The sequence below is a fragment of the Grammomys surdaster genome, unplaced genomic scaffold, assembly GCF_004785775.1.
Source record: "Grammomys surdaster isolate TR1022 unplaced genomic scaffold, NIH_TR_1.0 141, whole genome shotgun sequence".
NCBI classification, from domain to species: domain Eukaryota; kingdom Metazoa; phylum Chordata; class Mammalia; order Rodentia; family Muridae; genus Grammomys; species Grammomys surdaster.
In genome coordinates, this window is record NW_021604599.1 from 8,646,128 (window position 1) to 8,707,719 (window position 61,592).

At 38.9% G+C, this 61,592-nt stretch overlaps 1 protein-coding gene across 1 annotated transcript; it reads right to left on the minus strand.

Moving 5' to 3' along the window:
- Positions 1 to 26,028: 26,028 nt before the first annotated feature.
- Ptar1 (protein prenyltransferase alpha subunit repeat containing 1) lies at positions 26,029 to 60,170 on the minus strand. The gene is made up of 7 exons (XM_028764103.1): positions 60,074 to 60,170; positions 50,802 to 50,971; positions 41,596 to 41,662; positions 40,127 to 40,231; positions 37,864 to 38,077; positions 30,857 to 31,143; positions 26,029 to 28,780 (listed from the first exon to the last, which is right to left on the minus strand). Exons 1-7 carry the CDS (start codon positions 60,157 to 60,159, stop codon positions 28,435 to 28,437), a joined length of 1,275 nt encoding a protein of 424 aa, XP_028619936.1. The 5' UTR covers positions 60,160 to 60,170; the 3' UTR covers positions 26,029 to 28,434.
- Positions 60,171 to 61,592: the final 1,422 nt, after the last annotated feature.

Sequence of the window (61,592 nt, forward strand, 5' to 3'; positions counted from 1 at the left end):
AGGCATGGAAATGTTGAATATTTTCAGTAGGTTGTTCTCCAAAAAAGGCAGCAAACCTATAGACCTTCAGTCCACAAACTTCATTCAGCTCCAACCACATGCCAGCTACTGTGGTCGGAGTCTGAAGGCCCAACAGCCTGAGTTCTGTCCTCAAGAATTTCTCTGTCTTAAGAAAGTCAGGCAAACCTGACATAGGCAATTTTACCAATAAACACTGGCTAGGATAAAAAGCTGTTCACAGTATATGGCCAGTTATGGTGTTTTGGTTGTAGATGTAATTTGTTTGTTTTTCTAAGTGCAGGTATTTAGGGCATTAAATTAACTCTATTTTATAGAAATCAAATGTCTGGTAATGTGGCCAGCTGTAGAGTTAATTTTATTCTTTGAAGAGAATTTTATTAAAAATATTTTGAAAATAAAGCACAGTTATTTACTTATATTTGACTATTTCCACTTAACCAGAAGGCATAAATAAGAGTTCTCTCAGGCAACGTGTGCATTTGGAACCACTGTGAGTAGTTACATGTGTACACTTCAGATGTGTACACTTCAGGAGAGATAAATATCACCTTCTAAATGGATGGAACCTCTTGAAAAGAAAGAATATGGCAACACTCATATTTCTTGAAAAACAGAAAACTAACTTTGAAAAAAGCATATTAGTCACCATAAAAGAAAGAATATGGCAACACTCATATTTCTTGAAAAACAGAAAACTGACTTTGAAAAAAGCATATTAGTCACCATAAACTGTTAGCACGCATACACACACCACACACAGACACACATATATATACAATACATACATACTTACACATACATAAAACCCACTCATAAGCACACATATACACAATATCACAATACACATACACCACACATACACACAACATACACACATACGTAATACATACATATACACCCGTATGACAATACATGCAACACACTCATACACACATTCACACATACACTCATACTTACAACACACCTATAGATAAACATACAACACATACATATATACAGTTTCTATTGTTATTCCTCTGAATTTACCTACCTGCTACCTCAAACTCATATCTTCTTAAATCTGCCCATGGAGATGCTCCTAGGTTAGGTCCACTTTGCCATGGATTGAGTTTGCAAAGCACATTTTCATTTCAGCCCCAATGCAGCTAAACACTGCAAATCAAATAGGCAGGGGGTACAGGAGCCGAGACAGAACCGAGAAACCTTCGGGTGCTGGCAGATTTCCAGGCACTCATAACAAAGTGATGGCTTAAGGAACCACATGTCATGGGACCAGGGAAGCAGCTTCCACCCGTCCTTGCCATTTGGAAATAATTCTCATCCTCACAGTACTCAACAGATTGAGGAAACAGAATTGACATGACTCTCACTGAGCTGTGTAGCACAAACCTCAAACCTGTGCAGCAGCGAGGCTTTCTTAGGTCTGTGTGTATTGTGATATTGTGTATTTGTGTGTGTATGAGTGTGTTGTACGTATGTGTGGTATATATGCATTGTGTGGTCAGCATGTTTCTCAAGGAGCAGCAAGTATGCTTTCTATTTTATTTTTTATTTTGCAAAAAACAAGGAGTAATTCCTTGTGGTTCTTATGTTGTTTTTAAACTGTAGTTGAGACATTTTCTTCTATGGATGCTTTGGGGTAAATCAGTTTTTTCCCCAGGCACTTCCATGAGTCATTGGTTCCAGGGAAGAACAGTAGTTACGTACAAGAAAAGTTTTTCAAATACTATGGAGCTTCTAGGGGTCAACTGAATTGTGTAGGTCTGGGTCTAGAGTTTGTAGGGCTTTTATGATTCTTTCTTTGTGAAAAGGGAAGTAGACAGGGAGCGTCTCCCAAACTTCGCAGTGTCTCTCTGCAAGAATGATTCTGAGGGCTCGGCAAGGCTATATCATGTGTTTTGTACTGTAATGAGTAATGTGTTTTGTAATGAGGACTATAGTATATGATATAATAAAACATTTCATTTGGCCTACATTTTTGTTTTCTTTTTGCTTCTAATTGAAAGAGGAATAAAAACAGTTTTGGGGCTCATCCTGATCCACACTGTATGTTGGCCGGATGATCCAAGTTAGACCCCAGGAGGTCACACTGCAAGGAGAGAGTGGAGCCTGGCAGTCCTCTGACCGCTGCATATGTGACATGGCATGTGTATTCCCCCCTCCCCCCAACACACACCACTAATAAGACATACGAAAAAGCTTAAAAGTGTTGTGGATCCTGTTCATTAATTGCCAGGTGAGACATGTGTATACCATATGTACAAATATGGAATTTCAACTTAGCAAGAAGTAGGCAGATATTACTGAGTATGCAGGAACAGGCCAACTACTCAGCCACATGTGAAAAGGCTAGATAGACCTCTAAAGGCAGAGCGAGTTACGTAGAAATGCACAGAACGGGGTCTTTACAGGTACAGTATAGACCCGTCAGCAGTCCTTAGATCCTGAGAAACAGACTCATTTCTTTGCTTCATGCTAATCTAAGAGAAAGCACAGGATAGTCTTTCACACATGCTATCGGCAGGCAGTCGACTGCGGGAAACATGCACATTATTGACTCTGTGGAGACGCTGTCCATCAGGTTCCCTCAGCTGAAGTTCTGTTTTCTGTGCTGAATGTTTTCCTTGCAAATCTATGCTCTGTGTGGAAAATGAGAACCCTGCTCACTCCCTTCTACGTCTATTTGTACCTAGAGTGCCTTTGAAAAGTTGCATAGATTAGAATGATTTAACCAACCTCAATTATACGCCTCCCTCTCAGGTCACGGTTCTGGTCAGCTCTCATGGTGGATTCACTGATGGAGGACACTGAGATAGAAACATTACTGATTAAAAGAAATAAATCAGGGTAAAGAATGGTAAACAACGTTTACACAGGCTCGAGAAGAGAACATTGAACTACTAGCTGTATTAAGAAACCTTCAGTGACTGAGGATTCATTTAAAAAAATAAAGAAGTGAAGGAGTGTTCTCATGTAATGCAGAGATGTTCAACTCCAGGACAAAGGTATTTTGTTTCTCTACTAGAAGTGTTCACTTGGGGTGGGGTGGGGTGGGGTGGATGGGGGCAGAACTCAGGGGTTTAGAGAACTTAACTGCTCTTGCAGGGGGACTTGGCTTTTGTTCCCAGCACCCACATGGCAAAATTGCCTTTGTAGCTTCAGTTCCAGGAGATCCAATACTTTCTTCTGGCCTCCTCAAGGCTCCTTTACACACATAATGTATACACACTCGTGAGTGCACATGCACATACACACACACACACGTACACAACACACACACACACACACACACAATTTTTAAATGGCCACTATCTAGTTTCAGAGCAGAGGTAAATGGATTCCAGAAACAACAGGTATATAGCTGAATACAGTACACCATATGTACAAATATGGCATTGCAAGGTAGTGAGAAGTAGGTAGGTGTTACTGAGTGTGTGGTAACAGGCCTGCTAACCAGCCACGTGGGAAAAGGTTAGGTGGATCTCTATCTTAATCCTTACATATGAGGTCAAGGAGTTTCAAGAAGTAAAACAAGCCAAGAATGGTGACATAAGCATGTAATCTTAGCACTATTCACGCAAGGCAAGAGGACAGTGAGTTGGAGGCCAGGTGACAACATCCTGTTTCCAAAATCAAACAACACAAAGGTAAAATAATGAAATAATAGACTTTTGTAAAAAAAAAAAAAGGTGAATATTACTTATGATTTTGAAATGGAAAAAGCTTTTCTTTACATGACACAATCCAGATTTAGGAAATATTTTAACTACATTAAAATTAAAGGATTTTTTTGTATCAAAATAAAACAAAAGGTCAAAAGAAGATCTTAGAAAATTATGCATATTCAGCATATCGGAGGGTTATATTCCTTCCCATAAAAAGAACAGCCAGCAAAAAAAGAGAAGCATATAGAAATGTAGATACCAGAGGACCACGGGCAGGTCCTAACCAGCAGGCTGAAGAAAAGATGCCGTTCAACCTTTTCAGGGACAAAATACCAACAAAACAAAAGAAAACAACAAAACCCTCAAAGCTAAACAACAAAAACCACTGCTGCATTGTTGTGTTTTAAATTGGTCCAAACGAAATGAAACTTGATAATACCCCACACTGTGAGGATGTAAGGGGACAGGAGTGATTGACATAAACAACAGGATGTAAGGGACATGATGTAAGCCCCCTTAAGAACACCAGATTCGTCCCAGGAAAGTGTGTAAAGGCAGGTAGGCAATATACTTGTTATAAAATATTCAAACATTTTACATTTGTTACGCAAGTAACAGGGCACAAGCATACATTCCATGTAGCATTTAACGACAATGAGGAATTAGTGACCCAAATGACAAAGTCTAATATGTAAAACAGGAGTACTATAAATAATTAACACTGATGTATTCTTACAATGGAAACTGATGACGACATACTGTTAATTTAAAAAACTCAAGCTAAAGCCAAATGTCTAAATTAATAAAATATCTTGAAAAGAAAGTTACTTAGATTTGACTATTTCCACTTATCCATAGGCATGAGGGTTTCTCCCAGGAAAGGTGTGCATTGAAAACACTGTGAGTAAACACATGTGTCCAGGTGTTCATGCACATGTGCATTCAGGTGGAGACCAAAGAACAAGTTTTGGTGGCATTCCTCAAACACAATTATATTTATTTTTGGGAAATGTGTTTTCTCACCAGCATGAAACTTGCCAAAGAGGCTAGGGTGGGTGGCCAGTGACCCCCAGGGGTCTGCCTGTCTCAACCTCATCAGCACTGGGGTTAACTGTGTGTTTACACATGTAGCCTTATTTGTACAGGCTTTAAGTAGTCAAACTCAGTGGTCCCCATACTTGGAAGACAAGCCCTTTACCCACTAAGCTATTTCCCTAGCCTCAATCTAACTGCTATTTTTAAATGTTATGCATGTAAAAAAGAATGTTGAATCATATACCCAGCCAACATGGTAGCAGTCACTTTCTTCATTATATAGTTATAACACTTGAAACTTTTATAATAAGTATTAATTATTCTTACATGGAGACAGTCGTTAAAAAAGAAAGCAAAAATAAAGAAATTACCACTAAGAAATTATAGTGAATCATGGTTTTATTTAAGGATTGCTTTCTTCCTCAACTAAATTTTAGATTTTTTTTCTTACAGTTTGGTAATGTTCCATTGTGTAATACTCAATACTTTCAATAGCCACTCATCAGCTGACAGGCATTTAGGCTGTTTCCAGTTCTGTGCCACTGTGAATACAGCAGCAAGGAACAAGATGAGCAAGCATCTCGGAAGTAAGATGCAGAATCATTTCTGCACAGGACCCCAGTAGCACAGGCACCAAGACCAATAATGATGAACAAGAGCGACCTCATGAAACTAGGCACAGCGAAGGATGAATGTCCAACAGCACGGTAGCTGGATCGTGCGGTAGATCTTTTCCCAGCTTTCCTAGGAACTGTCACACAAATTTCAACAGCGGCTGCAGCAGTTTGCAAGTCCACCAACAGTGAATAAGTGTTCTTTCCCCATGTCCTTGCCAGCATTTATTGTCTTTTAAAAATATTCTTAGCCATCCCGACTGGAGTAATACAAAATCTAAATCAGTTTCGACGTGCTGATTGCTGATGTGCCTACGGAGGTTAAACATTTTAAAACTGCGTTTGTTGCTGTTGTTCTTTGTGTATTCTAGACAAGAGCTGGTAGAAAGTTGATCCCATTCTGTAGGCTACTGTTTCCCTCAGTGATAGAGTCCTTTGCTGTACCCGAGCTTTTTAGTTTCATGAGGTCTCTTATGTCCATCATTGGTCTTAGTGTCTGTGCTACTGTAGTCCTGTGCAGAAGGTCTCCCCTGTGCCTATAACTTGAAGCATATCCTATTTTTTGTTATGTTAAATTCAGGCTTTCAGATCTTACGTTGAGATCCTTGATCCACACGGAGTTGTTTTGTATGGATAAGAGATAAAGATTAAGTTTCATTCTCTTACATGTAGCCATTAAGTTTGACCAGCATAATTCATAATTCATTGAAGATTTTATATATATGTATCTTATGTGTATACACACACACATGCACACACACACACATATGTGTGTATATATATGTATATATATACACATATATTATAGCTTAGTAGTAAAACTTGAAATTGGGGGTGATGATACCTTTGGCAATGTTTTTATTCTTCAGGATTGTTTTGGCTGTCCTGGGTCTTTTGCATTGAATTTTGAGATTATGTTTTTCAATTTCTGTTAAGAATTATGTTGGAATTTTGTTGGAGATTGCATGGAGTCTGTAGATCACTTTTGATGGAATAGTTTTTTTCACAATTTTAATCCTACCAATTTATGAGCACCAGAGGTCTTCTTTCCATATTCTGGTATCTTCTTCAATTTCTTTCTTTGGTATATTAAAGTTTCAATGTACAAGTTTTTTATTTCCTTAGTTTAATTTATCCCGAGATAAATATATATATGTTTGATATATATATGTTTGAGGCCATTGTGAATGTGACCCTTTCTCTGATTTCTTTCTCGGTATGTTTGTTGGTGGTGTACAGGAAAGCTACTGAGTGTTGTGTATTTTGTATCCTGCTACTGTGCTGAATGTATTTGTCATTTGCAGCTGTTTATGGGTTGTGTCTTTAGAGTCCTTTATGTGTAAAATCATATTACCTGGATATACTTTGACTTCTTACTTTCCTGCTTGTGTCTCCTTTGACTGCTTCTCTTGTTTTACTACTCTAGCTAAGGCTTCAAGCACAATATTGAACGATGTTGAGAGAATGGGTATCCTTACCTTGTTCCCGATTTAATTTTTCTCTATCTATCATGATTCTAGCTATGGACTACATTTCCCCCCTTTTTTGTCCATTAAAAGGCCCTGTTTTGGATATATATTGGACATAATTATAACAGTCATGTAAACTATGAGGTATGATATATACTAAAAGTGTCTAGTCTATCAATTTTGTCAATCTAGAGAAAATAGTCTATCATTTATCTTAACATAAAGAGTTAATTATTTAGTATCTGAATTAGGTTTGACTTTAACTTGTATTATCATTTGAAAACTATCTTTTTAATTTATATCATCTTTTTTAATGTTAAACAACTTAAGTTTGATTATGAGACTCTAAATTAGTCTTTAACCCTGTAAAAAAAAATCTGAGAATGAATTACTATCTGAAAATATAGGACATAGTATAAAAATATTGTTTTTAAAATTTAACAGTTTGTAGAGACAGTTGACTATCTGGACAGTCCCTTATTTCTCAAAACATTGGAACATCTATCTTTAGTCTTTTGGCCTAGAACTATTTAACAGACTTTGAAATGAATTAGAAACTATGAAGGACTAGTTTTTTCTGTCTTGGCAGAGATAAACTGTTAACTATTTTGCATTGTGTGTCTTTTTTGAACAGTATTTTTTGTCTGTAGATGAATAGGGCAATTTTTGTCTAGTGGCTATCTTGTCACAACTGGGATAACTCTATATGGAAGTTTTGATATCTCATTCTTTTCTTTGAAGGGGAATGGAGAAGCTATCAGGAGTAGATATGTCTCATTATATGATCTTTAATAATGAAATAATATTAAATATCACATCTTTTGGATTCTTGATGTTTTTGAAGACTACATAAAGTGTATCTCAACTGTTAAACCTTAACGATTCTTAGTCATTTCTATTTGAGTAATATTGAAAAAATTATTATAATTAAATTAGAATCTAATATAACTATAAGTTTACTATCTGGCCCTTACCTTGTGTTATTTAGTCATCTTAAAAGTTTGTAATAGCAGCTGTTAGAAGGACTGGGTCAAAGCCTTGTATTCCTCAATGAGTTGACTAGGTACAATGCCTATCTAAGAGTAATAATATTTTAATTCTTGTATATCAATATATAAAGATTGATATCAATGAAAACCTTAAATCTATATCAACATATATAAATTTTGTATCAATGTAAGAAATTATAACTTAATTTCATATTGGTTATAAAGATTTCTACCAATGTAGATTCATTCTGGATATATGTTTTGTTTAAGAATAAATTTAGTAATCCATTCCATATAATGGTCTTGTATATTGACTATATGTTGACATATGTCCCCTGCATCCCTAAATTCTCTAGAACTTTTACCATGAAGGGATGTTGGATTTTGTTAGAGCCTTTCCCCCATCTAGTAAGATGATCGTGTGGTTTATATCCTTGAGTTTATGTGGTGGATTACATTTATTGATTTATATATGCTGCACCACTCTTGTATCTCTGAATGATACAGACTTGATAATGATGGATTATATTTTGGATTTGTTCTTGAATTTTATTGAGAATTTTTACATCTATTTTCATTGAGGAAATTGGTTTGTAGCTGTGTTGTTGAGTTCAGAATTTTATTAATTTTTTATTAGTATTTTCTTAGTAGTTTATTGCTGGCTTTAGTATTGGAGGTATTACTGGTTTTGTTAAAAGTGGTTTGAAAGTATTCCTTCCTTTTCCATTTTATGGAATAAGTTGAAGAGCATCACTGTTAGTTCTTAAAGCTCTCATAGACCCTTGTGCTACACCCGTCAGACCCCAGAGTTTTATTAGGTTTTAGATTTTTTTCATAGTCCTTTTATCTTATTGGTTATTATGTGACCATTTAAATGCTTTACTTCATCTTGATTTAACTTTGATAGGTCACATTTTCTAGAAATTCATTTATTTCATTTAGATTTTATGGGATTAGAATATAGATTTTTAAAAAGTATGTCCTTCCAATTCTCCGAATTTTCTGTGTCTGTTGTAATTTCTCACTTCTCGTCTCTAATTTTATTTCCTTCTTTTCATTAATTTGGTTATACTTTGTCAATCTTGTTAATCTTTTCAAAGAGCCAACTCTGCCTCTCATTGATTGCTTGCATTATTATTTCATTTCTATTTCATTAACTTCTGACCTGATTTTGATGCTATCTTCCTGTCTGCTGTTTGGGGTGTGGTTTAATTTTGTTTTCTAAGGTCATTAATATCAGATTAGCATTATAAATTTTCCTCTTAAGACTGCCTTCATTGTGTCCCATAGATTTGAATATATTTGTCTTTAATTATCATTCAATGATAGGAATTTAAATTTTTTCTTTATTTCACCCTTAACCTAATTATCATTCAGTAGTTTGTTGTTTGTTATCAACAAGTTTGTGTATTTTCTCTAGTATTTATTGCTATCTACTTGTGTTCCACTGTGGTCTGAGAGAATTCAAGATGTTAGTTCCATTTCCTAGATTTGTTGAAACTTGCTTTATGTTTTAACAACAACAGCTAGAACAAAATTTTGTTTTCTAATCTAATTTGCGAGTTTGTGACTTTTATTAAAGAATTGAGTCTATTACTATTTAGAGTTATATTGAAAGACTTGCATACGTCATTTTGTAAATATTTTTGGTGTCTCCTTAGAGACATTGTTAATTCCCTGTGACCGCTTAGGTATCCTGGTCTTTCTTTTCAGACTTCCAATCTCCTCTGTGGAGCTGATGGCTATAAATTCTCTAAATTTGTTTTTATAATAGGAAGTTTCCATTTTTCCTTCAACATCAGTGGATATTTTTGCTGGGTATAATACTACAGCTTGACATTTGTGATATTTCAGAGATGGGTCCTGAGACCTCTTCAGTTCAGTGAGGGCACGACACTGACAAGTCTCAACTGCCATATAGGGGAGGTAAAGCATGAGCACACACATTAGGACCAGAAAGTCAGTAAACTATGCCTGGGCAGGGTGATACCTGGGGAAACTCTGGTGGATGTCTGTAATGGTCCTGATATGCAGCCTTACCTGATCTTGGTATAAGGTTGAAAGATTAATTGAACCATATAGTAGCTAGTTTCCTCTAAAGTTTCCCTCTGAAGAGTTGGCATTCTTGCTTAGGGGCCCAAGGTGGGATAATTGCATTATACATGGAATAGTTACATAATCTTAGGCATAATTATGACTTGGTTATTGTTTTCATTTGGAAATTAAGTATGACATAAAAATATGATTGTGTTGACAAGCAGTAGACTTGGAATTGCTAATCTTACTCATCAACTTGACTACATAAGATTTAACTAAAACCCAAGGATGTGGGTACACTTGTAAGGATTTTTTTTTTCTTGGTTGGAATATTTGAGGTATAAGACCTACCCTAACACTGGATCATTTGAGGTCAGAGCATACATGAAAGATGTGGAATAAATCTTTCAGGCCTTCTAATTTTAAAAGTTTCTGTCAAAAAAAAAAAACCCCAAAAACCAAAACCGAAAACAAAACAGGTGTTATTCTGATGGGCTTAACTTTTTAAGTGACTTTCTCTCTTGGAGCTTTCGATATCCGTTCCTTTAATGTTTTAGGTGTTGTGTAAGCCGCTGGTATTTGGATCCCATCTCTTTTTCTAGGTTTGAGAAATGTTATATGATTTTATTGAAAAATATTCTCTGTGCCCTTGCTAAGGTGTTCTTTATGCTCATAATTCAAAGGTCACATATTTTCATGGTGCCCCAAAGCTCTCACATTTTATACATTATTTTACATTTCTCAGTGACTTTTACTTTGCTGTCCATCCCTGACCCCGCTTCCCCCACTTGGTTTGGTTTGTTCTGTCAGTGAGATTAATGGGAATTCCATTAGTTCTATTTACTCTTTTTGAGGAAATTTCACAATTATTTTTCATAATGGCTATATTTACTTACAACCTCTAATAGTACAAAAGTATTTTTTAATGTGTTTGTCACCATTTTCCCTCTGAAAGCCATTCTAATGTTTGTGAAATGAAAGACCGTGTTTTTAAAAATGTCATTTTATTCTTTAATGGAAAAAGGCATTAAAATGTGAAACACCATGAATTTGCAAGTCATCTTCACATGCAGGCCATGTTAATCTCTGTATCATTTCAATTTTAGTATATGTCCTGATAGCACAAACCATTATGGTTTTAGTTTGTATCGAGTATGATACTTGGCACTTAACACTTTGACATTTATCTACTGGCCCTTTACATATCATTGAGACTTAAGTTATTTGACCAGTTTTAATTGGATTATTTCAATTCCCACTATGAATTGACTTCCTTACACATTATGAATATTAGCCCACTATTAGTTTCAAGGCTCACAAATATTTTTGTTTTAATCCACTCAGATAAAAATACCTTACATTGGTCAATTTATAAGGAACACAAATATATTGTTCATAATTTTGGAGGAATCAAAGATTCTGTGGTAAAGGGTCACTTTCTGCTTCAAAGAGGGCACCTTGTTGCTGTGTTTTCTTATGATGTAAAAGCAACCAGGTTCCCTGAAGCCTGCTCATGCTAGCACTCTCCTGATCATGACAGCATGACTGTAAAGCACTCATGAGAATTCTCTCTCGAAGGCCTTACCTTGTAATACCATCATCTTGGTGGTTAGATTTCCAGGACATTTTTATTCTGTATTCTGTCTCCTTACTCAGCTGGTTCCTTTGCTGATAAGCACTGTAGTTTTTATGTAACCCCACTGGCCTGTTTTTACTTTTGTTCTCTGTGATTTTAGAGTTATATTTGGAGGAAAAACGTTGCCAGGAGCTCTCACCTGATCTTTGCTTTACTAGTGTCCAAGTGATTCATTTAAGTCCCTAAGATGTTTGAGTTCCTCTTTGAATACAGTCCCACTTCTTATAATATGGCTGTTGATCCCTTATGGGTTCATGTAACTGAATATGGGAGTCATATATGGGAGTCATAACAGTGAAAGTTCAGAATACGCAACAACCAAATCTAAATCAAGCAAGTAATGAATCCTGTGCTCCTGGAAAAGCTTGGCTGGGTTTCGTCAAACAAGTCCACTAGACTTGGATCTGAATAGGATCTATATCACAGCTTCGCACTGCGGGGTCATCACAGCACACAGAGCCGACCTGACCAGGGCTGCCTCAAGCATGGAAGCTCAAGATTGAAATCACTGTAATTTTTACAGGAACAGTTTTCTGCTCTTTAGAAGCAACAGTTTATTTGTAGAAAACAACAAGTTTAAAATTTCCTTATCTTCATTCTTCAGCATGCAAATTTGGATTAGTAGATCCAAATTTTGTGTGTGTGTGTGTGTTTGTATATATACATATATATATATATATATATATATATATATATATTCATTTAAAACAATTTGTTCAATGAATGGAGGGTGTGGTGGTGTTGTAACAAACCCTTAATCCTAGCACTTGTGGGGCATAGGCATCTAGGTTCCTGTGAATTTGAATCCAGCCTGGTCTGCAAAGGGAGTTCAGGTCTACCATGTTGGAAAAAAAATTACTAAAAATGAAATTTGCTTTGAGTTGAGATGGAATGTCTAACCATTTCTGAAATAACGCCAAACCTTTGTATGTTACTTTGTACTACGTAGTTTATTTCTCAACACTGATGGTTATAAAATCAAAATATCAATCAACTCTGAAAAACACTGGAGATGCTCTATTAACCTGTGGTATCAAATACTCAGATGAGATCTAATTCTTGATAAAAAAGTAAACGCATCCCATCTCATTAAGATGCAATTTTTTTTCAACTTCGATAAATGGAAACACTGTATATATACCAGAGAACTGTGGGAAATAAACCTATTATGTATCAGTGAGTGGTTGCTTTGTAAACCTACTGCTATATTCCTATAAATATCTCCAGGGAAAGAAAACTCTGGTGCGTGGCATCAGATAAAGCTTTGATGCCCTTTATCTTCTTCAGATGAATGGATATCCACTTTCTCAGCACAATTTATTAAGGAGGGTATCATGACCTCCCCATGGTGTGTTCTTGGTATCTTTGTTGTGATCCATCTGGAAATAAAAGCTTAGCTTGATGTCTTAAATTGATGTCTGTTTTTGATGCAACAACTTACATCTTTTTATATGGTATATCCACTGACAAATCATGATAGCTATCGCTGCTTTTAAATATAGTCTCATCTCTTAACTGAATTACATATATGTGACTTACCAACCACCATTATAGTATTAAGAATACTCTGCCTATTTGGTTTTTACCATGATTTCTATATTTTCATGTATCTGTGTTATTAGTGAACTTCTATTTTCTTCCCCTGATTTTCCGGAGTTGTTGTAGCTACTACTGAAGGTTGGGTATTAAGATTTCCAACTTATTGTTCTTTAAAACTAATTGTTATTATCATATGTGTGTATGTATTGAAGCAGGTACATGTGTGCTGACATCAGAGGACATCTTCGATTATGCTCTTCTCTCCTAACTATTTAAGCTATGGGAATTTAGATCAGTTGTCAGGCTTTTGAGGCAAGCATTTTTGGCTCTTCTCATGGCCCTCTAACTCTTATTACTATATTGTCTTTCCTTTCAATTCTGACATTACTGTGGGGCTGCACATATATATATATATATATATATATATATATATATAACATAATTATTCAATATATACCTATAATTGCTGTCATCTTGATGAACTGCCCTATTATCACCAGCAAAATACACCTCCTAAAACAGTCCTTGTCTTGCTTGAAGTCTCACTTTATTGGATCCGGACGTAGTCCCTAGAGCTCTTCTGGCTCCTATTTGCATAGTTCTGCTTCTATTTTACCTTCCGCGTATTTGTACAAGTCACTGCATATAAATCTGCCTCCTAATGATGGCTCACTGTTGAGCTGCTCCTTTTGAAATTCATGTTTTCCACCTTGACCATTGTCTGGGAGAGTTTGATGTACCTGGTTTCTGATGAAGTGGGTTCTACTCTGTCATTTTACTACTTTCTATGACTCTCTCTTCCTCCTTAACACTTCTGCAGTCTCCTTTTAGTTATCTCTGTTGTTGTTTTGTTTTTTTTCGAGACAGGGTTTCTCTGTGTAGCCCTGGCTGTCCTGGAACTCACTCTGTAGACCAGGCTGGCCTCGAACTCAGAAATCCGCCTGCCTCTGCCTCCCAAGTGCTGGGATTAAAGGCGTGCGCCACCACTGCCCAGCTCCTTTTGGTTATCTAATGTATAATTCTAGTCACTTCTTGTGTGGTTAGATATTTTATCCTCTTACTGGTTACCCTGAAAACTATCATTAGCATCTTAGTTTATGGCAACCTCATTAGGATTAATACCACTTAACTTTTAACAGTTACAGATCTGCTTCTGGGTAGTTCTTTCCTATCCTACTTATGTTGTTCTTGTCCTAACTTACCAAAGTACGGTGTCTCCTACTATAGGCTGAGAATTACTGCAAAATGGAGTAATTAGAATGAAGAGATGAGTCATGCCTAAGACTGTAAGTAGAAATGTTAAATCACTCAGATGCAATCTAAAGAAAAACCAATCATTTATTTTTTTGTTTGGAGGTTATGGAAACCGAGCTAAGCTTTTTTTTTTTTTTTTTTGCACAGATATGCTTAGTCCCACCTTCATGGCTAAGAAACCAGATGTGAATCTAAGAGCTACAAGTGAACAGTCCAGTACAAGCTACCGTTGCTGTGGTAAAAACACTATGACCAAGGCAGCTCATGGAGGAATGAGTTTATTTTGACTTGCAGCTCCAGAGAGTTAGAGTTTATCACCGCAAGTATGCCAGTTGGAGCAGGAAGCTGACCACTCACATCGTGAACTCTTAAGTGGGAGGCAGACAACGTGAACTGGAATAGGTGGAGGCTTCTAACATACCCCCAGTGACATACTTCCTCCAGCTAGCCCATACTTTCTAAACCTCCATGAACAGTGCCACCAACTAGGAACCAAGTATTCAAATGGCCAAGACTTGGGGGCTGGCGGGGGGCAGGGACGGCACAACTTCTCTCTTAACACAGAAAGTTCTTTCTTTCTTGTTGTTTTTAAGGGTTCCTTTGGCTTTGACTGTCTGAGGTGGGTTGTTGTTTTTGTTGTTGTTGCTTTTTGAGTACATCATCATTTGTTAGAGTTCCAGATTTGCAAATTAGTGTTATGCTTTGGATCATGAATATCCCCCTAAAAGCCCATGTGTGACAAATCTTGGGCTCCAGAATAGCACTCTGGGAGGACAGTGGAACTTTTAGAAGTTAACACCTCATTTGCATCCTCAAATTTGCCAGTGTACCCTCAAAAGGGAGTGTGGGACCTGTTTTGCTTTCTGACCCAGAAGTAAGCAGTTTTCTCCATTACGTATTTCATAGCACTGACACTTGGAACCCCATCAAGCCTCAAAGCCATGGTCTAGTCAACTATTGTCTGACATTTCTAAAACTGCGAGCCAAAGTAAATCCTTCATCTCCCTATCATAGACATCTCATCTTTCATCAAATTTGAGGGGTGTTTGCAACCATTGCAACCCCAATATTCCTTTTGCCTTGCTCCCTCTCTTCTTCACCTGTGGCTCTCTAGCCAGCTAGCCTGGTGAGGTGCCAGTGGTCTGCTGACTTGTCTTCTATTTGCTCTCCTGCTCCTCCACTTGGTTATTGGGAATTGAACTTTCTTCAAGTTTGCTAGTCTTCCTACTTTATCTACTATTTGCAGGGATGAGGTGCTAAAGAGACGGCTCAGAGGTAACATCCCTAGAGTGGCATCCCTGGCACATCAGGAGGCTCCCAACCATGTACCTCCAGCTCCAGCGAATCCAATGCCCTCCTCTGGCCTCTGTGGACACCTGCATCCCCTCCCTACAAATACACATAATTAAAAGTGCAATAAAAAGCTTTTATAAAAATTTAGGCCTTGGGTTTTTTTTGAGTGTGTGGATTATTATCATAGTGCAAAATTTCAGTATAAACTGCCAGAACTTTAAATCCTCTCTTTGTTAATAGTTATTCTGTTTTCTTCAATTAAGTCTGGTCACTTCAGCACCTATTTAAAATAGCTACTTTAATGTCTTGCCTAGTAAGTCTATTGTTTGGCTGTCCTAAGATCATGTCTGGGACCTATTTTTCTTTTAAGCCTGGGCATAGACACTGTTTCTATCTGTGCTTTGTAATAGTTTGGCTGAAAGGTGGGTATTTTGAAAAATGAGCCAGTTCTGCTTCTCCACTATATTCCTAAGTTAGCTGTGAAATTGTTGTTAGGTACCTTCCTGGAAATATGAGGTCTCATTTTCATTGTATCCAGTGAAGTCTTTCAATGGTGCAGAGGCCAGCTAGGGCCGTTCTTTGAACTGATAAGTCCCCCGTTTTACATTCTGTGATAAACTTCCTATGCCCCTTCAGGCATGGTTCCCAGCTCTGCCTTCCTCTCAGGTCTTCTTTGAATGCATGCGTAACCATACAGTGCATATATGACCTGGGTTTCACCATTTAATTTTTGAAATGGATACTTATTGGTGCCCTTTGTTTCTTTCCTAACAAAAATGTTTGCCTTCCTCATTATAAGTCTGTTCTCTTATTTCTTTATAGTTTTATGGACTAGGTTGCTTGGTCGACATCATGGTTCATTTAAAGTTGTCTTTCTCTGAGGTGGTCATTATTGTTCCTCTCTCCATGTGGACAGAGCATTGGCTATCATTTTAACTTGCCTAGTGAAATGGTGTGGTACCCTGGGCAGGACAAAAACTAACAGAACATCTACAGGCCTGTTTCTAGACTCCTATTTTGTCCATTGGCCTGTTTATCTAGTAGTTTTATACGGCTATAGTTTAATTACTGTGGCTTTATAGTGAGCTGCCTCTGTAACAAGAATGCTTTGGCTAAATGATGGAGAGATGGGTCAATGGCCAAGAATACTTGCTGTTCTCCCCGAGGATCTTGGTTTAGTTCCTAGCATCCACATGGTGGTTCGCAACCATCTGAAGTTCCAGTTCCCCAAATCTGCTGACTATGGGGCACTGCATGCATGTAGTACACTTACATATATGCAGGCAAAAGGCTCACACATATAAAATAAAAATAAATAAATCTTAAAAGATTGTTACAACTATACTAAATTCGTTTTATTGCTATATACTTCTGTAAACATTGTTTATTTAGTACCCACTTTACACAAACTATTATCAATAGAATATTTTATATTTTACCAGCGTTACAGTACAATTCACATATAATAAATGAAGCTAAACATATATACAACAGTTAATAAGCCTTGACAAATATGTTTGTGAAACCAATACCACAAGATAGTGAATATATCCATATTTCCATATAACCTGTCAATGTCTGTGAAAGAAAATCCATTGGAGTTGACATAATATTGAATCTATAGATCAACAATAAAAAAAATAGTTTCTGCCATTTTCTAATCATGAATTAGGGTACTTTAATTTTTTCAAAGTTTTCTCTCACTTAATAATCAGAGAAGTGCTATCCATGTACCTGTGTGTATGTGAAGACATTTTCAGTGCACAGGTTTTAAAAAAACAAACAAGACAAAACAATAACAACAACAAAACCAAAAAGAACCCAGCCAGCAACCTCTGCATTTTTATCTTATTCTGGTCTCGGTCAGGGTTCCACTATCTTCAGGATTTTCAAATTTTATTTCTAATTACATGTATAGGTGTAAGTCTATAGGATATGTGTACATGAGTGTCTCTGTGCAAAGAGGCTACAAGGGGGTTTTGGATCCCGTGGGGCTGGCTGTGGTCTGCCCTAGGCTGGTCCTGGGAACCATGTTCAGTGAGCTCTCAGCTGCTGAGCCACCTCTCCAGCCCCTTTCTTTTTTACCCTCTTCTTAGATGTAGGAGTCTAACTTTAAGGCTTTACCTGAGTAAAACTGTGTGCATGCACAGAGTTGCACACATTGGTAGGTGTATATGTGTGTATTTACCTACAGTTCTCAACTTAATGTTTTACTTATAATTCTTATCACAAGGATAATTTCAATGTTCATGTTCAAAAGTGTTTTTTTCTTTTTTCCTTTTTTTTTTTTTTTTTGCTTAATTCTTTTTCTTAGCTACTTTGAAGTCCTTCTCCATCAGTGTTCTGGTTTAAGTATGATCTCCTACTTACACTACTTTAAAAAGCAACTGGTTTTTTTTTTTCTCCTCCAATAATTTTACTCTGTTCAGTAAGTTAGTTCTGTAATGACTGGAAAGAACATTTTAAAACCTGTTTTCAAAAAAGCTAGGACCTTACTTTATATATAGTTTTCTAACTTACTCCAAAAGTTAAATGAATTGTGGGCTATTTTCCCACACAATTAGGTACTCCTAAGCAGTTTGTCCAGCCTACTGTTGCTTTTTGTGATTTTCTACTGCAGTATGTGCCATACAGAACGCCTTCATTTTCCCCCCTATGGCATCACTGAATTAACGGAAACATCATATAATGGACACAAATCAGATGTCTTCAGAGAACTGGATATTTCCACCCAAGGAACCAAAGTAGAGAATAAAATAGCAAAATTTATTTGGTAATAAAACAAATGGGTGAATAATGGGTTTACCAACCCCATTTATTACATGATCTTCTAATTTTCTTTCAAAATTGTGTCTGCTTAGATCACTAGCAACTTCAAAAACATCAAAGCATGACAGCCCACTAGCTCCTGAGGTAGGACGCAGACCTTTCACTGGGCGTAATTACTCCCAGAGGAATATGAAGGCTTTTGTGACTCCGAGTACTTTGATACTGAACACGTAGATTTTAAAGCATTAACTTGTGTCTATCCTGGAAGCTAATATTACTCAAGACTCTTTCTGTGGAGGAACATATGTGGATCATTGTTTTCTCTGAGACTTAGAAGAGCGAGCAAGCGGCCCTTCATTTTCTGCTATCCTTGTACATGACACACGTGATAGGGTGACTCTCATGCAAGGACACTGTGGCTTAAAGCCGATGCCCAACCCTGGGGAAGGAATGCCTGGGAGACAGGAGCTATGCTGTTTGTCTTTTAAACATGAACTTGCTTTTCTTTTTAACATAATGCAATGCTAAAGGTAAAACTCTGAAATTACAGCACAAAGTGCTGTGTCTGCTCTGTGCAGACCAACAGCAAATAATCCTCATATTAATTCAGCCAGCCAGTGTGCCAGCCACATTACTAGTAATAAACATGCATTTGGAAAAGCATGTTGTTAAACAGTATGATTTTCCAGGGACACATTTTTCTAATACCAATTTTGTCATATTTATACTGTCCGACTATTAGTCTAAATTAAGAGTGTTTTTAATAAACTACTTTCTCTACCACATTAGTTACAAAAACTAAACACCCTGCTCTTTGGAATGATGCAAAAATAAACTGCACAGCCTGTTTCCTATACAAACATGCGTAGACAATAGCATATCATGGCTAACATAACCGGCATTAACAAGCCTTCTCCACAGACAACCTTCTAAAGTACTAAACTCTGAGCGAAATCAGTATTTACTTCCCTGGCTACTTTTCTGGGTCCGTCTATAGGCTTCTTCATGAAGTGTAAGTAGCTGCCATTTCTTGCTTATAGCACAGAGACAAGACACGGTGTAACACTAGTAATATCTCACTTTATACCTTCATTTGAATTCATAAAAACAGAGGATATCTGGACATAATGACTTCCCTAAATCAATCTGTCACTGTTAATATATTTTTAAATCAACAATGTAATTTCTCTGAGTTTCATTTTTTAATGTTCTATGCTTTGTATATATATGATAATCAGTTGTCTGTCAATTTTGTTCAGACCATAGTTCATCCACCTAAGGTAATCAAAGCAGTCAGCTGGGCATCTTGACAGACGCAGCCAAGTTTAACATGCATGGAGATAAAACACACATAGTGCTTGTTTTAGGAGAGGTAATATTTACTTAGACATCATCAAAGACAACACAGTTTCCATATTCTACAGAAATACAGTAATTTACAGCTGGTTTGGTACATGGCCACATGTTAAAAAAAACACAAGTCTAATGGGAAAAAAATGGTTCGACCTATTTCTCTGCCGCTTATCACAATTTAATAGGTACATCATTATGTTCTGGCAGACAGCTGCACAGATTAGAATCCTAGGGCTGCTGGTTAATATACATCATTATATAACAAAAATAATGGGAAACAAACAGGTACAGATATACAGTAAGCATGCAAGTCAAGCTAGTATGTTGAAGAAACAAGACAGACTTCAGTGAAGACTGAAGACTGTTACTGTTCCACCATCAGTACCTTACAACAGTCCCAGTGGTATTTTACATGGCACGGGATTTCTTCTTCAAATTATGCTTGGCAAACTTGATCAAGTTGATCCAATTTCTAGAGCAAAGCTAACTTAAAATGAAGGAAAACTTCATTAGATTTCTTTCTAAACAATCCTTAAAGGACTGAAATTTCATGTCCATTTGTCACCCCCAAATTTAAACAGCTACATATTTGTATCCTATAAATCTGCATTGCTGCTGCTGCTGCAGCGCAAGGCCACACGTGGAGCCCGAGGGCACGAAGCATGCCCTCAGTGGAGGGAGGGGCCGCCTGAGTGCAAACCACACCGTGAACTGTGAAGACTAATATAAAGGGGAAAAGGAGAGAGATGGCTCCTTAATTTTGTTACAGTGATTACTGTTGAGTGCTTTACTAGATTAAGCTAAATAGGATATGGTATTAAAAGTTAATTATATGTCTTAAACATTGCTACCAGGAAATTGTAATACCTTTGGGGCTCACATTACATTTCCATTGAACACCCAGCTATAGATAATACATGATATGTTAATCTTAGAACTTACATTTAATCTTTGCCAAAAGTCCAAGTGATAACCTTAGAATTTAGCATAATTTAATCATCCTGGGGTACTAAACCCCAAAATACTACAAGTGTACTTTGCACATACCTTTTTACAAAAGTTTTTCTTACTCCTCTCCAGAATATACACTTTAGCTATAAAGAATTCATGAGATTTAATCCTTTTAAAATTGTGGATTGCTATATAGAGAGCTAAAGGAACTTCAGTACAGACTGTCACACCAGGCAAAGTGGTATCTATCAGTGAAGACAGTTGTTTCCAGTAAAAAGAGCTAGCCACACTAATACTTTATATCTGGGATCTTACACTGTACCCTGATTACACTGGCGTGTCCAATGTTGACTACAGCCCACTGAATGCTCTTTTTGGAAAATCTACAAGCAATGTAAACTGACACAGATGGTGAATTCTGATAGTAGAATATAGTATCTGAGAGCTTTCTCTTCAGTGAAAGTCCCTCAGTTTTATAATGTTAAACTAAACAATTAACTAGCATACGAAGTTTAGAAAAAGTAATTTCTGTACTTTTGAAAAGTCTTCTTCCTCTTAGTTTTTATAGCAGTATATAAATATTTGGCATACTTAAGACACCTCATTTTTTATTGTTTCCAGCTCAGAAACAGTAATGTAATCTAGTCTAGTGTACATCCCATTGCTCTCCTAGAACAAAATACAGCAAAAATACAAAGCTGACTACAACCAATACATGATCATGCATCAGCGAGTGTACCAGAAGGCAAAGCCCAATTACACTTGCACTACACTTGGTCCCTCACAGTTCAGGTAGGAATGTCTGTTTCCAAACTGACTAATCTTTTCATCAGGTCAACTCAGAATAGCTACAATACCATTGATAAAAAATTCTTCCTCATATCAAATAATGACATGTCTGAGAAAATTCTATGAAGTTACTCAGCCTAACTCCCCATGTTATCATTATCACCTTTAAGATAATGCAAAGCAACTGAGAATTAGAGAGAAATGAAAAACCTCTGCTACAAAGTACTGGATATGCCAACATATAAATGGGCTGCGGAAGGCAGCATGGCTCTTCAGCTGCTGACACTTAAAGACATTTATTAAATGTGCCCCATGCAGGGAGATACTGCTTAAACTTTTTCCAACTCCTGTTTTCATGCCATGGTTCTATTAAATAATATCTTATGTTTCTAATTCCAGCCTAAACAAACAGATGTAATAATTCATGTCATGTAATAACATTTTTCACTGTGTAACATATCACATTATAAATATATTCCTCAGTGAAGAGATGGCAACAGTCTCCCTGGTGTGAGCTAAGTTAGTCTGATGCTAGAGCAATAGCTAAGTACTTACTGAACAACTGCTCATATCTGCACTCCATCTCCACCACTTCTTTAACCAACAGAAAGTCACCTGCCTTAAATACATGACACTGGGTGTGGGGACAAATGACTTTTTCTAGGGGAGTGTTGGAGTGTCCTGTGAGTCGGCATTAGCACTCATCCCCGTGGCACATCACACCAACCTCAGGTGTATTACGCATCACTTCATAAACACGACCAGAGCATCTGTTGTGTGCTGCTCAGTGCTTTTAGGGAAGTGACTGCTAGGCATGAACTGAAGGCTGAATCCTTAACAATATGGGAGAAAAACAGAGTAACATATAAACATACAAACCACCAAACCCATAATCAGTTTTCACAAATATTTAAATAGGGCAAATGGACACATGTCAGTTTCCAACTTTACTGGAGGAGGTTGTCTGTCAAGAAAACTGCCTTAAGTTAAAATACTTTGGGCAAATATGAAAATGAAAACTCACTGCATAAAATCTTTTGTGAAAAAAAAAAAAACACATGTAAGCCTAATCTCTAGATCTTGTTAGATGTATGTATGTGCATACCGCATACACACACATACACACACACACACACACACACACACACACTTAGATACTTAAAAAGAACCTCAGCTTTGGTTGCAATGTTATACAATTGTGTATCTTGCCTTGTATATTTAAACATAATGTATATTTCATACAAAGTTGTACAGTTCACCCAAATGTGGACAATGCTAAGACAGAGATATGCTAATAATATTCGTCTCCAGCACTTATCAGTTCTGATTTGTTAATTTCCTACAACATGCACAGCACTATGTGATGTCCCAAACCTGTCTGTCTGTCTTACATCTCACATTTGCAGAGAAAACAAAGTCTTAGGAAGCAAAACAGCTGTTGGTTTGCAAAACAACAGTGACTATTTTCCTCAATATGATTTTTAAAGGCTGAGAACATCAACTGAAACAAAGTATAATCTCCTCCACTTGCCCAGAGTGGAAATATAACACAGAAATTCTCTTCATGGCAACATTTATGATACCAGTCTCAATACAACTACAGGACAAGACGCAAGATGGTCCATGTTAGATTTTGCACACTAATAGCTAGCAATAATTAGCATAGTTTGCTTTTTCTTTTTGGCCACAGAATATAAAATGTTGTTGTTCTAAATTGATTAAATCTTCTACACCCTGAGATTAACAACAGCCTAATAAATGCCAGGGTCAGCTCTGTGGCTCATGCTCTTGTTCAGAAAGCATGAACTACATACAGCTAACATCCTTTGAAGCACACTGTTACTTCAGCAGATCAACTTAACTGCCCTTTCTTTTGAAACCAACAGCCTCTAGTTGTTCTGCGGTGACAGGGATGGCCTGAGAATGTGGAGACGTAGGGAGCCTGAGAATTCCCCTCCCACCCTAAAGCCACACAGGAGACACTGGTTTCTATGTCAACTATGAACACAACATAGAGATGTATTATTCAATAATTCTCTGCAAAACACTTTGGAATATTTACTATATATTTTTAAGAAATCATAATGAAAACTATGTGCTATTATGAACTCTGACAGGGCTCCCCTCCCCTTCCACACACAAATTCATAAAACTTGAAATGTCATGTTAGTATTTACCTTTTCTTTTGGTATTAGCCAGTCCCATTCTTCCCCCTTTAACTATCCTACCCCCATGGCTGAATTTGGGAGGAAGGCAGGTTCTTAGAATAAGGCAAAGGGTCACTTGGGACAACACCTGCTCTCTGTCTCGGCAGTGCATGGGGTGCCTGCTTCTCTTCAAGCTCAGGCTGCATAGCTTTTGTATGTCTTCAATAATGCACAGACTTCCCTGTAAGTATGATACCTCCAAAACTCAAAATGTTATCTGTTAGAGAGACAGAGAATTAATTCTAACTCTTGGTATTATTGGTAGGGTACAGAAAAATTGCCAATTGATGAAATATAAATCAAATGATCCTATCTTCTCCGGTCAGTATATCTCACTGTGACACAATAAGCTGATAAAATTTCTACACTTTTTACTCCCTAAACACAAGAGTTCAGCATAAGATAACCTTGTACCACTCATAGAAGTTAGAAAGGCACTCAGGTTAACACAATGTAGTTATTTTAAAGAAGACAGTATGACAGTATGTGGAATTCTTGTGGTCGTTTTTTTTGTTTTTTTTTTTTTTGTTTTTTGTTTTTCTTCTTGCTTACTGCTTCTATGAAACTGAGTTTGCTGAAAATTCCCAGTACCCCAACATGCTTCTCTAGTAAGTAGGAGCTCATTACAGACTATGTGTGTCAGGGGTGGGGGGAACAAACACATTGCTTGGGTTTACAGTTTCATTTAAGACGGATATATGGTTTTCACAATGTTAAAAAAAACTTTAGAATAAAGTATTTGAAAATTTAAGGTAAAATTTTTGAGTAGGAAAATAACAGTAAACCCAAAAAACATTTTGGAGGAAGAAAAAGGGGATGGATTATTTACTATTTGTTTTACAGCTGAATCTTCCCTAACTCAGGGAGCCAACTGAGATGCTCCCTGGTGGTTCTACTCTGAAGTTATATGTGGCCCATGTCACACACCACCTTGTGCTGAGTAAGAGAAAACTGCAAGACTGACAATTTGTAGCAAGTTGTACATGAACACACATGTACACACACACACACACACACACACAGAACTGAGAGGAGCTGAACATTACTGAAGTAATATTGTCTACCACATGCTTTCTACAGACCGCTGCACATAAACTCAAAAGCTTGTTTCTACACTGTATGTTACATAGCCCTTTTCTGAAACTGTAAGTGGCTTCTGGTGATGATCTGTACACATTTACTTCTATGACTGATAATAAATCTGAGCTTGAGCCTCAGCACCAACGAAAACGAAAAGTACTAATGACTTGTTTAGCTTAAGTTAGAGCTGTGCCATTTGAGTAAGAAAGGTGACAGAGCTTCTAAGAAGGTATAAAACCCTTAGACTTAAAAAGTGACCCACACAGGATCAAGGAGTACCTACTAGGTCCTAGTTCAAGCTGGGGATCGGGATGATTCCTGTACACATACACAGCAACAGGTCTCTACAACCCAAGAATTATCCCTGCTGCTCAAATGTGCCTCTGGTGTTGTATGCAAGATCTGCTCTCCAACACCATCTAGTGAAAGAAAACAATATTCCTATCGAGTGGATCTTACTGACTGAGAATTTTTAGTGTAGACAAAGAACAGCTAAGAGAATTCTAGCGCTCCATCTCACGGCTGAGCGTCAACAAATCTAAACAAGGTTATGAAGACACCAAATCTAAAGCTCACTGATGTTACACCGGTGAGCTCTCTGAAAGAATGACATCACTCACTTATAACTCATTAATTTCCTGATCATTATTCCATCACTCATGAGCAAGAGAAATCTTTCCTTTCTTCAAAAAAGCTAATTAATCATTAATAGATAGTTACTAAGTCCTTATGATATGCAAGGCATATGATATAATTGGGCAATATAATTACCAAAATAGACAGACTTTAAAAACAAAGACAGGTAGGGCGGGGTTATGGTGAAGATCACGGATCTTACTGCTTGTTGTGTGTCAATGGTTTTCTTGATCCACAGGAGGAAAATCAGATGCAATGTGTCCATCTAAAGCATCTTTTTCTTTTAACAGCAATATATATGAAGAAGAATAGGACTAAATAAGCCCCTAAGTTAGACATATTTTTTTTTCTACTGCATGAATTCATTTGGTCAAAGACACAGTAGCTTGCTAGTGAGGGTAAATGCCAAACATTTAGGGAAAAGTTACAGGGAAATCCCAAGTCCTGTGAATGAACACTTGAAAATGCTAATTTCAGAAATAATGTAGCATACAAAACCCACACGGAAATGGGATCTTTTAGATATTTGCATTTTTACTACCTACTTCCAGCTTTACTAGGAAGATGCAACCACGGCATATTAGAGGACTTCACCACAGCTTTGGGAAGGCGTGGGCTGAGCCTCAGAAGAAGGCAGCCGGCACCCAGATGATCAAGATGCTGAGTAGGAGATATAAAAAGGCATGAAGCGCTATAAACATGTATCTGATGTCCATAAGGCATAGCCTATGCTCATGTCCTGACATATACTATATCAGAGATAAGCCCTATTATTTGGGACACTAAAGAGGATGCTGAGAAGAAAAGGTAAGACTGAGTCAAGACAGGGTCTGGCCACAAGAGCTGCATGTCATTTGTGTCAATTCTCAATCTCAAAGGACCTACACATCACGTAATGGTTTTCCCTATAGAGGTCCATGTAGAACCTGAGGTATTTAATAATTCAAAATATGCTTTGTATATAGAAGGCTGTGGAATTATGTTCACAATGGCAAGTATATTATCATCTAAATATTACAAGATAGTAAAAACAACTTTGCCCCAAGAAAGCAAGATCTATCTACTGGGGCCAGTAGAAATTTTCTTTCTGGTTTCCTAAGTGTCACCCAGCTCAGCAGTCTGCCACCCAATAACAGCATGATGCCCAAGTAAAAGTTTATTTTTCTCTTAATGCAGTATGCCTAACTCAAGTACAAGTGTCCACCAGAGCAAGGCAGGAGGGTTGTCTTTCCTTCTGTCCCTGTGCCTGCAATGCACATAACCAAGCATGAGAAAGGAGAACATGCCAAACATGATGTCTGGGCTGATTTCTGCAATCATCCTTGCATTTTTCATATATACAGGACAAGAGACAGCTAGTGTTATGTTATGTCAATCTGACCCTAGCTAGAGTTATCTGAGATGAGAGAACCTCAATTGAGAAGATGCTCCATCAGATCCTGCTGTAAACAAGCCTACAGCGGATTAATTAGTGATTGATGGGAGAGGGCCCAGATCACTGTGAGTGGTGCTACTCCTTGGGCTGGTGGTTCTGGGTAAGCAAGAAAGCTGAATGAGCAAGCCATAGAGCAAGTCAGTAAGCAGCACTCCTCCATGGCCACTGTATCAGCTCCTGCCTATAGGTTCCAGCCCTGCTTGAGTTATTGCCCTGAATTCCCTCAGTGATGGACTATTTGTTACCTGCAAGTGTAAGCAAAATCAACTCTTTTCAAGTTGCTTTTGATCATGGCATTTCACTACAGCAATAGAAACTCTAACCAAGACAACCATTAAAAGGGAATTTGAGAGGGGCACCTCTTATTCATACTTTCTGTGTTTATAGATAGGCATTAAGCTATTGTAACAGTGATAATAGCTTCTGTGGGCATCCCTGAAAAAAGAACATGAGAAAAAACTACAGCCCAGTGAGTGATGTAAAGTACGGAATGGACTGGCAAGATAAAGAGAAGGTGTACACACAGAGGAATCACAGCTCACCCGAAGGGGTGGATGTGGTAAGAAAGGGGACTGGATCTATTCCCACCCTTCTTCTCCAACCTGAACAACACAGCCCTTGTTATTGAGATATAGCTAAGTGTGGACTTTGGTACTTATCCCTGATGAATTTTGTATCAAAGAGCGTTGTTTCATTTTAAAAGTAAAAATTGAACTAAATGCTCAAAACTAGTCTTCCTCCCTAGGTTTTGCCAGTAAACTCTGACTAGCCACTTGACAAAAAACTTTGCAGTTTATCCAGTATAACCTCAGTAACTTACTTATTTATTTATTTTTTTAAAAAAAAGCTTTACAGGACTACATTTCTATGTCCCACTTACATGAGTGACTTTAGAAGGACAAAATAGTAATAACTAAAAATGGCATTTGTGGAATTTTTAAAAAAGAATTTATTTTATAAGGGCTGACTTGCTGTTTTGGCATATACCAAATATGAGGTAAAAACAATCTATCAAAACTAGTAATAAAAATAATTTTTCAGTACTACAATTACATAAACTCTTAAATTAGTTTAGTTTCTTTTAAATAATCATTTAAAAAATAGATTACATTGGAAGCATTTTTTTTTTCTATATAAATTCCAACACTCCTGGCTTTGGTTCTGAGTGGATAACTGGAGAGCATGCTTGAGAAAGAAGTGGCTGACATTCTCACATCCACCCATCTAGCCATTTTATTCTCAAAATTGCAATTAGAGCAAGTTCTTCTGCATATGTATTAATATTCTTAAGCTGAACTGCAACATAAATTTTCAATTTTTAAAGAAACTGTCTATGTAGCAACTGAACTGAGCTGAGTAAAACATGTGAGCCAATCTCAAGAGACAAACGAGAAGCCCAAGGATGGATGTCGAGAGCCATGGATCAAAGAGGAAAAAAAAGAATTAAGACACTGTTTAGCAGGAAGGAACTATACAATTATCTTATGCCCAAAGGAATGCCGGCTCTTAACAAAATAAATAAAACAAAAGGTTCTTATAGACTTTTAAGCTATCGATGAAGAATACAGTTTATAGTTAGCCAGTCAGTTCATGCAACTATGGCGTTGAGAAAGAAAAGCAATATTGCACTACAGGGAATTTCTTAGGATGAATCCACCCCTTTCACTGACTCAAAGTCACCAGCCATTTCCTGTATGCATTGGCATACCTGGCTTGCTCTACATTCCGGCAAGTGGACAATACTTGATCAATAAACCTGTGCTCCATCTCTAGGCCTAGGGAGTCTGGAGCTGGGGTCCGCTTCAGGCGCTTGGTTTCTTGGGAATAGCCTTGCTTGCTAGAGTCACTCAGTCCGTCCACGTCCATTGCCTGAGATAGCTGAGGGCTTGTTGGAATCTGGTGCAAGTCATTCAAAGCCCCCCCAGAGCAGTCTGCAGGCGGTGACGGGTGAGTCAGGCTGACAGGAGACCTGCCATTTAAGTGATGCTGAAGGTAGAAGATGTGCCGCCTGTGATTGGGGAGGGGGGGGGAGAAAATCATGACAAAACTCAAAATTCTCAGGCGAAAGAAGGCGATAACTAATATACAGTATTAGCCCACACCCATTTCATTATCCAAAACTGTTGGGGGAAAATAACTGTCAGAGATCTCAGGGTTTCACCCCTCATTCAGGCTGGTGCATGAGAAAACCGCATTGCTCTAAGGGCTTCTCAATAAACATTTACTTGGATCACAGCGAGTTTTCAGCTCTAACGTGAATTGGAAACAGTCAAAGCTCAATATTCACCATAAATTATTATATAAAACAAAACACCAACTTGATTTAGAATCTTACAAGTAATTTAAAAACAAATCACAGTAAACAGTTTCTCCAGACTAGAGATGCTGTTCATAACCTCTACCTAGTCCTTTCTGAGGATATCACTATTGCATTCATTCATTCATTCATTCATTCATTCATTCATTCATTCATTCATTCACAAGCACGTGTACGTTCATGTGTGTGCATGTCTCTCTCTCTCTCTCTCTCTCTCTCTCTTTCTCTCTCTCTCTCTCTCACACACACACACACACACACACACACACAGAGAGAGAGAGAGAGAGAGAGAGAGAGAGAGAGAGAGAGAGAGAGAGAGAGAGAGAGAGAGAGAGAGAGGTATGAATACAGAAGAATACAGAAGTCAGCTTTCTCTTTCCACCATGTTCCATGTTCTAAGTTCAAGGGAGGATAGAACTTAAGGTATCAGGTTAGTTGGCAAGCACCTTTACTCACTGAGCTGGCCCACCTGTCCCTAGTCTTTTTTTTTTTTAAATTAGAATACACCCAAGGTGACTTATTTAAGATTTCTCCTAAACTTCCACTTTAGTCTTACATATCAGTATTCAGCAGAGGTGTGCTGGGCTCTGAGCAGTGCGCATAAAAGATACTATTCCTATTTTCAATTGAGAAACAGCCTGGAATTGCTTATTAAAATGAAAAATTGCTCTGCATAATACCCAAACAGTTTTTCCCAGGGTGCACGTCTGCTTCACAAACTATGATCTGACATATTACAGGTTCTAAGATGTTACATCTCATCATTCATTCAAGGGCTAAGGCCTTAAATATCAACATTTTAAGTCCCTGAGGCCTTCCTATTGTGATGAGGAGATACAGCAGAACAGCAAAGTCTCACGTCCTGTCTTTCTTAAAAGCATACAATCAGAATGCTTCGCTATGAAAAGAGCACTGTCTACTCTTGAAGGTTCTAAAAAATGAAAGATAACTTCTGCCTTCTGAATGTACTTAGTGTGGATTAGTAGTTAACAGACTAAGCAGCCATGAGAAAGATTAGACTGGAGAGAGGTGTGAGGACTCAGTTAACTTAGGAAATACAGTTTTTACAACCCTTATCCTTGACTAGCAAAGACAAGGTTTTAGTTTTAAACTGACCTGAAGCAGATTTTGGACTTGTAAAGATTGAGTTACTTCCAAATAAAGATCCAAAATAACTGAAGCAATGTGTTAACTCACCTGGACTTCATTCCAACATCAACTTTATATAATATCAAATGTACTCAAAATCCAGGTTAATAAAGTCGCTGGCTTTTCTATTTGTTATTATACTAAAGATAATTAATTTGAAGATCATTAGAGTGGGGGACAAGATAAGGCTTATCTTATATCTCATGATCTAATCATTAGTTTTGATCCTGCCTACATCAGAATGATCTGGAAGGTTTTACTTTTCTTAAAAACACGAGGTAGCATTCTATCCAGGATATGCTAATGTCAGGATCTTCAAAGAGTTATAAAACATTTTTATGTTTTCTGTTGTTTCTATACTATGTTGGAAGTAACACAAGTCATTCTGCTGTGTAGTTAGGGGTAAACCTAAACCACAGGCAGAGATGTGAGAAACTTTGTATTAACAAGGACAATGGTGGTGAGGTGATGAACAAAAGCTCTTCCTCACTCAGCCAGGAAGACTCTACAATCAGACAACCATATGTATGTCCACAGACAGAAGTCAGATACATTAGGTTCTGCAGTCTCATATGGACACACCCAGTTAATCACAAGAATGGGTTTTCTCTTTCTTACCTGTGACACCAAAGGGTTTCATGGCCTGGGTAGGAATCAATAAGATCTGTGCAGAATTCCACTTCTTCTTCTAGGAGCTGGGGAAGATTCACGCTTGGCTCCTCTGTTGAAGCCGCCGCCTCATCTTTTGGCTCACTTTTCAAAGAGTTGTGCTGCGGTACAGCACTGTCTATCGTAGTCTGGCTAATCAATGACTTCAACAAGAACTGGCGATAGTGAAATCCACTGTGGTCTGAGACATGCATGGACGCCCAGTGTTTAGTAGAAGATAGTTCATCAAGAAGGATCTTGTAGGAAGAAAAAGGGAAGTGAGAAGAACATGCACAAAGGCTTTTCCTTTTTCATCGACATTGTACGAAACCCTGCATGATGCTCTCTTAGAAGCAGAATGCAGCTAACCAGCTAACTTTCCTCTCACTTTATAAAGCAAAAAAGGATTTTTTTTTTTTGAGCACAGAGTTTACAGACTTGCTATTCTTTCCCTTCACTTTATCACATTGTGGATAACCATCACCATCACCAAAAACCAAAAACTAACAACAAACAACAAGAAGAAAACCCAAACAAACAAAAATAAATTCCAAATTTATGAATTTTTAGGGTATTTATTTACAAGTAATACTGCTGTAGAAGGCAAAACACACAATATAAATTCAGAAGTGCTTTTGATTCTTATTACATTTAATACTTCTTATATTCAACTTGTACAAATATGCACTATACTTTCAGTTAGAGACTCAAAGTAACTACTTTTCATAATAAACACCATAAAGGCAGAGACTGTTTGGCCCCACCTGTTAATTCTAAAGGTAAGCAAAAACTATGATGCGCAAACAATAGAACTGCCCAGAGCTCACAATTGTCAGTCTGCGTCAAACTCCTCTCAGTGGTGATGATAATGAGCCTGTGAGATCCAATTCAGTTCTACAGCATTTAAAACACTGTACTACTACAAAGCAATACATTACATGAATGCTATGGGTTTGGACAACATTTGAGAAGAAGTATTGTTTAGTACCGGTCTGGACGGTGGCTGATACATGAAAAGTGTCATCACAGGCCTGACATTTTCCATTAGGAGTTGGCTTTCCTGGTGGTGTATTGTTTGTTTTTATTTTATTTTGTTATGTTTTGAGACAGGGTCTCACTCTGTAGCTTAGACTTCTGGATCTTTTAAAGGCCAGAATGGCCCCAGACCTGCAGGGTCCTCCTTCCTCAGCTTCGTAAGTGGTGAAGGTGACAGCTGAGAGCCATCAAGCCTGGCTTCTAGTACAAGGCACTCAGACAAGCTAAGGAAAGGACCACATGCCTGTGAGCAGAGACTAGGGTCAAATGCAACCCCAAATGACTTGACCTGCTTCAGGACTCCAGGCAACGGTTTTCCAGAACTGACTGATGCTCTCACATCCCACTTATCCTCGCCTTTGCAGAAGTAATCTTTCCCTCGGAACCTCCACAGTACTTGTACATTTTCACATAAACAGCAGTTGTGGGGAGTCTTCATTATCACTGAATTGTAAGGATGTTTCATTTTTAATAAAACAACAAATTGGTACAGGGTTTTTATCCAGTCCAATTGATGCTTCCATTTTTTTCTATTCACTAGCATCAGAGTAGATTGCAAAGACTTGATGAATAAATAAGAAATTTAACAAAGTCGAGGGCAAGAATAAAGGACTAAGATTACTGGCCTATATGAACAAAGTATACATTTAAATGTTTTTCATATCATCTTCAAGTTTTTGTTTTTTAAATTTTACTTTTGTTGACACAGGATCAGTCTGGTGACATAGTTCAGGCTGGCTTAGAACACGATTTTCTGCCTTAGCCTTTGAGGGCTGGATCCCCAAGTTGTGATGGGTTTAATCATTGCCACTACATTCATTTTCAAAGCTATAGCTAACAATCTCCAAGAAAAACATTTGGCAAACCTACAGCCATTTCTACTTGAACATCTATCTGAAAAATATCATTAAGGCTATTATTATTTTTAAGAATCAGCCCACTGTTTATACGACAGTTAGTTGTCTTTAGAAGCTTTTTTCTTTTAGTGTGGCTTCTCAGTATAGACGGAAAATACCACAGCTATCTAAACTGAATGTATATAACATGAAAAACTTTTACATTATTTTTGACTAGATATTTTTTTCTATTTTAAAAAAGGTTTAATTTACTGTTTAATTTTGAAGCAAATACAGCACATAGATGAACGTTTTTCAATAAAACCAATTTAATTATTTTAAAAATCATCTTAAATGGGCTGGGGAGATGGCTCAGTTGGTGAAGCACTTGTCACACAAGCACAAAGACCTGAGTACAGACCCCCTGTGTTAGAGAGTGAAAGGCAGGAGGATCGCAGGGGTTTATTGATCAGTTAAGACCAGACACTTCAGGTCCAGTGTGAGACTTATCTCAGAAAGCTGAGGGCTGGGTAGATGTCTCAATGGGAAAGCATTTGTTCCATGAGCATGATGACCTGAGTTCAAACTCCCAGTGTCTATGGAGAAAGCTAGGCATGGCTGCATATGCCTGTAATAGGTAGATGCCAAGAACTCACTGGCTGGCCAGCTAGCCAGAAGGGTGAGTTTCTGGACCAGTGAGAGATTATATAGCAAGGTAATTAAGAGAAAGAGGAATAGATGAAGCTGCTTGCCTGTTTGCTCTGGTGCACACAGGCATGCATGCATATAACATGAGAGGCAGGGGGTTCAGGGGACTGGTAGAAAGACCCCCAAATCAACCTCTGGCCTCTGCATACACACATGTGCACAAATACGTCCCAGCTTAAGACTTCTTAAGGAAACAAAACCTATGCTATGCTATTCTTTTCTCTATGTATAAGGATGCATATTAAGTCATAAAAGAAACCAAACATTTCAGAACATTTTCTTATTTTAGGGTATTTTTTTTTTTACTAGAATAAAATGGTATATAGGCAATGGTTTTTTAAAAAGACAGCAATAATTTTTAGATGACTTAAAAACACAGAGGAATGGCTTCACTGTCAGGTGCTGACAAGATGAGTGCCTTTGTCGAATATATCTTAAGTGTCCCTACTCTTTTCCAACTTCCACATAAAATGAAGAATAAGTAAACATAGTAGCAGGCTATACAACAGAGGAGTAGATTGGTCTAGAACAAAGTATGAGAATACTCATGCCAGCCCTCGTATGCTTTTCTAGTAACTCTCCCTCTGATTACAGAAGTGATTGTCCTGGTAAGGTATTTGTCAACGTCATACAAACTAGAGTCACTTAAGATTGAATCTAAATTAAGGAAATTCCTCCATAACACTGGCCCATAGACAAGAGGGGTACTTGTCTTGATTAGTGATTGATGTTGGAGGTCTCATCCCATGGGAAGCAGTACCACCTCTGGGTAAGTGCTCCTGGATGGTTTAAGAAAACAGGCTGAGTAGCAGTTCCTCCATGGTGTCTGCCTGAGTTCCTGCCCTGACTTCCTTTGGTGATAGAGTATAACCTGAGAGTTATAAGATGAAATAAACTGAACTTTAACTAAGACAGTAGTAACAAAATGATCACTATAGAAACAGTAATAATAAGGAAGAATAAAAAAACTTCCACTGGGAGATAACTTTTGAACTGATTCTATTCTGCTTAAATTTTAAGTGCATTAGTGATGGCTAATATTCACTGTCAACTTAGCTGGATCTACAATCAGTGTGGAAATAGACTTCTGGGTATGTCTATGTGGGAATTTCTACAATGATTTAACTAAAGGCAGACTCATCCTCAATGTGGATAGAACCATCCCATGGGCTGGCCGTGGAGTGAGGAGAAAGTGTGCTGAGAAGCAGCATTCACCTTGCTCTGTTGCTGACTGCGGACTCAATGTGGCCAGCTGCCTCATGCTCCTTCTGCCATGATGGACTATGGTCCCTCAAAAGTGTAAGTCAAAACCCTCCTCACACATGTTTCTTCTTGTAGGTGTTTGGTCACAGTAACAAGAGAGTGGGCAAAAGGACGCTGCTACTGCAATGACCACTCTGCAATAGCACTTTTCATTATCACCAGCAGTTCATCCTCAAGATGAGCATTTGACTAGTCCCGTATTTCTACTCACATATGAGTAACGCTCTTACACATAAAACCATGCGCATATCTAATCTCCTATTCAGGAAGATAAATTGTACAGCCTTCCAAGAATGCACATAATAATATTTGTCATTGGTCTTATAAAGTTGTCTTTTTTGCTGGAGTCCAGCCTGGCACCAGTACTTTGAGGAAGATAGTGATGGGGTATGGAGTTCGTGGAAAGGCCAAAGTTTATTTATCCTTGGCAATTCTTCTGTCTACAACTCTTTGCTATTTTAAGACCAGTATACAATGATTTTGCATTGGTTTGCCTTGTAGCTCTTTGCTGGTCTTCACTGGGCTTCGCCTATTCTGGTCTTTGCCGACTACACTCTTGCATTGATTTGCCTTGCTTTCTTTGCTGATCTTCGTTTGTCGTGACTTTATATAGAGAAACACACCAAAGAACATCTGGTAGTATTCCAGCTGCTTTGTGTAGCTTCCATGGACTCATGTGCTGGTCAGCAGAGCTTCCCCGTTTCTTCTGGATGAGCTACTGCTTGCTACTGATTTGTGTTTGGTGTTTGGTAGACTGGACTGCCACTGCTGATTTCTATTTGGTGTTTTGCTAATGGACTGGACTCCTGACAAAGATTGGAATCGCCCCAAAGAACTATTTCTAAACTGGTCCACAACCTCTGATTCTTATTAACCTTTCTTTTCCCCTACTTCTGGTAGGTGGTAGGCTAGAAGGGAGGTTGGAGTATTGAAAAAACATGATTTTTAACTCTCTAAGCCTACAAGTAATTGATTAAAAATGTATACACTTGTGATATACAATGTAATCATAAGTGTGTATACATTGTGGGATTATAAAAACCAAGCTAGTTACTTCACAGAGTTATCTTTTTTTTTTTATCATGAGACTATTTAAGATATCCCTGCAGCAAGCTTTAGCTAGATACATAAGATATTATTCTTTTAAAAAGTATTGATTTTTGTGTCTGAGTCATTTGTTTGCATGCATGTATCTTGTGCCTGTGGAGATTAGAGGAGGGTGTCAGATCCCTAGGAATTAGTGGTAGAGGCAGTTATGAGCACCATGAGGGTACTGAGAAACAAACTCCAGTGCTCTGTTAGAGCACTGAGTGTTCAACCCTTGAGTGATCACTAAGCCATTGCTACACATGACACTATAATTCTGGACACTAAGCTGCGCGAGGTCTTTAGTGACTATCCATTCCACCTAAGTAAACTCTCCTTTCTTTATCACTTTCTCAGCATTTCCAATTATCATTCTATTGGTTTCCAGTGAATTCAAACGTTTTTAGGTTCCACATAAAAGTGAGATTATACAACATTTACATGGCTTACTTTTACCTAGCATACCATCCTCCAGGTCTCAGATTCTTCTCAGATTTTTAAATCTATTTTAGTTCAGTATACACCTAAAAAAAAATTTCTAACTTAGTTATCACAAACTGAGCAAAAATTCTTTTTTCTGTGTAGCATGTCATATTTTTTTTAATGGAATCTTCACATAATGATATGTACTAAGAATTATTTCTGGAGTTTATATATTTTTATCATTACCTAGTCTATTTTTTTAAAAAAAGTCCTGTATTTTAATTACTTAACATAATTAAATACCTAATGCCATAGTGTCTGTTTAATTTTTTTAGCTGTTTTGTAAGCTTTTCTTTTCTAATCAAAGTTATATACCTCTATTTTTTGCATATTCAGAACCATGTTAACATTATTTGCTGATTTCAAATGTTTTGTTTTTATATACACACATCTGCAAAAAATCCCCCCATTACCAGAGGTATCATTTCCCATCTCCCACTCATCAGGGAAATGATTATATCATTTCTGAATCTGGTTACTTTTAATCATGTTTTCAGATTCACTTACATCACATAGTGTTCCAGTGTTTCATTCCTTTATTATGGTCAGCAGTCCATTTTACTGAGACATCACTTCGGGCTTTCCTTTTCTCATTTGATATATATTTGAGTTGTCATTAGTCTGGGGCTATAAACACCCTCACTCACTCATGTTTTAGTATGAACTTACCTACAGTTCTCCAGAGGCATAAAGAACCATTCTTTTTCTTCCAAGAGTACGATCTACTGGTTTTAGCTATACCTGATCCCTCCCACATACAGCAATTCTACAGTTTCCTCTTTTTTTTTAAGTTAAGCTGTTTCCCATAGTTGATTGACCTTCAACTTCACCTCTGTCAACTGCCCCAGCCCCAGGAAGATTTAGAATCCTAACACCATAAACATAAACAACAACAACAACAACAAAATGGAGATGATTTTGTAACAGAAAAAGGAACATAGGGGTTCTCATTCTGAATGCTGAGTACTAAATGTTCCAAATGATCCAAGTATAGCTAAGTCTAAGCCCCAAAACACTCCAGAAACGTCCATCTTCCCATTTCTGAAGGAAAGCAAATGCTGTGAGAGGTGAGAGCCACACTGAACCTATGGAGAACACCTCTGTGTGTAGATGTCACCTGATTCTGATCCAAGGCCTGCAGAGGCCTTGGGATTCAGGTGATTTATAGGCTCTTTTCCAAGTCTGTCCCTGCTCTCCCCTTTCTGAGAGCAAAGGCTATGAGCATGAATCTGCTATTTCAGTTTGTTGACATGTGTCCAGAGAATACCATGAGATAATTTCAATTCTCAGTAGTTTAATAATCTTAATGAGTTGTATATGCCTTTGGTTCTATAGGCCTTTGGTTCTATAGGCCTTTGGTCTACCAACCTATTTCCTTTACTGGTGGTGTCTCAAGCTGTACCAGTGGGAGATGCAAACCCTTCTGTAATTATGAGGATTTCTCTGGAACCCACAACTGCCTTGATCCTCTGGGGCTGCTGGAACATTACTTTCAGGGATAAATTACTACAGAGATTTAAAGGGTGATGGGCACCATTGGCCATGGAGAAATAGTAATAGTCCTACCTTCAGATCCAGCTTGGCCACGTTCTGTAAAACCCAGATGCGATGGGACCAGGCATTATAGTTGCTGGGGTATCTTCCTGCTGCTTCACTGCAGACTTCCATCTCTTCCTGTATTATCCGCTGTGTCCTCTCTTCAGGAACTGCACCTAAACTTCCTTTGGCCACAGAGGAAGGCAGGGATGTTTCCTGACTTAGCTGTTGCAGCACCCAGCGCCTGTTAATACAGCATGGATGAAAGAAGAGGAAAGAACACGGGGGGAGAGAGGAAAACAATCATTTCCCTGGTTCCTAGTTTCTATGTACAGGTAATAAAAATAAGTTCTCTATAACCTGGGATATGGGGATAGCAAGGGGCTGCTCTGGAATACAAGTCAACTTAACAGTGTGGGCCAGAAAGGGGACATGAGAATGACAGGAAAGGGAATCTTTTCTAAAACTTAAAATCTGTCAGAAAGAAGTCATCAGTTCCAAAATGCCAACTTCTAAACACTACTTGACCAAGAAATACAAAGGGAGCCAGGGCACCTGCGTGTGTGGCAAGCTGGGCACAGGGCTGAGGGCACGGTGAGGAGGCAGCTGACTCGTGTGTGAGTCATGCTGCACGCCTCTCCTGCATTTGTTTGCAAACAAATGGCTCTGTTTTGATAGCTTTCATTAAACAAAATTTCTACATTTCAGCATAAAATGTGGAAAAAATATATTGAGGCATCAAGGTCTACAATGTCCTTAACCACAGATTTTCCTTTTGTCTATGTATAATTTGCATCAGCATACATTTCAGTCAAAAGCAACAGAAAAGGTTCCTAACCAGTTTATAATTTTATGGAAGCATACCTTCAGTCTGAAAAATTTCAAACTCATAGGTCAGAAAAATGAGTAAGAATATTCATTTCATTGTTAAACAATGAAGTTTTACAACAAAACTGTTTTGCTCTTAAACTACAGATTCCCTCCCCAATAACTGAGATGTGTATTTAATAGTTTCCTTCTGGCACCGGCCCCACCCTCATCCCTCCACCCCAATTCTAGCACTTGGCTCTCCAGCACTCGGCTGTCTGGGGCATACCATGCCAATTTTTGGTAAGGAAGAAAATACAGCTAACTGTGGCGTGGTAAGAGCCCACTCACAATGCTAGCCCAAGGCAAGATTACAGCCATGATACTTCAAACCTGCCCAAGAACCCAACAGTGCTCATGACAGAAATGTTTGAGGTGTAAGGAGGACAAACTGCCTGAAAATAACTCCTCCAAACCAGTAGGCCACAGCACTGTAGTTTAGCGAAGGGAAAGAAGTTACATGAGACGTCAGAAAAGCATGTTTCCCAAGAACAGAATTTTCAGTCTTTACTTGTATTCTGGCTGTCTCTGATTCCCACCCTAAAGATGCTCCTTGCATTCATGGTTTTAATAGCTTTTCACTTAGTCCAAACATCAATCACCTCAGTTACCTTTAGCCTCTTTAAAATTTACTTTTAATCATCTCAACAACTAGCCCACCATGCTTACTAGGAAGACAAGCTTATAGGGGGCTGGTCTGTTGCTGGGTACACAAATCCTAAATTCTAAAATCTAAAGATCTGGTTGCCATCCAGACGGGTACACCCTCAAATAAGGAAAGAGCCTGTGACTGCGCAGCAGAGAGAGGTGGGACCTGAGAAATTAAGTGAGGAGGTCCTGGGAAAGACCATGGGGAGAAGGAGGAAGATGGAGAGAGCGCATCTCCATTAGATGGGATGGACCAGGAACATATGGCTGAGAGAAATGCCCCGAGGACAGACTGATGGATCAAACCAGCCTGGGCGAGACAAGGTGCATGGTTTGGATGCAGGTGAGGCTCACAGCTTGTAAATAAAACATCAGGATTTCATGTCTTTTATATGAACTAGCTAGAATATATAATTCATTTACACAAGCCCATGTATTAGAGTTAAGTATCTAAATGCAATCTCCAAAATGGTTACAGATAGGTGAAAGCAGCCAGCATTAGTGAGCAATTATGTGCCAGGCGCTGTTGCAGTGCTTGTATGAAAGATTTCAAGAGCACTGAATTCAATGAGACAAGTATAAGTATTGCTCATGTTTTATGAATATGAAAACTCAGACTTGGAAGGACTTGCTACCATGGGCACTCAGTAACAAGTGATAATTCTTAGAAACAAATGTATGTAATGTGACTTTAGAATTCAAATTCTGAACCAACAACTGTGCTTCATAAGCTGCAATCTTAAATACAAAACTGTGAATATAAAACTATCAAGCACACCTGTGAATCCATGTCTCTGGACTCTTAGGAAACTTAGTTAAGGCCAATTTTCCCAGATGTAGATCCTTAATTGGACTTAAAGTGCCAGAGAGGATGAGCTCTTTCCTGTAACAAAAAGAAAACTGTTACTTTTCTATTAAAGCATTCCTTACTGCTTTTAATAAAATTCATTAATAAAAACCACCAAGAGATATTAAAGAATAGACAACAAAAGAGAGAACCTACATAAAGACCAGGCACCATAGCAGGAGTCTGCAATCTCAATTGCTAGGGGGTAGGGGGACTGGGGCTATGTCTCAGATCACCACCTAGGCATCATCTGTAACACAACAGATATGCAAATTTCTAGGTCTTATCCCAGAGAAACTAAACCAGAAATGGTGTGAGTGAACCATATTAAAGTTTTAAAGTTATTGGTTCAGAGTTTATTATCACCTTGGATACTTTTTTGTCAACTTGGCAAAAGCTAAGGTCATCTGGGAAGAGGAATCTAAAATGAGAAAGAACGTCAGCATTAAACTGGCCGATGGACAAGCCTGTGCGGCATTTTCTTGATTAACGATTGCTATGGGAGGGCCCAGCCTACTGTGGCTATGGTACCCTTGGTCCTGAGTTATACATGAAAGTGGGCTGAGAGAGCATGGGAGGCAAGCCAGTAAGCTGTGCTCTTCCACTTCTTCTGCTTCCATTCCTGTTTCCAGGTTCCTTCCTTGAGCTCCTGCCCTGACTTCCCTCACTGATGTGTGTGTGACCTAAGACTTCTAAGCTGAGATAAACCCTCTTTTCCCTGAGTTGATTTGGGTCATGTGACCTGAGACTTCTAAGCTGAGATAAACCCTTTTTTGAGTTAATTTGGGTCATGGTGTTTTATCACAGCAATAAAAACTTGACTACGACAAGAGTCAACCATAGTTTGGACATTTTAAATAGTAAATTTCAGAAATAATCATTTAGCTGAAAAACAAAACTTCAATAAAAATACTTTTTGTCTGAATTAATCAAATGTGATCTCTCTTCCAACCCTCAAATGTCAGAGAATTCAAGTGCTCACAGTATCACAATGGTTATACTAAAGGCCCGTGGCCTGAAATCCTCTTCCCACACATTCTCCGGCCCTCCAGTGCAGCTAAACTATCAAGCCATGCCTAGTGATCCAATCGCTCACTCGAAGTGCCTGTTATCCCCAAACAAGGGAAGAAAACAAGAAGGCATCAAACAGTATATTGTAATAGAGCAGGACAATCTATATTTTAAGAGAAAAATGCTTATAGAAAATAGAGTTACTAGGGGCATAGTACATGTATTAGAACTGTCATGGAGATAGTATAAAGAATTTGTCTAAGAAGTAAACTCAGGATGCTATGGGCAATTGGTTTATACTTCACTTTTCAAGCAGCTAAAACTCATGGTGTTATATGTCTTCAGAAATCTGGACAAACTTCATTTTACCACTGAAGAAAATGACATACCTCACATTCCATGCAGTGGTGAAGTCTGGGTTGAGAAGCAGCAGAGTGCAAGTGACATCTATCAGTTCTAAAATGAAGAGAGACATATAAGACCACAGTCCTGCCCACCAAAGCCTGGTTTCTCGGAAGGTCCTCTTCGTGCTCTTTCATTACAACCTGTATCTCAGACCATATGAATGTTAACAATAGACATACCTTTGTAGGATGTTAGGGATATGACTGCTATCCTCAAGATTTTCTTTTACTTGTGATTTGTATAATTCTTTTAAAAGTTAAGAAGTTTACAATATGCCCATAAGCAATAATTCATCTTCCATTCTTTTAGTAGATCTGGCAATAATGTAATTTATACTAAATAACAATTTTGAAACCAGCACTCCTTTAGTTCCACCAATGTCTCAAACACTGATTTTCAAAGGGGGGCGAGGAAAAAAAGAAAATCACCCATAATCTAATTTACATTCAGCTACAAAAAGTTTCCTTCTACACATTTTACATAGTAATAGCAATGACAAAAGTACAGTAATCATGTTAGAAAGGCTTGTAATGGTCTATTTTCTTTGGATATATTGGAAAGAGAATCACCATGGCAAAACACTACAAAAATCAATGTGCCTCCTACTGTGTTACAGATTGTCCTCTAAATGGACTGTGACTGTTTTATATTGCCAGAGAGTAACGTGACTACTTTTCTCCCAATTCTAACCTATTATACTTTAAAACATCAATGTGATGGATTAAAAGAAAAACAACACTCTACTATGTTTTAATCTTCCACGTTTAACCTTCAGCCATACAGCACTTTTCCTTTTTGTTTACTATTTGTAGTTCTTTGAGGACATGCTATTCATAGACACTAGATATTTCTCATGGTCTTAACAAGATGCCTATGGATACAGGTAAACTTCATAAGCCTGCTTTTAAAAGAACAAAATCTGCCAATTCTAGACATTTTGTTGTTTCTAAAATTGAAGATCATTTTTGAATTGCTACTGCTAATCTAGAGACATAATGCTAGAGTAGGTAAGGGCAGTAGGTGTATTAAACGCCAAGGGTATACAATGCGGAAGCCGCTGATGCACTTTATGTGGCCTTGCTGGGAGCAGCACAGTCTAAAGATATAATCTCATTCCTTCACTGCAGCCTCACAGTCGTGAGCCAAGCTACTTTTGTTCAACTTTACAGAAGAAACATGAAACTTAAGGAGGTCGTAAAGATTATTTTATGTACATGTTTGCTTTGTCCATATTATGTATCACCTATGAATGTATGTATGCACGTGTGCCTAGTGCCAGCAGAGGTCACTGGGAGCCCTGGACCTGGAGTTATAGACAGTTGTGGGCCACCGTGTAGGTGCAGGGAACTGAAGCCTGTGTTAGAGCAGCCAGTGCTCTTATTACACTGAGGCATCTCTCCAGCAGTGATATTTAGAGTTTTCATCAATTAACTTGTGATGAGGTTAACCGTGACACTTTTGGCATGTCACTTACACTGCAATTAAAATGCCTTTCTATAACAGATAAATAAAATGTTCTCAGTAATATGGGATAAACTACAAACATAAGAGCAAACACATAAGCATCTCATGCAACCACTTAAAAACTGGTCCAGCTAACTATTGATTATTCTCATATAATGTTAATGAAAAGATTGCAATTGTTCGGCACCTATGATTCTCCTGCTACTGATCACTCTGGACACTCAAACACTGAGAAGCTGGAACTATACATGGTCACTTGTGACCCACATTTCCCCATTGCAAGTTCCTACATGCAAGTGTGTTAGACAATTTAAGTACAATCTAATTCATCTCGATTTTCTTTCATTTGTAATAGTTTTTGACACGAATTTAATGTTTACCAAGGAAACTAATATAATGTTCTGTATCACTATTCACTTAATTTCACAAATATTCTAAGTATCAACAATGAGTAAAGATTAAACAGCACCACCTGAAGGATGGGTGTAATCCTGAGAAGACCTGATTTTATCCTTCATAACGTTATCTATCTTCTCATAGGACATATACCACATTTGGGGCCTTCCAAAAAGCTAAGCCTAATTCTATTTTTAACATAATATTTTTGTTGATTCTTTGGGAATTTCACATCATGTAACCCTATCACACTCATTTTTCCAGTCTTTTCATGTCTGTTCCCTACCCTTGTGACCTTTCCCATAAAAGAAATTAAAAATTAAAAGAGAAAAAGAAAAGAAAGAAAGAAGGAAAGAAAAAAACCAGGTCCACTCTGTGTTATCGATATACTTACTGGAGCATGGTCACGCTCTCAGTGGCCTGCCCCTTAAACAGATCTGAGTCCTTTCCCTCCCACACCTCCGCCAGAAGCCATCAACTGTGAAGAGCTACTCTTTAGCAACCTTATCACACTTTAAGAGTTCTCTTTGATGGCATCCTGTTTAGCTGCTACCTTGGGGGTCGGGTTGGAGAGATGGAGTTTGGGGTAGAGGTTGTCACCACAGCCTTCCATAGCCCTCTTTTTCAATTGTGCATCTGCATTCATCGATCTCACCACAAATGTAGCTCTCTAGCTCCTCACAGTCAGCAAGAGCATGGAGCATGAGCTTCCATGTGGTTCTGGTGACAGCACAGATCACAAACTCAGGCCCCAACTGCAGTACAACTATGGGCCTAGACAAGGCCCTGGGAGGCAGCCCAGACCATGGACATCACCATGGCTTCAGGTGGCAGCACAACGCACAGACATACACATGGCCTTTGGTGGTAACACGGGCCATGGACATCAACACAGACCCAGGCTGCCACTAGTAGGACCCTGGACCCAGACATGGCCCTCAGAGGCAACATGACCCTGGGCATCACCGTGGCCTCAGGTGGTAGCACAGGCCACTCACATCAGCCTGGTCCTCACCACAGCACACGCACTGCTCAGTTTTTCTGTCTTTCCCATCTCTCCATCACATACTTGTTCATCATGGTGGTGGAGGTGGGTGAGGGGCTGGCTTCTGCCCTGACTAGTTCTTACTAGTATACCCGTGGGGACTATGAATGAGTGCAATGGTAAAAGCACTGCAGACCACGCAAAGTATGGGAAAGCCAAAGAACTACGGCACACAGACAACTACAGCAGAAAGAGGTAAATCGTCTTACACCAAAACTGGCTAAATTCTTAACCTGACAAAACAGTTATCATTACCCGGTCCCAGCATGCACTTATGGCACATGGAAAGGTTTCTATGTGACAAGAAAGCTGTGGAGTTTCTTTGATGTCTGCAATTGTTCCAAAAGCGGTTCCACTCTGAGTACACTGGCTCTCGGTTCCCACAAGAGTCACTTCTGTTTGTACGTTTACTGCAACTTCTATTCCCTACAAGTGAAAAAGAAGCCTCTGGACAGCAGCACAGGCAGAGCTAACGAACATACTGAATACCAAGTTTTCAGTATTCACGTTGCTCTTTTTTTTCTTTTTAATTTTAACCATTCCACCACTCTTTTAATGTACTCTAACTCTGTATTTAGTCTTCGAGAAGGGGGCAGGTAGGTAAGGACAGGAGGGCAGCAGGCAGGCAGCAGGCGGTGGTGGCGAGGAACAGAAAACGACAAAGCCCAAGTGGTGGAATGTTTTAAAAATGAGACCTGAATGGCGTGGAACGTTGCTGTTTACAGTCAGAGGGAACACAGATCATGGCCCTTGAAGCCATGTTGATATCTGTGGGCCATGCTGCAGCCAGAGGCCATACTGATCTGAGTGGCCTTTACTGACACCTGAGGCCATGGTGATGTTTGTGGTCGGCCTCCGAGGGCCTTGTCTGGGTCCATGTTCATGATCTGTGCTGTCACCAAAAACTATAAAGTGAACACCAAAGTCCCCATGCTTCAGCAAGAGGTTTGGAAGAAGGCTCATCAATGTAGTGCTTCCTTTGCTAGTGACTGCAGCTGCTAGGATCACAGTCCTGCTTCACCTCTCATGGGGAGTTCTGGGCAAAACACACACACATAAGTAAATCACTTAAATCTCACTGTGCCTTACCTTTCTCATAAACGAAGCTTACAACAGACCTATACCTGACATACAGTGAACACTGAGCTCTGGATGTTACTTTTCATTACAAAGTTTGCAAGTCATAGTTCCACAAGAGCTACTAAGGGTGGATGCCCTGGAAGAAGTGAGTCAAGCTTAGCAGTGGTTACTGTGCAGTGAGATACCTAACAACATCTAAGAATCCTGGGATTTAAAACATCGGCAGCCTTGACAACCATCAGTGGAGTCTAGTAATTAAGTATATCCAGGGTTTACCCTTCCTCATGAACTTCTCATGTTTCCTGATTCTGAAGTCAGTTCCAAGGCCAGTGGGGGGTGGGGATGTGTCCTTGGGGGGTGTTGTGGGTGACATATAATGTAAGAAACAAGAACTGGGCCAACCAAACAAAGGAAGAAAGAGATTAAGTAATTTAACCTCAGACTGCTGATGCTCTGACTTTTCAGGTCTATCTTCCAGCAAAGCAGATGTGAGCACACTTTCGGCAAATGCTTTATCCTGTACAGGAAGGATGAACCAAGTTCCAAACATAAACATGTGTAAGTAACAGTTGACTGCAATTTCATTACACTTTAAATTTCACTGGCTACAGACCATTTCTTCTACAGCCTTACACAGAAGTCAAGAGCTCCTGAATGTCCTACAGACTCTTGAAATCAAACAGGCCTCTCTCCAAATACAAAACACGGGCCAATAAATATATGCTTACTATACACATTCCAGTGTATGACTAACCCATCATCACCTCACAGGCAGAAAGTGAATCTGGGTAAATCATTCACACGAAGTAGCTAAATTATAGCTGGGACAAGAAAAGCACATTCAGATACTACAGAAGTCAGAGGTTAAATCAATACACTTTGTTTGCTGAGCTTTGTCCTGGTTTTACTACTATCTCTGACAGAGAATGATTTCTATGCATCTAAAACTAAATAAATTCAAGATAATATGCTGGTTAGTCTCCTTCCAAAATACATTCAAGGACCATATAAAGGAAAGCTTAAGGTAAAGCTATTTATGACCGTACTGAACAATGGACTAAGCTAAGAACTCTTGCTAGTCATCTGACAAGGGTCAGTACTGAGTAAGAGCCATGATCCTAGTTCTCAGGAACCCACAGTCTAGCAGGGAAAGTATTTCAACAACAAACTACGATACACTATGCGAGTGACAGCTATGAAATCACCTGAGTAAAGAAACCCCTAGAGTGCAGAGATGGCTGCGACTTGTAGTAGGCAGAAAAGCTCTCAGGGACGAGGGTGAATCCAGCTGCTAATGCAGCAACCAGGCTGTCGATGGCTACACAAGGGAAGAAGCGCACAGTGATGTCAGGATGCAGCAGTGCTGTCTGTGGCTGGACTAAAGATTAAATATGACAAATGAAAATAGGGTAGGGGTCAAATAAGAGTCAAAACAGCAGCAAACAATGGTTAGCAGCAAGTGGCACTATTCCTAGAATCTAACTGGCATGAAGAGGTTACAGTGCGCCAGAAGCTCTGCTCAGTTAAGAAAGAGTAGGTTACTGTTGCCATGTAGAAGCTTAAACACTTGGGCCAACCAATTTTTCAAGTAAGGACCGAAATTCAAATTTCCATCCTGACTTTAAATACTTATTCAACTAGTTAAGGACAGTTTTTTAAATACATAAGCCAAAATGACACGGGTCCTTAGATAAGTATTAGACTAGGGGCCAAGAACCTGCAATCTCTGATGACAAATATGGAGTGGAGACAGCACTGCTAATTAGGCTTTGAATAGATGGCTAAAGGCCTTGAAATCCTTCTAAAGAATTTCAATACTTCATTAGCTCTGTTCATTGGCTCTGAGAGAATAATGAAATACTGTGTGAGCATAATAATGTAATAAGATAGTATACTATAGTGCCGGGCAGTGGTAGCGCACGCCTCTCATCCCAGCACTTGGGAGGCAGAGACAGGTGGATTTCTGAGTTCGAGGCCAGCCTGGTCTACAGAGTAGGTTCCAGGACAGCCAGGGCTATACAGAGAAACCCTGTCTCGAAAAACCAAAAAAAAAAAAAAAGAAAAAGAAAAAAAGATAGTATACTATATACTCACGAATGTATGCATCATAATAAATATTAGGGCGGGCATGGAGGAACTGAAGACAGGACGAGGGGATGATGGGACAAAAAGGAGGAGGGAAGTGATATGATTATATTTTAAATTTAAAATAAAAATTGAGAGGGGAAAAAGATGCTGGAAAGTGTTATTTGAAGTGGTTGGTTAATGCTGTGAAGGGTGTAAATTACAGAAGAGTCTGCAATGGGATCAACCAGCTATGAGATAGTAGCATTTCCCAGCCGACAAGTATAGGTCTAGTCAGAAAAGGCAATGAGAGAGAAAAAGAAAAACACAGAAGGTACGCGTAAATATACTGAGTGCTTTGGCCAGAGTTCTGCCCTTGTGGGACTATTCATGCTGTTGTGCTGGCTAATTGTATGTCAATTTAACACAAGCGAGAGTCATTTGGGAAGAAGGACTCTCATTTGAGAAAAATGTTTCCATAATTTACCTGTGGGAAAGTCTGTAGTGAACTTTGCTAATTAGCACTTGATGTAGGAAGACCCAGCTGATGGTAGGCCACGCGGCCACCTCTGGGCAGGGGTCCTGGGGAGTATAAGAAAACAGGCTGAGCAAGCCTTGAGGAGCTGCCAGTAGCATCCTCCATGCCTCTTCTTCAGCTCCCACCTCCAGGTTTCTTTGAAGATGGACTGTGATGTGTGAGTGTAAGCAGAATTAACCTAACCTCCCCCAGCTGCTCTTGGCCATGGTGTTCATCACAGTGACAGCGACCCTAGACCCTGTGCCACCCTTGCTTGACTTCTTATTGGTTGGTTGGTTTTAGTAGGCCAATCAGAATTATATCATTCTTCTGCCAAACATAGTTATTACTATATTGGGCTTTTGAATACCACTCCGTAACTAAACAATAGTTCTTTCAAATATCTTAGTTATTTGATCATTAATGAGTATGAGATATAAACTCAGGTGAAAAAAAATCTATTCTGATGATATAAAAGTCACTGAGTTATAACTCTATTGCAAGATTCTAGCCCAACCAAGTAGATTCTGAAACACTTATTAAAGTATCAGCTTTCTACCTTTGGTTTTTTAAATATACGGAGTACTTCCTACCAAAGACGGGGATTGGTCAAAGAAATGGCATTTTTCTAAAAAATTTGAATTTATCTTTCTTTAGCAAGATTCAGCTGTGTTCTGTTTTTAGTTCCTAACTTGGTACAAAATTTTTGTGTTAGCATTTCAGACATCAAGGCCTGAGGAGGCTGTGCCACCACACAGAGATGCTCCCTACTGACCCAAGCCTTAGGTTATCATAAAACTAGCTCTTCTCCAGATCACCCAAGATAAATCAAAACCTGCCTCAGCCGTCCTCCTGATAAGGTTCTATGGGGCTATGAAGACTGAAATCTCGTGAATACGATAGTGAAGTTTGCAGTATGATGCCTATAAGCTAAGAACCTGAAATGCAAAGAAGGATTTGGATGGCCACGGGACAAGGGGGTGAAGCTTAGGCGTGTGAATGGTCAAAGTCTAATGCTATCAGACAACTTAGACTTGATCTCCAAAACCTCTGTTTCCTCTGTATGAGGCAGTTATTCTGGCCCGTTAGTGTGCATTGGCTCAGTTACACCAGGTTAAAAACAATACAGCTTCATTTGGCAAAACATAACTTGATAGAGTACCATGGCTCTTTGAACTCCACACTGTGGTGACAGAATAAAGAAGGTCTAACAAAAGCCAAATGCCCTTACATTTGTCTGAAGTGTATGCCTAAACTCAGGTCATGCTGTTAACATCACACCAGGTTTAGACAGCACTTGTGACTTGAAACATTTGTCAGAGGATTAATCAAATGAAACTATTTGCCGGGCGGTGGTAACACACACCTTTAATCCCAGGATTTGGGAGGCAGAGGCAGGCGGATTTCTGAGTTCGAGGCCAGCCTGGTCTACAGAGTGAGTTCCAGGACAGCCAGGGCTACACAGAGAAACCCTGTCTCGAAAAACAAAAACAAAAACAAAAACAAATTGAAACTAGTCACAGAGAAAATCAAAATCTCTTCTCATTTAAAAAAGTCAGACTACTTCATGGTCCACACAGGAAAAAGGGCTATTAACCTATTTTGACAGTCTTTTAAGGATAGTAATGAGAAAAACTCAGGGAAATCAGATGGGATATCTCTGTAACATACCTTTTCCCAGAAAGAGGCTTTATGGCTCTCTACTCAAAACTTCTTAGATAAGGAAACATGCACTATGCATCTTATATACCCTCAGTCCTCAGAGGAGCTGCTGGTAAGAGGAGGCCCCTGGTAATGGCTACTGAACTGATCATTAAACTTGTTTAAGAAACAAGATGTTACTCAAAATCATCCTGCAGGCACACTGGGCACTTCTGTAGATGCTGCTGTGTAAGGGAAGAGGATGGGCTTTACAAAAGGAGACAGGACGTGGTCTTAGATGAACACAGCCCAGAAGTAAGACCTGAGGTCATATAGAATTTGTGCACTCAGGCTTGGTCTGAGGGAACTCTGGAAAAAGAGGCCAGGTAGGGTACTCAGGGATGATCAGTGACATAAAGAGTTGTCATAGAACAATGGAAGAAGTAAAAACCAACATTTTCTCTTTCTTAATTTTCACTCTCTCTTTTTGCCACATAAGACTCAGAAGGGCTGATCTCAACTGGGACTCAAAGCCCACAGAGCGGGTCACTGCAGCTAGGAGAGCACCAGACCTATCTCTGAATTGTTATTGAAAAAAATTCCGCTGACTAAGGAGTCAGAAATCAGGTGCTTATAGGATCTAGAAAACTCTTTGATGATGCTCAAATATCCTTTTATTTATGTATTTATTTTTTTAAACTAAAGGATGCTATCCATAAATAAAGTCTTACAAATGACAGCATATTAACACATAAAATCACTGTGGCGACAGTGAGTGGCTTGACTCCTGCCTAAGACACTTCCATTATAATCACTGAGGTTACAAACAGGAACACTAATGATCAAGTCTAAGCTCCACATTTGACAGAGAGGACAAACACCTGCTCAGGCTGAGCAAAAGAGAGCCAAAACTAGAGTCCAAGAATGCTAACTGCAAGCCAGGGCTCCTCCCAGAGGAAGAAGCCCGGTCGGCACATACTCACCATCTTTGTTCAGCCATTGCTTTCTCGTTCTGTACAAAAGGAGCTTGTTGTGGACATACGGTAATAAGAACTTGACACACCAGCTCTCCACACCAAGTTTGTTCTCAACCAGGACAATGGGACTCCGGTTATATCTTGCTTCAGGGCATGGGATCAGGCCAATTTCATCTCTAAATATGGAAGACATAAAAAGAAATTGAAGATATTACTGGCTTTAATTCTTTTTTTTTTCTAATCCCATAAAGCATTTTAAAAACCTCACATATTTAATTCTCTTAAGAACAGAACTAAGCCCATCTCCTGGAGTTGTAGCACAGGTAATTTTTTAAATGCAGTTTGTTGATAATAGCTGGACAGGGGAAACAGTACACTGCAACCCTCCCTGCTGGCAGGAGTGAAGACTCAGCTTATCTGTAGATGGCAATCTGAAAACATCTTGCAGAATGTTAAAGCACATGCTCTCATCCTGCAATTACATCCCCTCCCCCACCACCACCCTAAATACAAAATACAGCAATGTAGCAAGACAAGAAACAACCAAATCATTTAACAGTATAATGCCACTAAAGTAAGCATAGCTCATTAGTGTGATAACTTGAAAATAAAGATACAGGACTGCATATACAGGTATACATGCCAAGAAAATGTGGAGAAAACAAACTGTATACAATGAAAAAAGCCCTTTATATAATTTTAAAAACATACACATATATTAAATTACAGAAAACTTTTGAGAGAGGTAATGAGGAAGAATTTTGGATTTATGTAATTATTTCTATTTTAAGACTGTTGCTGGACAGTGGTGATGCATGACTTTAATTAAGCACTTGGAAAGCACAGGCAGGTGGATCTCTGAGTTCAAGACCAGTGTAGTCTATAAAGTGAGTTCAGGACACCCAGAGCGACATAGAAAAACCCTGTCTCAAAAACAAACAAACAAACAAACAAACAAGCAAACAGAATGAAAACCAGTGTGTTTGTTTGCCTACTGAAATAATAAAAGTGGAACAGAACTTATCAATAAAGGTTAGCACATACTTCCTTGGATATGGCTGAATTTAAAAAAAAAATCACCCTTATGATAAAAATACATTTTAGAATGTGGTCAATCCACCTTAAGTTGAAAATTTGCACTAAAAACAGACCCGATTAATAAACAATGTGCAGAGCAGATTCACAAATGAAACAAATGTTTGTAAAACTTACACACGTATTTCATTTGCGAAAGTGCTTAAAATTCTTACCTATGTAATTTCTTAAATAGGATGTCCTTTAATGAATAATGAGAACTCTGTTAGAGGGCCTGGGAAGACAGCTCAGAGGTTAACAGTGACTATCGACTTGTAGAGGACATAGGTTCAGCTACCAGCAACCATGTGGGGCAGCTCACTACAACCTGTAACTCCAGCTATGGGGAAGTCTAATACCTTTTTCTGATCTTGGCTCTTTAAAAATAAGAGAGAGCTGGTTCCACTCAGCAAGTAGAATGCTTGAAGTAGAAATATTAGGATGAGCCGGGCGGTGGTGGCGCACGCCTTTAATCCCAGCACTTGGGAGGCAGAGGCAGGCGGATTTCTGAGTTCGAGGCCAGCCTGGTCTACCGAGTGAGTTCCAGGACAGCCCGGGCTACACAGAAAAACCTTGTCTCGAAAAAACAAAAAAAAAAAAAAAAAAAAAAAAAAAGAAAAAGAAATATTAGGATGGGGTAGGATCCCCAGTACACAGGTACAAAGCCAACTGTGGCCATACTTGCCTTAAAGTACAGCACTGTTGGGGGCAAAGACAGGGGGATAGCCAAAAACAAAGCTCTAGGTTCAGTGAGAAGAGACTTTGCTTCATGAGAATAAGTTGAAAAATGATAGAAAAGAATAAACCCCATATCCAAACACAAACACACACACACACACACACACACACACGGGTTGAAGTTGCAGCTCTGTTGGTAGAATCCTTGTCTAGTATTTTTGAAGCCCTGAGTTTGACCCCCAAGCACCGCCTAATTCTGGCTAGATTGCAGACATGTTGCAATCCTTGTACTTGAGAGGCAAAAACAGGCTGGACATGGTGGTACACACCTTTAATCCCAGCACTTGGAAGGAAGGCAAAGGCAAGAGGATGGATCTCTGAGTTCAAGGCCAGCCTGGTCTACAGAGTAAATTCCAGAACAACCAAGACTACATAGAAACCCTGTCTCAAAAAAAAGAGAGTGGGGGCAAAAGCTACACAACTGGAAACTCAAGGTCATCCCGAGTCACACAGCAACCTTGGAACACAGGAGATGCTGCTTCCCTTTCCCCTACCAAAATAAATTTTAAAATAATAATAAACAATTTGATCTCCACAATTTATGTGTGATGTGTCCTTTTAAGACTCTTAGATTCCTTTGCCAAGAAGACAGCAGTCTGATAAATATAAAAGGGGAAACATGTTTAGTTACAGACTATCTGAAGAATCCTCTTCTGTTAAGTCACCACCACAAGTCAGAAGGAAGCACAGATCTAAAATAGACCCACCCAGAGAAACCTCTAAACTGGCTACTTCAGAGACAAACCATTTTCTACTGATCACTTTGTTAATGACACAGGGATCTGTCAATAAACGAGGATGCTACCATTCCTTCTAAGGTAATTAAACTCTGCAGAAGGTTTGGGACCTATAATATATTCAGGAGACTCAAAGGTCTCTTTTAATACAGACACACCACACTACACCAGAACCATCACTGTACAAAAACCCTTCACAGAATATACTGCATATTTTTAGTTTCTGATAATCCAAAAAAAAGAATAGGCAAAGGCCCACAGACTTCTAAGAATTTTTCAGCAAGGCTTTGCATATCTAACTATAAGAAAGGTTATAGTTGGCCCTTCCTGTAACATAAATGAAGTTCTCTGAGGAAAACACTGAGAACAAGCACCTCAAGTCAATACCGCAGTTTTCAAAGCACAACATTGTATCTGTACTGGGAGATAAGAACTGAAATCCACCTAATCCCTTGTAAACACAACTAGCCACGCCCTAGTTACTGGGAATATGTTTCCTGGTGTTCATATTTTAGTATATGAAGTTGAACATCTTAGGAAATAGCCTACTAATAAAATAACTCCTTCAATCCTAGCACTTGCGAGGTAGAGACAGAGGATCTCTGTGAGTTCAAGGGTAGTCTGGTCTATACACTGTATTACAGGCTAGCCAGGACTACAGTGAGACCCTGTCTCAAACAAATATAAATAACCTAAAATTAGCACAACCAAACGAAAAAAGCAACCCCTAGATTTACTCACTCAGGAGACTGTGTTCTTTGAGATCTAATAACTACTTGCAACACTTTAAGGAGGTAAAAACAAATGCTACATTAGTAAGAATAAAAGAGTCTCAGCTTCTAGACACACAGTTTGGGAGTAGGTTTTTAAAATTTAAATTCACAATGTAAAAACAAGTTTTGCTCACTGTAATGACCATTCCTGGTCATCAACTTGACTGTATCTAGAATGAACTACAATCCAGAATTGGAGGGCTCACCTGTGATCCAGCTCTTGAGGCTGGAAGACACAAGTTTCTGACCTGGATCTTGGCATGGAGATCTTGAGGCATAGTGGCTATGAAAAGTTTAGGCCCAGGCAAGGTAATACATGCCTTTAATCCCAGGAGATTAAGGCAAGGAGATCTCTGAGTTCAAGATCAGCCTGGGACAAAACAAGTTCCAGATTCAGGCATGATGGTACACACCTTTAATCTGAGCCACACCTTCTGCTGGAGACATACCTAAGGACATTGGCAGAAGGAAGATTAGCTCTTCTTCACTGCTTGCATTTACTTGCCAGCTCATCTGTTGGAATCTACTTCTACAGAAGATCAGATGAAACAACTAGCCTCGTGGGACTGAGCAACTACTAGATTCTTGGACTTTCCATACATTGCTGACCATTGTTAGGGAGTTAGATACAGACTGTAAGTCATCATAATAAAGACCCTCAATATAGAAAGACATTCCATATGTTCTGTGACTCTAGAGAACCCCGACTAATACACTCACTATAGTTGTACTAGATATAAAATATCCAAGTGCTATTTTGGTACCTAAATTATAGGACAAAGTCATCTGCAGAATTAAAAAACACACTCCTGTGACCCTTTCAAGAAACTTTCAAAACACAGAGCCTTGTGTGGTCAATAACTGCATCTGAATGAGCGGTCATCCTTGCTCCTCAGTGACATCCACCCAGCTTCCAAAGGTTACTCTAAGAGAATATTACCTCTGCTCTTCTTTGTAATACACTGTACTGAGAACAGCATGGGCCATCTAACACTCAACTTTGGCCTTGACAGACTTTTCCCATCTGTAAGAGGGTAGAGCTGTATTCTATCTCCAGTAAAGGAAATGGGCTAGAGTGTACGCAGCAGCTTTCCACGTAAAGAGAATGAGTCATAAGGATGTAAACCTTTGAAGAACTAAAGAAAAAGAAATCACAAATGAAGAGAAATGCAGTGTTGTAGAGACAGAAGCTCTTGATTAGAGCCTGGACTAATTAGTCTCCTTTCTACCACTAATGGCCAGTGTGATGTTAAGTCCTATACCTCTGGACTGCTCACCTGAAATACAGAAATAGTATCTTCCCTGTTAGGAAAACCAAAGGTGAAGAATGTGGCAAACTAAAAAGTGCTAGGCAAGGATAAATACTGTCAGTTCACTTAACAGCATGAGGTCAGTGTCACGTTTCTTCGTTAATAGGCAATAGGTAGCCGAAGCAAAGAATCTCAATCCTTTGTCAAGTTATTTTACCCTAAGAAAATGGAGTTTTGTCACTTCCAAAAAAATTAACAGCATTTTCTTTGGAAGATACGTTGTCTTTAAGCTTCCAAATAGCAGAATGTTTCAATTTAGATTTCTGTATCTATTCCTTTAGAGGACTAATTTTTTCAGGGCATTTTGGATTCCAAAATCATTTAAAAATGACTTTGTTATTCTTTTATTCTTCTTATGTCTCCTTTTATCAGATGAAGTCCATTGAGCTTAAGGGAAAATACACACTAAAAGCCCATTTCTACTGTTACTAACATTTGGTATCCTTAAGTATTTTTATAGAAAGTCAGATCACATCGGGCATAAGCTTTTGACAATACTCAACATGAACTCTGTAAAGTATCACAACAGAACAGAAAACAGCCCAGATTCAGCAAATTGTATAAATATCTTTATTGAATATTTATTTTTGTCTTAGAAGTTGTAATTCTTTCCAGAATGATCGAAGAGGAGACAGTAAAATACCTATAGGAACTGACGCTTGCTTGCATATTAATAATTAAACCCCTAACTGGTAGCAAAGATATTTCAGAGGCCTAATAGTCCTCCTCATTAATTTTAAAGATTGCTAACTTCCTATACCACTGAAACTATACTACTGACACTATTTAGAAAAAAAAATAAATTTCTGTTTACTGAATACCACAGTCTGTGTTTACTCTAAGCAATAATCTACAGTAAAAATCTTTACCCCATTTTACAGATAGAAGAGTCTCACCTAAGTATATTGAGCTAGAAAATAAAATATGAAGATTCAAATCTAGGGCTCAAATTCTAAACGAAAACTTTAAAAACTATACTATCATTTAAATGAGCAAAATATGCGTGTAAGACCATTATATTCTTAGTTTCATATTCACCAATCTGTAGGCAACATTAAACTGTTTCATTATTACGTCCTTACTTAGTAGCCCTTCTATGGATTAAAAGTGTCTCAATTCAAATGCTATTTTCCCTGAAAGAACTATCTTGACCTTGTAAGTGAAATAAAGTCTCACTATTCACGATGTCTTTCTTACCTTTCTGCCTACTTTCAGAAGTTACCTGTTGATTGGTTTGAAGTTCCATTAAGGATAGGGCCCTTTTCTCAACTACACATTACTGCACTACTTTACATGCTCAGCTCCTGGTAGACTAGCCCCAGACAAGCATGGCCTGTCAAATGTGCTTTTTTTTTTTTCTATACATATGAATGTAACAATTAGAACAGAGAGTCAAGAACTTCTATAACCTTCTCTTGTGTGATCTTTTCAATCACATGTTACTTTTGATCAATATAATGGCCCCAGTTTCTTCTGACACTGTAAGTCCAACCAGACTTTGATGCTCATGTTAAATGCTACCTCCCATGGGATACACCCAGCCTCCCTTCTCCAATGGACAGCACTTACACTACTACTAATGAATCTTTAGTAGGAACTACATTGTAGGCTTAATTTACTGTTCATGTAGGTTAAGTCTTAGGTCTTCACTAAACCCATACCAGGTAACACAGTATGTATTTCTCATATGATTATGCTTAAAATCAGAAGTTCAGTTCTCATTCACATTAAGAACATTCCAAGTGTCCAATAGCTACACATAGTATAGTGGATGTACAATTTAACCACACCAGAAATTTGGCCTCAGTACAAACTATATTTTGTACTTCTTGCCCCACATAGTGAATATGCATCTCAAATCAATGTAGATATTAGTGATGGTTTGTATACGACTGGCCCAGGGAGTGGCACCATTATGAGGTGTGGCCTTGGAGTGGTGTGTCAATGTTGGTGTGGGCTTTAAGATCCTTATCCTGGAAGTCAGCATTCTGCTAGCAGCCTTCAGATGAAGATGTAGAACTCTCAGCCCCTCCTGTACCATGTCTGCCTGGATGCTGCCATGTTCCTGACTTGATGATACTGGACTGAACCTTTGAACCTGTAAGCCAGTCCCGATTAAGTATTGCCCCTAAAGCGTTGCTTTGGTCACAATGTCTGTTCCTAGCAGTAAAGCCCTAACTAAGACAATATTCAACTGAAAAAGAACAATTTTCTGGATATGAGAATATTAACATGATTATCTAATTAGACTGTTCAGTAGAAACTGCCTTCCACACTAAGGCACAGTCTCTGTCTCATGGTAATAAATATTCCTGCATCAAACCACTAGTTGCAGAGAACCCAAAAGGATTCTCAATCACCCATGCAAACAATATTTATGCTGTGTTTTCCACTTTGCAAAGTGTTCTGGCAAGGAGTGGAGGGACTCAGGTTAATGCTGGTGCTCTGAATTCTTGTTAGTATTTCAAGATCAAGACAGCACTGAGCCTGGGAGAAATCAATCAATCAACCAATCAGATCCGACAGAAACATCATTCTGATGTCACTGAGCCTTTGGCTGCTTCAGGAGGTAGCTATTTCTACAGAAACAAAGTTAATATAGTCAAGAGAGTAGATGTTAACAAATAAATTGGTAACCTATCTTATGTTGGAGAAAATGGGAAACAAAAGTAAATAATGAAAAAAATTTATAATGCTGTTATTAGATAATAACTTTAAAGATAGGTAATATCTGTTTTTGTTTTTAAACTAGAAATACAGCCTTCTTGAGTCTAAAAAGGCTAGATTAAGCAAAGACATACTGGCACTTCTGCAAAGTCCAACATACAAGACATTTTAAAAGATGGATAGAAGATGTGTACTAAAATACAGCTGCTAACAAATATTCAATAATGAATTGAGCTATTTAAATATTTACAGCTTATATAACTTATTTCAAATGCCCAACTTCTCTTAAGCCTTCATATTTCAAATGACCCAAATACTTACAAATAATCATAAATTATACACTGACAGAGTATTTATTAGTGAGACCGCAGAGTAAAATTATGAAGAGAGGGGCATTGGAGCCCTTTTAAGAGTGTTTGGTGATCCAGAAAAACAGAGACCTGCTTCACACTCCACTGGGTCAACCTGACGAACTAATTAATCTTAATTTTGCCAAATATAGTATTTTTTAGTCTACCTCAAAGATGAGAAACTGAAGTGATCACTATATTAAATGTGTAACCTTTGCTACAATGTTTTAGAAAACAACACCAATGATTTAAAAAAAAAAATGAACCTTTCACTTGCCCAACTTTTTTTTTCTCTAAAGGATGTGTCTCTTACTTGCACTGCAGCTGGAATTCTCAAAAAGGACCTCAAAGGCTGACACACAAGACATCAAAGCATTCCTTAAAAGGCTCAGCAGCCACTATGGCTACTGCCAGGAAATCACTCCAAACACTCATTCTGAAAAAAGTCAGCAGTCAAAGAGGAAAGGAGGACTTAGGGGCTGTCAGAGCTGGCAGGTATGTTTAGGGGCCAGTAGTCTTTTGTCTTGAATGAAGTACAGTTTTAAGTCCCTAATTGACACAAGGGAGAAGGCCATCTGAGGACTTCTAAATTCTTTTATGAGATCACCTTGGAGGAAAAGAACAAGTTTGTTAAAATGTACGTCTGGTTTTTCATTTAGTCGAAAAAGCTATGGAGGCTAGAATACTTAAAAATAATTCATGTGTTATAGTTAAAAATTTTAAAGTTTTACAAATAAGTCGTATAGCCAATGAGAAGAAAATATTACAAAACAGGACTCCATGTTTGTTTCCTGGGGGAAGGGGAGAAGAAATGGGCTACATGCTGGCTTCTTTCTTATTCTTTTGTATACTGGTGTAGGTAACTCTTTAGTAGCTTTATTTTCATTCGTTAAAGGGAGAGTACCAGAAGAAAAAAAAAAATCTTGAGAGTATCTTCCTAGAGAGTAAGTAACAAATGAAATGGAAAGGGAGGAAGAAGAGATAATGTGTCAGTTCAGTAGTGAACTTTTAGAAGGCAACAGTGCTGGGTAAGAATGCTTTAAAGATGCTCATTTGTAACTTCGGACGCGCTACTGATTAAAAAAAAAAAAGTATCCAGTTTGTATCAGCTTTAAGAGATCCGCCAGGTCACCTTCAAAAATTGTTACATCCCACTCGCTTTGCAATTTTGTGACAAGCGAGTGGAAAAGTCAAAGGCAGCGTCCAGTCACCTTTAGCTAACCTGAAAAGGGGGGGGGTGTGTGTGCAGGGAGTCTGATGGTGTGGATAACCCTCTATAGCCACGCACTGGATGCAACCGAGAGTCGCCTCCAAGGCACAGAGACCCACGCAGTGGCCGGCGGGGCAAGCGCACCCGGGCGAAGGGCGGCCGGGAGAAGAGTTGCCACAACTCCCGGGATGCGCCGGGCAGGGCAGAAAACTCCACGTTCGGACGTAGCTCTCAGAGGTCGCTCCCCAAAACTGACCCGCCACGCGTCCTGGTAACGGCCAGCTGGCCCGGCGCGACAGTCCCAGCCGCGCTCCGCCTGTCGGAAGCGCGCGTGGGCCCCGAGCGGCCCCGGCGAGTGGACCAGAGCGCGGCCCCGACCCGCCCCCAACGACCCCGGCGGCGCAGGGCGCGCAACTCACATGTGCGGGTTCCTTCGGAAGGCGTTGGTGATGTCCTTCACCACCCTCTGCACCAGCACCGCCACCTCCTCGTTCGTCTCGGCCATGTTGGCGGCCGCGGCGATCCGGCGCGCCTCCGGGAGAACCCAGCCGCCGGCGGGAGTTTCGCGGGGGCGCGCGCGCGTTGGCTCAGGCGCGCTCTCGCAGAAGCCACCGAGCACTTCCGGGTCAGGGAGGGCCTGAGCGCCGCTAAGTTGGGCCGGCTCTTCACGGTTTTAAGTCTTTGATTGAAATTTGGTTCACCAAGCATGGAGGAAGGAAGGTTCTCCCCGCACCTTTCCGAGCAGGCGTGTCCCGGGGTGGCCTTTACCCAGGGTCCTCTGGACAGCAGCACCGTGCCCGTTTCACCGGCCCACCCCCGGAGGAGGCCGGTTGCTGACCTCCTTTTGCACACTTGTGCTACTTTGTGTCTGAAATTTAAAGTAGCCCTTTTAATTAGACCTTGTAATGCATTAGGCAAAGAAAAAAAAGTAAAGGAGAAACAACTCTCCAGATCTAGGGGCAAAAGTTAAAAAAAAAAAAGTAACCCACTGTACTTTTGGTATTTTTGATACGTTTGGCGATCATTGCGTTAATGTCGAGTATAAAAGAAAAATAAAAAAAAATAAAATAAGGCATTGACAATTTCTTCCTGATATCTGTTGCCCCACAAATTATAAGATTTTTCTGTTCCATTTGGATTTTAAAGTGCTGTAATAAAAGTTTTATTTTTATATATCAGGTTTATTTGTCTCTTCTAAGTACAAAACTCTGACTGACTGCCTTTAACTGGTGATGGTTCCTCCTCCTCTTCCTCCTCTTCTTCCCTTCCCCTCCCCTCCCCTCCCCCCCTTTTTCCCTCCCAAGCTTGAAGTCTGTATCTATTTAAAACTTGGATCTCTAAAAACCAAAAGTTTTGAAAGCAAACTTTGATTGGTTATGGTCCTGGTGAAGAAACAAGAGAAAGTCTACAAACTTGTAGAAAGCAAGACAGAACTGGTTAAGACACTGTAAAATCTTAAGACTCTTGGCAAGCTCTAGGATAAAGCAGTGAAATGTATGGGGTGTGTTACATCCCTAGACCAAGAACAATTTCAAGGGTCCTGTTGAAGAGTGATACCAGGGTCTGGAGATGGCTCAGCAACAAAAAACATTTGTTTTTAGCACCCACAACCATCTGTAACTCCAGCTCCAGACAATCTGACATCCTCTTCTGGTCTCTGTGGGAGGCCAGAAGCTACTAAGAACGATGACAGCATGAATTTGCAGGCAAACGGATGGAACTGGAAAATATCATCCTGAGTGAGGTAACTCAGACCCAAAAGGACATGCATGGTATGTATTTACTAATAAGTGGATATTAGCCAAAAAAAAAAAAAAAGTACAGCATTCCCAGGACTCAATCCACAGAACTCAAGAAGGTTAAAGCCGAAGGGTCTAAGTGAGGATGCCTCAATCCAGAGAGAGAGAGAGAGAGGGAGAGGGAGAGAGAGAGAGAGGG

Coding starts and splice junctions, on each gene's coding strand:
- Ptar1 (XM_028764103.1), bottom strand. CDS start 60,159: ATGGCCGAGACGAACGAGGAGGTGGCGGTGCTGGTGCAGAGGGTGGTG. Junction 40,232..41,595: donor ACCACTGCATGGAATGTGAG/GTATGTCATTTT, acceptor TTTTTGTTACAG/GAAAGAGCTCATCCTCTCTG. Junction 28,781..30,856: donor GAAACCCTTTGGTGTCACAG/GTAAGAAAGAGA, acceptor CCCCAATCACAG/GCGGCACATCTTCTACCTTC.